At 44.2% G+C, this 72,089-nt stretch overlaps 2 protein-coding genes and 1 pseudogene across 2 annotated transcripts; 1 reads left to right on the forward strand and 2 right to left on the reverse strand.

Annotated features, from left to right (window-relative positions):
* Nucleotides 1-15,641: 15,641 nt before the first annotated feature.
* Nucleotides 15,642-33,685, reverse strand: FIGLA (folliculogenesis specific bHLH transcription factor). Its single transcript, XM_063077784.1, has 5 exons — nt 33,467-33,685; nt 30,693-30,845; nt 28,779-29,003; nt 19,127-19,161; nt 15,642-16,023 (listed from the first exon to the last, which is right to left on the reverse strand). Exons 1-5 carry the CDS (start codon nt 33,683-33,685, stop codon nt 15,642-15,644), a joined length of 1,014 nt encoding a protein of 337 aa, XP_062933854.1.
* LOC134362551 (CDC42 small effector protein 1-like) lies at nt 33,684-35,955 on the forward strand (annotated as a pseudogene).
* An 18,607-nt stretch (nt 35,956-54,562) lies between these two features.
* On the reverse strand, nt 54,563-59,767 carry LOC134362552 (C-type lectin domain family 4 member K-like). Its single transcript, XM_063077785.1, has 6 exons — nt 59,692-59,767; nt 59,478-59,594; nt 57,658-58,032; nt 56,909-57,060; nt 55,202-55,320; nt 54,563-54,713 (listed from the first exon to the last, which is right to left on the reverse strand). The coding sequence occupies exons 1-6, from the start codon at nt 59,765-59,767 to the stop codon at nt 54,563-54,565; spliced, it is 990 nt and encodes a 329-aa protein (XP_062933855.1).
* Between the last annotated feature and the right edge of the window lie 12,322 nt (nt 59,768-72,089).

Raw genomic sequence — 72,089 nt, forward strand, 5'->3', positions numbered from 1 at the left:
AACAGAACTGCTAGGAGATCCCTCATGAGACAAATACTTAGGTAAACAACACCAGATACTGTTAATTGCCTTTAATTGAGCTTTGAAAAAGCCTGAAGTCAATAATGCCTCCTTGGTTACCTTTCCCTGCTTGGAAACCAATCAAAATGAACAATCCCACAATTCTTTGCAGCACTTCCTAATCCAGCTACATAAAGCCCATTTCTGTGACTCATAAATCAAGAAGCTAAAACCTGGCTCTCCCCTGAGCACGCTGTTGCCCCACAGCATGCTGTCCCACATCCCACCCACTCGGCTGGTGCACATACTCTTGTGCCCTGCAGCCACCTCCATCTCTTTCCACTCCTTCAGAAACCTCATCGCCTTGGGAGCCCACGTATCCCAACTCGACTTCCTGTCACCTCTCCTTTTGACTACCTTTAACCACTCCCCCAGTTACTCCCTCATTTTTTGATGACTTCAGCTCCTGGCTGACCATCTTCCCTTCCATCAGTATCGCTACTCATTCCTGATGACTTCAACATCCATACAGTGATCTGCCCAACACCCAGCCTCATACCTCCATGGCCTCCAATGCCAGTCATCTCTCCTTCCATCCCAGCCTTAGCCACCCCTCCCATGGTCATATTGCCATCACCAGTAAGATCACCACCTCCAACATCTGGATGTCAAAATCCTACTCCTTGTCCATCCCTTTTTAGCCCACCTGCTCTGGTATACCCCCATCTAGCAATTCTTCAATGTCTCCAAGACCTCCTACTCACTTTTTCACTATCTATCCCCAAACTCCACTCTTCCATCCCTCCTTATCTAACTTAAATTAAATGGTCCAGCTGGGCAACCACTCCCCTGCAAAATGCCTCTAACTCCTCTTTCTCTCTCTCTGCTGTTCTCACCTTGCAGAGCCCCATCCTTGGTTAAACCTTGCTCTTGGCCTGCATCAGAGCAGCTGACCTTTGCACACAACTGTATGGACTGGGCTCACTTCAAAATACCTTCCACACCTTTCAGACAATTTCTTGCCATTGCCAGGAAACCTGCCCTTCCCTAGTACAGACTCTTCTGAAGGATCGTTTCCTATATTCTCATCTCCCCCACACCCTCTTCACCCCCACTCTCAGTTGATGATGTCACCTCAAATAGCACAATGAAAATGCCTGCAATCAGCCAGCATTACCTCATCCTCTGACCCAATCCCGCTAGCCCACCTGAGTCAGCTCAATGCCCACTCCCCAGAGAGGCCTTCCCCGGCCCGTCCGGCTAAAGTAGCCTCCTCCAGTCATTCTACTTCATGTTACCTGAATTTATCTTCTGCATAACAGGCATCAGTGCTTGGCGCTGTTTGTTTATTTGCGTGTTTAACTTCTGTCTCTCTCCTAACTAGAGTGTGAGCTCCTGGTTCACCATGGCATCCCCAGCACCTGCAACAGTAGCTGCACATAGATGGTATTTAGTACACACTTGCTGACTGACTGATATGCAGAGTTGAACTATACAAACTTACCTACCACTGTGATAAATTACTCATTGTTGCTAGTATACCTCAAACAAATTTAAATATACATGTTCTTGAACATATTTTATTTAACCCTCCTTTCCTCTCCCCACAAAAATGAACAGTGGGGCTGCTTTCTGAGACAATTTTATCTATTTTAAAGAAATATTTACTGAACTAGAGATACAAAGACCAGAACTTGGAGTAAGCAAATTTTTAAAAATGGAATCAATATTAGCGCTTGTCTTCCTCCCTGCCTCCCCAAGGGAGAAGCCCCTCATGATGCAAACCACAAAATCCTCCAAGAAGAATTACAGAAGCAGCCTGTGCAGGAAGGAAGGATCAGATACCCCAGCTCCTGACTTTACCCACTGAGCATTGCCTTCCTCTTAGGCAACTCTCCCTATGCCCCCTAAACCAGCCCCCCATTAGGCTTCCACTCCGCATTTGAAACTAAGGAAATACCCCTCCCCTGTGTGCTGTAGAATGGCAGAGCCTTGCTGACATTTAAAAGAGAAGCAAACAACCAAAAAAAAAAAAAAAGATACTATGGCATTTAGGCACATGAAAAATACTCAGCATCTTTGATCATTAGGGAAATGCAAATTAAAACCACAGTGAGATATTACTGTATACCTATTGTGATGGCTAAAATTTGGAAAAAAACACTGACAATACCAAGTGTAGAACAACTAGTACTCTCACACCTGACTGGTAGGAATGCAAAATAGTATGGTCATCTTGGAAACAGTTTCTTACAAAGTTAAGCATACACTTACCATACCACACTGTAATCCCACTTCTAAATATTTATCCAAGAGAATTGAAATCTTATGCGCACACAAAAACCAATATGCCAATGTATACTGTGGCTTTATTCACATCATCAAAAACCAGAAACAACTCAGATGTCCTTTAACAGGTAAACAGCTAAACAAATGGTAGTATACCCATCGAAAGGCATGTGACCCAGAAAGCAAAAGGAATGAACTATTAGTATTTGTAACAGCATGGATGAATCTCAGAAACATGATGCAGGGTGAAAGAAACCTGACACAAAAGGATATACTCGATGATCCCATTTACATGACATTCTGGAAAAGGCAAAACAAAAAATTGATATGTGGTTGCCAGGGGCTCTAGATAGAGGGAGGGGATGCACTAGAAAGGAGCACTAGAGAACTTTTTTCTATCTTGATTGTAGTGGTGGTTACATAACTGTATGTATTTGTCAAATTCATAGAACTATACAAGTGTACTCCAAAAATTTCATGGAAATATTCATAGTATCTATTTCTGTATGAACTTTTTGAAGTGCCCTCAGACATCTAAGACAGGTGAATTCTACTGTATGCATATGATCTTTCAATAAGCTTGACTTTAAAAAAAACACAATAAGTGGCCTTCTGTATAATACTGAGGGTAACACAATAATGCATAATACCAGCAACACAACAGCATCAGAACAAATGGCTTTTAAAGAAGGAGTTTTTGATCCTACAGCAGCTGCAAGCTAGCCTTGAAAGAACCTGCATAGTGATGCAGTGCCTTGCCTGGTACCCCAGGTTCATTTCAAGGTGCCATCTTGCTGCCTGCCATCTGGGAGTTGGGCAGCCATCGATCTCAGCCCTGTCTTGAATAGGGCCCAAACGGCCTCGCTGCAAATACATAGCCACCTGGATCCTCTGGTTGGCACAAGGCAAACCCCACCCTTGCTGCCTTTTCCAGGTGCCTCACCCACACCACCTTACAAGCTCAGTGGCAAAAAGCATCAGCAAAGTGTGTGATGCCTGTATCGTGGGAATTACAAAGTAGAAATGGAAACCTTGTTTCTCAAATCTGACTAACTTTAAAAGAATATTTTAGCAGGTAAAAGATAATGAGAGATCACAAATAGGGGAGATACCAAAACAGTTACAGATAAGCATGGGGACTTACTCTGCAAATGGAATCCCCACTTTCTTGGCCCTGCTCCCCTATTCCCAACAGACTTGCTTTTTCTAGGGTGCATCCACCCATTTCTAAGACCCCTATGAACCCAGTTCACAACAATAAAAACCAGGCTCCTCTGCATAAACTGAAGCTATAGATCTGTTTTATAACGTTGTCCACTTAATTAAGTATTGTTTCCTGGGTGTCCCAGTTGCAGAATCTATGAATTTTTGTCCCATTATTATAAATCAAATTAACAGATTTATCCTTTGACAATATTCTCTAGCTATTTTCATTTTATGTTTGAAGTTGACAAATGTTTAGCATCATGATTCAAGATAAAAACCTTCAATTTTAATAAAACAGCAAACTGTAAAAAACAGTAGACTTTTTTAATTATGGAAAATTTAAAAATACACAAAATTAGAAAGCAGACAGACCATAATGAATGCTGAGTATGCATCACCCCGCTTCAGAGTAGACTGCAGTTTGCCCACGAGAGTCCGGGTTATCCCTCTCGTTTCAATGTAAGTATTAATAGCACCTCCTCTCACTCTAAAAAGTATGCTACTCTAGATGGTAGATTATACTCAGCCTCAACAATCTTCAGCTCCTGGTCCATCTTAATTCACCACTGTCCCCATAAAAACGATTATTTTGAGACAAATCCTAGATATTAAATCGTTTCACCCATAAATATAATAGACTTTTTAAGAGGCGATTTTAATTATTTGATACCCTGAATCTTGATATACCTTCAGTTTGGAACTAAATATAACAAGTGCACGTTTCAACACTGACAATAGTTTTAAAGCCTGTAACTTTAACAGAGTTAAGATATCTAGCAAAATCCCCAAAACTGTTTTCAGTCTTAATTTCAGGCTGAAAAATGAGGCAATAATCTCCAAAGAGAAGGAAACAGAGGCAACTGAAATTTCTTGTGCATCGTGATGCCATATTTACTGTCTGAACAAAGAGCCTTTGTAACCCATAAACACCTCCCTCTTGTCCAGGTGAAAAAAGCCAGCAGCCCATCCCTCTATGAGAGTCCACCCTGTTAGATCACTTACTTTCTCTGCTAGGTCCTTACTTTCCAACTCTAAGTCAAGTATTGGCAGCCTTGACCAATGGTCTTCCATACCACTTGTGCAGTAACTACCACCCAGGTTCCTAGGAGTTTTCACCTCTTCTTAATCCTCATTTTTGTCCTAATCCCTCTTAGACTATTAACCAAACTCTTCTTTCTAATTTGCCACTTCAACTTTTCTGAGTCTCTGAGGAGAAATAACTGAACTTGTTAGAATTGTATGTAAACTGAAAGTCATTAATCTTCAAGGAGGGTAGAAAAATGTTTCAATATTTCTGGACTATTCTAGATGAGAAAAGATACTGGAATTGAGATGGAAGGTACTGCAGTTATTTGAAGGCATTTCATAACAAAGAGAAGAAAATGTTACCAGAGTTTGAATTTAAATCATGGCCACACTAATGGGTTGTTTTACAGTTACTATGCATGACTTGACTGAAAATTAATGCCCCCAGCTTCTAATTCAAGATGGCGGCCCTTCGTTTCCAATAATCTGTTGTATATTTTCAAATTACTAGAAGAGAGGATGTTGAATGATCCAAACACAAAGAAATGATGTTTGATGTGATGAATATACTAAATATTCTGATTTAATCATTATGCATTGTACACATAAAAAAGGTCGCAATGTACCGCAAATATATGTACAATTATTATGTATCAACTTAAAAATAAATACACTTTAAAAAGTGTATTTATTTTCAAAAGTGTATTGTGTTAAAAAAAAAAAAAAAGACCTACCCCACCTATCCCTGTTTCTGTTTCTCCTTGGACCCCATTAAATTGATCATAAAAAAAATAAAAATAAATAATCCCACAATAGCAAACTAAAACAGGTCATAACGAGGGAAGATTTCAAGAAATTTCTGAAGGATGAAAAGCAGATGGGGAACTGGTGACTAATGTTTGGGGGTGAAAGGAGCCACAGCCTAGATTTCAGGCAGAGAAGGCTGACGCCTAGGAGGCAGCTGATCTGTCCAGCAGAGCCCTAAAGATGTCCTGGATTCTGAGATGGAAGGTACTACGGAGAGCAGGGAGAGAAGAAAAGAGGCTGAACATAGGGGCACAAATTTCTGGTCTCTATACAGAACAGCAGACCCTGCCCACCCCTCTCCTGCCCCCACATACAAGCCACTCAGCTGTAGTCACCTGTTTATCTCAATATAGCTCGCATATGCTGCTGTTTCTGAATTTCTCAACTTCGATCACTGAATGGGCCTTTTTAGATAAAGTGCACGCAGTGCAGGGCAGAACGAGAGCAGATATGAGGTGTTGGTGCCCCCAGAGTAAAGCCCTTCACAAGGGGCAGGTAGGGGGCCGTGGATAACAACTCATTTGAACTTCACCCTGGGGACGTTTTCCACTTAGTGACCCAAAGGTTGAGATACTGGAGCCCCTGTGGAGGATATGAAATCCTAGCATGTTACCCACTGTGCAGTGAACAATATCAGCCCAGTCAGACAATGAACACTTTAGGAGTTTTCAGCTTTTCAAATTACCTTACAGACAAATCATAGAAACCTATGGCTAGGGAACAGAATGGATATTTTATCAACTTCGATAATGCAAAAGTAAATGTACAGCTAGAGGGAAGAAGGAAGCAAGATAGGAGAGGTTGTGGTAATAGCCTTATCTTACAGAATAGAGAGCCAAGAGGCACGATCAACAGTCGATGGAACGAGAAATCTGATTTTAATAAATATATTGTCTGGAGTTGCAGGGATGAACAGGAGAAAGGCAGTGAGGAGATGGAGGCAAGATGTAAATAAGCTACATCCATGACTTTCACGACAGAAAGCTAATAGGCGATGATCGACGTCGATCAATTCAGAAACAGAAGTATATGCGTGTTATTTGGAGAGTTACAGAGGTAACCACAGCGGAACGAAAAACAGCTAAAACTGGTTTGCCTGTGGATAAGGGATTTCGGGTGGGGCAGGGATTGTTGCTTTTTATTAGAAGCCTTTTGGTCCTATTTAATCTGTTAACTATGCATGTGCATTGCCTTAAAAACTAAAAATTTAGGAACAGAAGGAGAAGAAAGAAAAATAATGGTATATTTTGTGAAATAAGAGAGCAGAAGTCTCACATACAATATGGTAGGAATAAGCATGGAAAGGATACTGCATAACTATGGCAACAGATGTAGCTAATTTAGGACACAAATGAGGGTGTTGGAAAGATCTAAGAGAAATGTGGTGCTGAGAGGGAAGGAGAATAAATTCTAAATAAAGAGACGCTGAGATAATGAGTATGGATGCTCTGCCATCTGACACCAGTAAAGGAGGAAAGAACTGAATCTGCCCTCACTTTTCCTATATCTTTTCACTGTAGATTTTTCGAAGTAAAAACCAAGAGATTCTTGGGGGGGGGGGGGGGGCTCCATGCTGAGTAAAGAAAGCAAATATGATGAACTTCACACTCAATAAAATAACATAGGTGGAAAATCATGTCCATTGTTAAATGAAATTCTGTCTTCATAAAGACTCCATGCCTTTCAAAGTTTAATAACTTCATTTGTTCTTTGGAGAAAAACAATTTATAAATGACATTCGAATGCACTTGTATTGATTTTTCCCTTCAGTAAAATGATTCACAATTGAGCAGAAGCATTTAACTACCCTTTCAAAATTCCACAGAAAATTACCAAAGGAATGTAAAAATAGGAACAAATCTGCATCACTCTGGTTACCAGGAAGACTGCCATCCCCGTGGGGGGCGACTGATATCTTTGCAACATTGGTTCTTCCCCTCCAGGAACATGACCTTCCATTTCTTGAGTAAATATTGGTAGTTCATATTTTCTGTGAAAACTGTCCATTTCATCAAGATTTTCACAGATGTTAGGATACAATAATACAGTGTTCTTATGATTTCGAATCTTTTCTCCCCTTTGTTCCTTAGGTCATTTCCAGCTTTGGGGATTTTTTTCCTTTCTATCTTAATTAGGCTTGCTGGAAGTTTGTCTATTTCACTGGTTTTCTAAAAGAACCAACTTGCTAGACAACAGTTGGGGGGAGGGCACATAGGGAGGAGGGAAGAGCTCTTGAACAGTGTAGAAACTAAGGGGGTGGGGGCGGCGAAGAGTACGTTCAGAAGACCAGGTGGCTCAGGCTACCTAGGGCAGAGTGGGAAGGAAGAGGAGGGAGAGCAGTCCACGCAGGTAGGGAGTCTGGGCTTTATCCCGAGAATAGAGGAATGATGAGATGACATTTTTGTTTGGAGGAAAATTGGACTAGAAGCAGGAAGAGAAGGGGGACTCAGGAGTTCCATCCAGGAGCAGCAACTCAGAGAAACTCAAGTGAAACTCAAGCGAAGTAGCCCTGGCAGAATGGAGGGCCAACCTCATCAACGTAATAACCAAAGTCTAAATGGGCCTCATGGAAGCTGCTAGAATTGGAATTAATTCAGGGACGCATGTGGCTTCTTCTCTAAATTGGATGTCAGAGGGAGTGGGGGGATGACCCATGATTTCTCTCATGTCTGCTTTTTGGGGGGTTGCCTTCTCATCCTGACCCCTCCCGTGTTTGCGCATGGCCTATTATATGACCATCAGCCTGACATTCGAAGTCCTCACAGGTCCAATCCACTGTCTGTATGTGCATGGGGATGGGGTGAAGGGTGTCTCATAGTCCTGAGAGGTGCCATTGATAAAAGCCAGAGGAATTTGCTAATTGGCCTCATAAGATTTTTCCAGCCACTTCAAGGCTGGGCACAGGGAAGACCTATCCAGATATCAAATGAAGCACTGAAATTTGGTTTTGGGCAACCGTATCCTACACATTCTGGTCACCAGGCCCTGCCATAGGAGCTTGTGGGGTAGGGGAGTCCTGTATTAGATCAAATTCATTAGGGGCATTTACTGCTGGGCCAAGCATTTATTTATGTACTTACTTATCTTTATTTTTAGCTGCATCTGTCAGGGTGATCAAAATTGACCTTGTTGGAAGCTGGATATGTTAAGGCCCCATTTTACTGGGAGCTACCTCAGCACATGTCAAGATTGAGGATCCACCATGCAAGATGGAAGTACTGATAGAGTTCCTAGAGCCCTTCATTTAAACCCCCACCCTCACCCCACTGACCACACTACTACACATCCAACCCTGTTGCACTGAGCCTAAGGATTATTCTGGGACTCAACTGGGAGGATATCCAGCTTCTTTCCAGGAGGGCCCCTTGTTGAGCCATGGGCTGACAGATGTTGGTTGGCACCATCTGTACCCTATCTTCTACAGAGTCCTTAAAAACTCTAGGCCCATTGTTTGTTCTTTCCCTGGCCTCTAAAACTAAAATAGATCTGTTTTCCTCATTGCATTTGTCTTTGGTCATTTTGGAGAGAGAGAAGGTAAATATTTAGGCCCATGCTGCCATCTTGAAACTATCTCCATCTATGTGCTTATGACTCTGTACTTCCAGCCCAGATCTCCCTCCCTGGTCTCAGCCCAGACACACGCATTTCCCCTCTCTACCAGCCACCCCCACCTCAAACTCATCTTGTCTAAAACTGACCACTATCTTCCACACCCGCTTCTTCCTTGGCTGTGCTGGACTACCCAGCAATCAGACAAAGCAAGTTTGGAGCACCAGCAAAGCAGGTAGATTTAATATACATATTTTTGAAGCATCAAAGTAGTCATCATGGAGATGTTATAGTCATAACATTGAGCAAAACACAAATGGTCCAATTCCAATTTTATAAAGTTTAGGAGAATCAAGTCTGATCTATTTTTGTTTAAGGATGCAAGTTTAGATTATAAAACTATAAAAGTGAGTAAATGATTATCATAAAAGGAAGGTGCGTGGTTACCTCCAGGGGAAGCGGGCAGGTGTGGTGAGAGGGCACACAGGGCGCTGGGCGCTAGCAATGTCCTGCTTCTCCACCTGCGTGGTGGTCACCTGGGTATTCACTTTATAACGCTTTGCTAAGCTGCACATCGTTTCATGCCCTTTTCTATTTCTGTGTTATGATGTGTATATTTTAAAGATCTTGTTTTGTTTTGTTTTTTAATAAAGTAGGGAAAAAAATCTAAAATTCTCATGGACTTTCTTACAGTTATTTTTTTTGATGTTGCCAACAAACTTATCTTCTCTAATAAAAAACGCCGGAAGACAAAAGAACAATATCCAGAGTTTTTCGGTGAAAAGATTTTGATGAAGAATTATATACCCCAAAAGGTGGTATTTACTGTGTGAGGGCAAAAAAAAGAAGTTCTGAGACAAGTAGGAACTAACAGAATATATTACCTTTTCTGAAAAAATTCTCACTAATCAAGAAGTAAGTAAAAGTAGAGATTGAGCATAGGAGGATTGAGTGCTATAGGCTATATAACTCTCAGTCTAAATAACTGCTGTTAGTGTAGTTATCAAACATAATGTAAGTCTCAAAAATAATTCTGGAGCCCAAAAGCATGCATTGTTTTTTTCTTTAAAAAAAAATAATCTGGATCTAAAAGCCAAAGTATTTTTGAGGTAAAAAGTTAGGTGGGGGCGAGAGGAGACAAAAAAATTACAGTATATAAAATCTCTCATTATTTATGAAAGAATAAATAGACACAACTATATCCTTTAATGCCAATGAAGACTAGTAGAAAAAAATGGATGGATAACTTCCATTTTATCTCAAGAACGAGCAAATCTTATACTACATTTAAGTTAAGAAAAGGGATGAGGAAATATCTTGGAATTATTTTTTTTAATCTAAAATAAAATTTTAGATCAAATATATCACATATAATAAATGTAAATTTAGTCCGAAAAGTCCAATTATGTTGTTTAAAATGGACAAAAATTAAAATGATATGGAAGTAAAAAGCTTTTAAAAAAAAGAAGGATCGTGGCAAATGAAAACAGAAAGAAGGCAGGATCTCAGTTTTATTATCCACAGTAAAATTTAAGACCAAAAAAAAATAAAAAACATACAATGAGACAAGGAGGATCTGGAAATAAAGAAGATTCATTCCACGATGGAGATTCGTAAGTCTCAAGAATTTGTGCTGAGTAGGGTGACCAGCCATCCCTTTTTGCCTGGCACTGTCCTGGTTTTAGTAATGAAAGTCCCCCATCCCAGGAAACTCATTGGTCTTGGGCAATCGGGACCCTAAGTAACACAGCACCAAATATAACTGTGTGTGTGTGTGTGTGTGTGTGTGTGTGTGTGTGTGTGTGTGTGTGTGTGTGTGTGTGTGTGTGTGTGTGTGTGTGTGTGTGTGTAATGTTATGTTATATATTAAATATATAAATAACTGTATATATGATACGTACAAAAGGAAAGCTATCAAAAATATGATTATAGTGGGAGACTAACATCATATCTCTTGGAATCTCTTTGTAGGTACAAAGAAAATTTAAAAATAGATTTAAACAATATAATCAATAAACTTGTAATTGATACAGTTGAACTTTGTACCCCACAGAAAATAGACTTTCTTCTCACTTAATTCAATAACATTGGCAAACCTTTCATATGTAGTTTTTCTTGCAAGATAGGCCAGGATGAATCTTTGCTAGAAGCTTGCCATTCTATGGGTGCTCTTTGAGTTTGGGGGATTTGGTGGTGGTGGTGTCATTGAAGACAAAAGCAGTTTTTGGTATTACTACTTTAAAATACTTTCAGGCTAAAACTTTGGTAGCCAAGAGATATTGAGCTGAATATTTTGGCTATAATTTCTTTTCTAAAGATTCAAAATTCTATTCCAAGAATCTTGGATTTGTCCCTGTACACAGTTCAAAATGCTTAAACTATGTAGAAATCCCTTGTGAAGGAAAAAAATTTCTCAGGAACCTCAAGGTTGATCTAAATCACTTTTATTAAAATGTAATTTACATATGTATACTCAAAAAGACCAATTTTAAACACATATGCTTTATAGCTTTTATATTACTGAAATGCCAAAACAAATGTACAAATTAATACAACTATCAAACTTTATTTATTTTTATTTATTTATTTTTTTTTTAAATTTTATTTTATTTTTTTTATTTTGTTTGTCGTTTTCTCGTGACCGGCACTCAGCCAGTGAGTGCACTGGTCATTCTTATATAGGATCCGCACCCGCGGCGGGAGCGTCGCCGCGCTCCCAGCGCAGCACTCTACCGAGTGCGCCACGGGCTCGGCCCACAACTATCAAACTTTATAATGCCAAGTTAAGAAAATTGATATACTGAAATAGGTAATATTGTCTTGCTGAAACTAAAACACCATTTTGGGTTTAACGATAGAGAGATGTAGCCTCAGGTCTAATTTCTACATGTTATCATTTTCTGAATTTTGACTTCAGCAATATTAATGTAGACAATGCATAAAACATATTATGCAAAATAATATTAGTAGCCTCAAAAATATGTTTGCTACTTGAAGATAATTAGATATCATAATTTAAAATTCTGCTATCAAACTATCCTGGAGTGCCTACATAAATGAGGTGATATTTCATACTAATAAAAGTAGTAATAATCACTAACATTTATTGAACCTTACTATAGGCTCAAGTCTTTCACATGTAATAAGTCATAAATCCTCATAATATCACTGTGAAATCAATGTCTGTTTTTATTCCCATATCATCATAAAAGGAAACTAAGGAACAGAGAGGTTGAGTAACTTGTCCAAAGTCTCACAGCTAGCAGTAGGAAATAGGATTTGAAGCCAGGCAGTCTGGCTCCATTTAACCATTGCACCAAATTACCTGTCTCCTTACCTTGGATGTAATGTACCTATTGGAGAGTTACTAGATTTGCACTAAATGGAGATCTAATCCAATTACTCCACAGCCAACAACAGCAAGTTTTTCATTGCGTTTTTTTTTTTTTTTCCCCTCAAGATTTATTGTGCCTTTCACTTTATTTTCTTTGTCATTTTTTCCTGACGGGCACTCAGCCAGTGAGTGCACCGGCCATTCTTTTATAGGATCCGAACCCGCGGCGGGAGCGTCATCGCGCTCCCAGCGCGCGCCACGGGCTCGGCCCTTCATTGCGTTTTTATTTCAACACCTGCTGCTAATAAATTGTTGCAGCTTGGTCCATAGGAGGGTAGAACTGGCATGAGATTTTCATTCCTTGCCATTCAATTCCAGTGGTAGCCAGGAGCTGTTCTTTTGAGTTTGGCAAGCCAGTGCCTTGTGTGGACTCACCTCTCTCTCCACTAGTCAAACTCAGTTCACACTCCACTACCCTCATCTGTGCTGTGACCAGGCCTGCCCCTGGCTGAGAATGGAAAGATACACAGGCAAACGCACGCCCCAGCATCAGTTTGGGGCTTGCCATCATGATGGTCCAGAAAACGTTTTTATTATTAATTATTCAAGATTATCACTGGAATAAAGCCACCAACTTTAGAGAATACACAGATCCCTCAAAATACAGATATCCTCAGAACTCCAGGGGTCTGAGAAACCTGTGGTGTGATATCATGATCTCACACTGAGAGACACTGTAAAAAAACAACTGTATGAAATTTGCCCTTGTGTCTGACAAGGAGGTGATTGAAGACAACATTCCACACATTATATCATATTTGGAAAATTTGCTTTCTGGTCTTAGAATTAATTATACCTAATAGAATTAAGAAGTTTTTATTTTGTGTTTTTATGTTCTGGACATGTGATGTTTTGTGTTTTTCCTCTTATCGTTATTTGTAATTATACATTCATTTTAGAGGTTTCTGGATGAATGTTCTTCTTTTGCATTTGTCTTTAAGTGCCCACCAGGGCAGAGACAACGTCTATCTGTGTCATCCCTTTGTTCCCAGTACCTCTAACAGAACCTGGCACATAGTAGGCCCTCACCGAACATTTGCTGAGTGAACAAGTGAATGAATGAGTTAATGAATAAATAAAACACATGAGCCATGGGCTGGTCAATTTCCTTTTTGCATGAGCTGCTAGAAAGTTTAGAGCTGGATTTGACTCCTGCTTATAGCCAGTGCAGAGTCTCATGCTTATATTTTTGTATCAGCCTCATTCTTAATACCATTTTATGTGTCTTTCCTTAGTTTCCTTTTTCTTTCCCATCTACTTCTAAGTTAGGCTGTCTTGCTATATTTTATGAATCCCTCTAAACTGTCTATGAATCTCCATTGTGGAACAAGGTAGGTAATATATAGACATATTTACCAGTCTTTTAAAATACATATTTAAAATCTTAACACTAAACCTCTGCCAACAAATACATTTGGTCATCCGTAAACTTTAAGAATAGCTGAAGTTTGCTAATTCCAGCATTATACTACTATTTAAAGCAAATTAAACCCAAACCTAGAAACCACACGTAGTGTATCATTTCAGGGATTGTTGTGTATGGTGCATGTGACAAGCACATTTCTAATAGGGCTAGGCAATTTAGTGGACAGGAAAGAACATAGGGCTTGCTACAAAATTGTTATGGACTTTGAATCAAAGAATAATTTATCTTTACTGGTTTTCCAAAATGTATTGCCATCATACTAATAATGAAAAGTTTGCTTTTATTTGTGTCCTATGGGAGGGCAGGCAGGAGGAGTAGAAGGGAGTGAGGGGGCTGGGCAATATCCTGGTCCACAGGCATTCACTTTACTGAATAAAGGTAGAACATTATAAAGTAAAAATATTCATGGTCTAACCCCCTTTTTAATATCTCTAACATACATTATTCATATGCTAGTGGGAGATGTCATTTGCAAGTCTGAAATTGCATAACTACTTTCTTTGGCCATATTGATTTAAAGCACCTTCACTTCAGATGCTGCCCAGTTATTTTTCCTTAAAATTAAGCATAACTTTCAAATCCCTTTAATGAGGACATCCCTCACTGCACAAGTTAAACATTTCACGAATCCCAACTAGACCCACAAACTAGACGTGAAAGCAGTTGAGTGCGCCCTCTCCAATCCCTCTGCCTTGCCAGGATGCTAGACCAACCCCACCTTAGGGGTTAGTCAGAAAGCATGAAATGTTCATTTAGGAAACTGAGATTTGATCTTTATTATTTATAAGGTTCATTTGAGTCAATTGAATTTTAGACAACAAACTACAAGAGGAGGGAAGAGTGGGCGTAAAGAAACAGATGGGTAATAATCATGTGTCATAGATAAATGACACTTTAAAACAGAATTTGATAGGGTGTGGGCTGGGGCTTGCTTTCTTTAATCTTTAATTTTCTTTCTTTCTTTCTATTTTTTTTGGCAGAGGATGGGAATTAGGGGTGAGAATATGAAGGAGAGAGAAAGGCAGGACAATAGGCCAGACCCAAGCGCCTGATCAGCTTCCTGAAGCTGTCTGGCCTCCCTCCCTTCCCCCAAACATCAGGTAGACCCTGGTCGCGATTTCAAAACAAGCTGACATTGACTCCCGCTTCCCAAACCGGACCGAGGGTGGCCTCCTCTCTGGGTGCAGGAGGGGAGGGGACGAGAGGCGGGGAAAGAGAGGGGAGAGAAGATGGAAGCTACGGGATAAACAGACTGCCAGCACCTCCTCGGAAAGAGTGGCCTTTTTCTCTCCAAAGCGGTGGAATCGCATAAAAATCCACACCCACCGGGCCGGCTCACGTGCCAGCTGCCCCGATCCAAATGCGGGTGGCTGCAGACGCCGCACCTGCTCGGCCCGCCCCTGCGGCGGAGCGCGGCACCCCAGCCCGGCCGAGGCGGCCCCGCAAGCTGCCCCGGAGGGTGGCGGCCGAGAGGGAAGGGAAGGGACCGGAGGGGCAGCCCCGCCAGGCGAGGCGAGGCATGGCGACGCTTGCCATCCCTCCACCCGACCAAGAAGAAAGCCCCACCTGTCAGGCGTTATGCTCCAAGTGAGAGTCCCGCTGTCCCCATGCAGGGGCCCCCGCTTGCGGCCCGGATTTCCAGAGCCTCCAATGTTACATTGTCACCGGAAACCTTAGGCGTCAAACCCACAGCCGCGGGCCGGGGCTGCGTCGCCGAGGCACAGACAGACACACGCCGACGGCACCCAGCGGCTCCCGCACACGGTGGAAGGATGCTTAGAGGTGTCATGCCATTAAAACCAACAAAGCCAAGGCAAGCCCCACAACGCCCGTTCCCAAGACGGCCTTACCTCCTGCACGGCATCTTATCCATCCCTGGTCTTCCAGTGGGGGTGGTTTCTGTTTTTCTGTAGGATTTTTTTTTTTTTTTTTTTTTGGATGCGCTTAATAAATCCACCCAGCTAATCTGCAGGGCAGCGCTTCCCCCGCATCCTGCAGCCCGCACTCGTCCGCGCGCCGGGAGTTCCACCAGCAGTGCGGCTTCTCCGCGTCGCTGGTAATCACAGACGCAGAGGCCGCTGCTCCTTGACAAAAGGCTCCGGCTCGTCCCTTACAGCCCGGTGGTCGGAATGAAATCCATTTCCCGCACGAGGCGGGGAGGAAATGAGAGCTCTCCTGGCCGTGCGCGCTGACAAAAGGCCGCTTGGCGGTGCCCACAGCGCCCCCTCCAGCGGGCCGCTGCCACCCGCCCGCCCGCCCGCGGGCCGCGGTGCTGCAGTGCGCCCGCCCGCAGTGTCGCCGCCCGCGCCGCCGCAGACCCCGCTCACTGCCCGGGACGGCCCAGAGCCAACAGGAGGGTTCTGTTATTAGAAGAAAATCCGAAGCGGGGGCCGAGTTAGGGGCTGTATCCTCCTTGGGATTAAAAAAGAAAAAAAAGTCTCACACTTGGAATATTTTTTTGTCTGAGAAGGACGTCTTGCATTTGGAAGATAAGTCAATTAGTGGTTGTAATAGCAATTGTCTGAGTGTTTGAATTGCAAGCCAAAATTATCTCTATCCTAATTCTGACTCCTTTTCAACTAGGACAAGATTTTTGTTGTTGCCCTGCTCTTGGGGGCTATGGGTCCAGGCGTCTCCCACCCTCACTACATCATCTTCTCTCCCCTTCCTCTTCCCACCCCAGAGGGAACAGATGTGTAGGGAGTGCAGAACTGGATAGGGAAGGAGGACTCTTGGTTGCAGCCCCAGACCTGCCTGTAACCAGCTGTGTGATCTTGATAAAGCTACTTAACCTCTCTGGGCCTCATTGTCTTCCTCTGTAAAACGACAGTGTATCTAAGTCAACTCCCATGTCTAACACTTTCTGACAGTGCTTCTGAAGTCCTGGCCCTCAGAGAGTAGTGACATCAGGGGGTAGCTTGGAACGTTACACCTGCATAATCCCCACCAGTCCCCCAAAACTCCCCTAAGTCAACATTCACTTTAAGTGCTTTTAAAAATGTGCTTGTAAAAATGTTTCCAGAAAAGCATCTGGCCACTGATGCTAAAACAGATCATGGCCCTTCCGCTCCTTCTAGGTTCTGGGGCAACACAGCTCTCAGAAGTGTCTGAGAAAATCACCGGACCACACCACAGTGTTGCTGTGGAATCATAATCTCTGGAGGTGGGCCCAGGAATCAATATTTTTTTTTTACAAGCACTAGTGATTCCCTTGCACACTAACATTTAAGAAACACCACTTTTGGAGCTACTACTGATTTAGAAAAAAGCAAATGCCCATCACAACAACGCTAGAACAACTGGCAGGCATTCTGGTCCCCGTACCCTCCTTTCCCACTCAGAGCTTCTCACTCATTCCTGTTCCTTTTTCAGAATCACCGAGTCCGCAAGCCCTCTTCCCATTCTCCTGTCAAAACCAGCTAGAATAATTAGAACAGGCTCGGCTGCACAAGGGGAAACCCTCTTCCCTCTCTGCATTCCCTGGACCCAAGGTCTGTCTGTCCAAGGAAACCAGGAAGTGATGTGTTTATTGAAACACTCCTGGACCAGACCATATAGCTATTCATCTGCAAACATGCACTGTTCTTCAAGGAAAGGGAAGAATGGCCTCAAATGCAACTTAGAGATCTTCAGGGCTGCCACTCACACCACAGGCCCAAGGACAGGCTGGTTCCTCCTCCATTACAGAGGGTGGGGCCACTGCCAAGCCATGAGGATGACACTACCATTCCAGCGGGCCTGAAAGGTGGGACATCAAGCCAAAAAGGATGATTCTTGAGCCTTAAGATATAATGGAATTTGCCTTACTAGGTTTTGGACTTGCTGGGGACCCATCAATCCTTTCCAATTTCTCTCTTTTGGAGTAGAAATACCTCCCCTATGCCTGTCCCACCATTGTGCTTTGAAAGCATGTCTGGTTTCACAGGCTCCCAGATGAGAAGAATTTTGCCTCAGGGTAGAAATCTCACCTCAAGTCTCACCCATACCTGATTCAGATGATATTTAAATGAGACTTTGGACTTAGTCTTTAGAGTTGTTTTGGAATGAATCAAGACTTTGAGAGCTGTTGGAATGAAATGAATATACTTTGTATGTGATAAGGACATAAACTGGGGGGCGGGGGGGATGGCCAGGGGCAGAATGCTATGGACAGAATTCTGTTCCCCCAAATTCATACATTGAGATTCTAACCCCCAATGTGGCTGTATTTGGAGAAGGGTCTTTAGGAAGTAATTAAGGTTAAGTGAGGTCATAAGAATGGATCCCTAATCCAATAGGACTGATGTCCTCATGAGAGAAAAGAGACCAGAGCTAGCTATCTTTCTGTGAGGACACAGTGAGAAGGCAGCCATCTGCAAGCCAGGAAGATAGCCCTCGTCAGAAACTGAACTCTTTCAGACCTTGATCTTAGACTTCCCAATCTGTCTGTGAGAAATAAATTTTTGTTAAGCCACCCACTCTATGGTATTTGTTTTGGCAGTCCAAGCTAATAGATTTTCTGTGCCTTAGTTTCCCCATCTATAAAAAAGGGATAATCATGACTATCTTTTAGATAGTCATGTTTTAAGAACAAGTTAACATATGTAAAGTGTGGAGAACAGAACCCAGCATATATTAAGTACTATGTCTTTGCGAGCAACTGTTATAAAGTCTGGCTTTGTGCTCAAGATGCTTTGGTGTCTAACTTGTGCAAAGGTGCCATTGGCCTTAGCTGGTATTTAGAAAACCTTGAACATTCTCACTCTCATTGGTCAAGGCTTACAACTCCATACTCTCCCAGTTTAAGTTGGCATTCCTATTAAAGGTTAATTTCCCTGGGAGGTAATAGTCACTTACTCCTCAAAGTGATGAAAAACAGATGTAATGAAAGCCTGAGAGGAGGAGGAGGGAAACCTAATTAAGGGGTTGGTAGCAAGGCTGAAGGCGCTAAAGCTCATTTCTTCGAAGCATGAAGTTAAGGAGAAAGCACAGTTGAGTAAATGTGTGACCGCAAGGCCATTTAAAGGGTAACTGTTATAAGGGTAATTGTTAAACTCTGAATTACTGCAAAATCTATTTTTAAAAAAAAACCTCCAAAATTTTTAAGATTGCATTTATTTGTTCCTGAGCCTTTTCATTTTTCATATTTGTGGGAGCCTGAAACAGAGAAGAAAGTCCATTGTAATGGCTAAAGGATAAGAACAGACAGTTCACAAAAGAAATACAACTAATAAAAAAGTATAAAAAATTTAATTTATTACTAATTCATTAGAAATTACTAATTTATTAGTAATCAAAGATGTTTAAATCAAAAATACCACTTTTACCCATGAAATTTCCATCATTTTAATAGATCGCGTCATTGGCAATTATGTGATGAAATTGGCACTCTTACATTGCTGGTAGTATTGTAAATTGGCACTATGCATCAAGTCACAGAATGTACTTACCTGTGACTCAAGAGTTCTACTTCTGGGAAGCCATCCTGAAAAAAAAAATACAAAATATAGAAAGGGCTAAATACATCAGGTTTTTGCCATGTTTATGAGAAAAAGCTAAAAATAACTTAAGTGTTCAACAATTAGAAAGTTGTCCCCCTTAGCGGGTCATCTAAACATGCCAATGATAGGAAAATCAAAAGCAAGACACACAATGTTATGTACCTATGATAATTTAATTTAGTTGCACAGGAAAAACATTTGGAATCCTTTTAGCATATTTCCATCAGTGGTTTTAGTAGGGCACAAGATTATTTTGTGTTTTCTCAATTTTCTGAAATCTCAACTTGAGAAAACAAACCCATGACTAAAAAATAAAGTCACTCAAATCATGGTCAGGCAGTTCAGATATTGAAATCCATGAACTATATTATATCACTGTGCATGATGAAACACTGCAATCAAATGCCTTAATTTATCTTTTAAAATTTATCTATTTTCTAGTCCCTTCTCATTTACATTTCTAGTTTGCATTTTGTTAGAATGAAAGTGGTTAAAAAGGATTTAACACTATTACCCACATACCCTAACACTTCATTGACTTGCTGGATATTGGGCAAGTTATTTCTGTTCCTTAGTTTCCTCCCATGTAAAACAGATTTTGTGTGTGTGTATTTCACAGGGTGGTTATGAAAATTAAATAGGGTAATATGCGTAAAGTGCCAGGAACAGCAAATGGCACAAAATAAGTATGAATAACTACTTTTTCTGATCTTGAGTCTTTCCACTATACATACGATCAAGCTATTTTCTTAGTTCATATTTAGCTTTACAAGCTTTATTTTTAAAAATTTAACTGTTTACATATCTAGAATGTTTTAAACCTAAGAGACAGATTCATATATTGCTGTGTTGAATCCTATTAGCCTATAGTCTAGTGTACTGTAGATCATTCTTTTAGTTTTTAAAAGTTAGCTGGAAAATTCCAGGAATATAATATTTAATTATCAGAACAGGAAGACTTGATGAAGTTTATCAATGTTATCTTCAAAACCACAGTTCATTAAAAACTGATTGTTGGCCTCATCTAAGCCAAAGAGTTTAAGGTCCAAGAAGAAGGTGGTCTGAGGAACAGAAACCCAGCTTGCTGCTTGACTTCTTTAAGAAGCAGGTGCACTCCCATTGTTGGTTGTGGAGCTGGATAACTTGACGTATTATCCAGTGTACTTTTCCTCCACTTACTGAGCCAAGGCTTGGCAGGGGGACACGGAGGTGGACAGAAGTCCTTGCTCACTCAGCTTTAGAGTTCAGTCCCCAGTCTTATAGTAGTCTGAAAGCAAAGCTTTCATTGAAAGAAACTGACTTGGTTGAAAGGGAGAGTACTGAATGTATGGCTTCTGGTGGCCAGACCTTAGATGGCTGCTCATGGGGTAGGCACAGAGCAGGGAGGAGGTAAGATAGGAGTGAGAAAGTGTTCCTACAACCAAAAATGGAGATAAAGTTGAAACGGCAGTAAGTAGTTATTCAGAGGGGTTGGCACTAATGTGTTGAAGCTGCCTGATTCCTGAGAAGACCCTTGTATCATGCCATCCTTAGCTTTGCCCCATGGATGAGGAAGAATTACAGAATAGAACTCAAGAAAGGTAAAGTAGAATCTAAGGAAAGTGAGGATTTGCACCCACTTCTCAGGATGTAGCCTCTCAGATGAGTTTTGTGACCACACAGCTGAGGGACATCAGGTATATGAACCTGAGGGCAGCCTCATAGCCCCAACCGGGAGCAGGGAAGCCAGAGAGACCAGAAGGGGCCTGGATTCGGAATGGGAAAGGCCCGGCAAGGCTGACTGGAGAAGAGAAGGCACAGCAGGACCATGGACATTCACAGTGGACGTGAACTCAACACCCCTTGAGACTGGAAAAGCCAGAGGACCAGCTGGGTCCCTTTCCAGAGTGCACACGTCTCACTGTACCTAGAGGTGGAGGAGGGGCTGGGGAGGCCACTTAAGGGGTAAGGAGCCCCCAAAGGGATTCTGAACACTGAACCAATTGAGCGTTTACTCAAAGAAGATGGACCTTATGGGGCAAAATAAAGAGTTTGCCCACCATCTGCATCATAAGGATCTTACTGAGGTCTCAAGAACAAGTGGAATGAAGTACAGAAAGTTACATTTCTTCCTGTCTAAGCTGTGCTCATAACTGCCAGTCCTGCTTCAGTTGTGTGAAAGTCCAGCCAGGATCCAGAGACCCAGCACTGTTACAGCCTCACCTTCTCATGTCCAGAAGGAGAGCTACATAGATAATCTTTCAACAAACAAAGCTCCTTATATTGAGCAGGGCCTTGGCCACCAAGCCCAATGTAGTCTCAGTCTCCTCCCCTGGGGACCTGTCCAGATCACATGATGCAGGTGGACTCTGCCCCTTGATTCCTCACCTCAGACAACCCCAGTGAGGCAGGTGCCTCAGATCTGTCTTCCATGACAGAATTGCTGGAAGGACATGTTCAAGGAGGGAAAAGCTTTCCAAAAAGGAAGAGAGTTATCCAAAGAGGACCAAAAGAATCGCTAAAATAATAGAGTTGTAGGGCCGGCCCGTGGCTCACTTGGGAGAGTGTGGTGCTGATAACACCAAGGTCATGGGTTTGGATCCCTATATAGGGATGGCCAGTTGGCTCACTTGGGAGAGCGTGGTGCTGACAACACCAAGTCAAGGGTTAAGATCCCCTTACCGGTCATCTCTGAAAAAAAAATAAAATAAAATAATAGAGTTGTATTTATAATCCCTCTACACTTCCACTAGAAGATCTACCATTAACACTGTGTTCCTGAAGTCCATTTTATCCCTTACCTGTTTTCTGGATAACCCAGGAATTAGAATAAGTGAAGAATGTTGAGGGTGGGAAAGCACTCTGAGCTCCCTCGGGGCCTAGCTCTTGTAGTCCTAGCAATAGGTGCTTTTCTGTTAACCTGAAGAGCCATTTGTCTCAAGAAAAGTCAGCAGCACATCAGAAAAGTCCAGCCTCTACCTTTGGGAGACCCTTTCACCCAATTCTGCCATTCTCTTCTGCATCTACCTAGCACCAATGAGACAGGCCTTTAATAAGGCTTTTTATAAAATCTCATAGAAATGTTCCCTCTTGAAGTCCACTAGATAGGTGAGGACTTACTGCAATTAATTTAACCGCAAGGCCCATTATATGTCAGAGAAACAGAAAAGGAAGGGATTATTGGCTCTCTCAAATTATGTTCAGCTTATGATAGGGTTAGGCAGCACATATACCAGGTAAAGTTCTTGTCATAAAAACACCAAACTTCACACATACATGTGCGCACACACACACACATGCACACCCCATGTAAACTTGCATCCATGATCAATTCAATCTTTTGTTCCCATAGAAAAATTAGGGTTCTAACAAGAGGAATCTCCCTTTCTTGTTTTCACAAAAAAAGAAATTTGTCTTCCCTCTAACATTTTCTTATCTTGATCGGATTCAGCCTTCTTAAGAGTCTTCCTTGGGTGTCTGGTTGGATTTCTTCCTCAGTAGCTGCAAACCTGGAAATCCTCCACTGGAGGTAGCATCACTCCAAAGTTAGATCCATCCTGTCCTACATGCCTTAGATGGCTCACCTTTCCAAAGTCCCAGAGAACTACAAGCATATGTACCATCACAGCACCATCCTCTAAACCCCCAAAGTTTAGAAAACACAGTAAAATCTAAGAGCTAAATGCAGTCACTGGATCAGCCTTCCCTCTGAGTCCCGATGCCCTTAGTCCAGGGCTGCAAAGCCAATTGCCTAAACAGGTGAAACTGGCTAGTGCAGTACAATAAGGAGTGGTGGGGACTCTGACAAACCAGAAAGCACCCACCCCCATCAGCAGGGAAATTCAAACTTTTTAAAACACTCTGCCACTTAACTCATCAGAATATGCCCCATGGCCACCAGCAAACCCTGGGACAGACAGCTGTGCTTTCCAAGCAAAAGCCTAGACCCATCATGCTACTGTGGTAGAATTTTTACTGTCATATATAGCCACTACATGTGGGAAATGTGAGGTAGAAGACAAAAAGAGGCTTCAGGGTGCTAGTAAGTGGTCATCCCAACTAGCCAGACCACCTTGTTTCAGAGCTTAAAATGCTATGAGAAGACATGTCTCCAGTGATTAATTTCACAGATTAGCACAACCTGGAAAGGGGGAGTGAAAATTCCATGACCCACAAAGGCTTCCTGCTCTCAGAGACTTTCAGGGAACATTCCCATGACATGCCAAAACTTAGAAATGTATGTTTATAGCATATCCAGGCACCCATAACAGACACCCACGTTCATCTGTACCTTTCCAAAGCCCTCAAACCCCAACACTCTTGGCTTCTTGCTCCAAAATTGAGGGTGGTCTCTGTACAGAGACATAGTCTCTACAGTATCACAGGCAAGTCAGAAAAAAATTCAGAGCCATGCATAATGTGAAATGCCAGAGCTACAGCCATTGGTGACAAATAGAATAAACAAGGACAGCATAACGAACAACTTTGGCACCCAGCAATGCCCAACCACATATGGCAAACACCTATACCTTGAAATTCTAATTTTAAATAAGACTCTGTTGGACCTTGAAATTAATCCTTATCCCTACTAAGACTAGATGTTGTGACTTCACATGGCTTTTGGCCCTCTCTGTTTGTACATATATGAGGGTACTTTAAAAAGTTCACAGAAAAATAGAATGAAAAGATAATACGAATCCTTCCATGAACTTTTTGAAGTACCCTCATACTTGCCAATTCAGTCCCCAGATGAACCTGCTCTGGCCCCAGAAGTTAATCTCCATCCCTGTCATCAGCAGATTCTTATGTGCGTCATTCAGGACTTTGCCTCCCAGGAATGTCGTTGATATTGCGCAGACTGTTCTGACCTCATCTCCAAATCCTCAAAAATGCCCATCCCTGCCACCTCTCTCCAAGGGCAGGAAGAAAGATGCCACTCCTGCAAACGGAAGCTGGAGAGGGCCTGCCTCTCAAACCCTTCCCTCTGCCCATGAACATTTCAGTCCAATGAGGCACATCAGCTGTTACTAGGTCTCCAGTCAGGGTATCTGGTCAGAATCCTGAAACCCTGTGCAGTCATCCCTCTAGGTAAGCTGGGCTAAACCCTTGTGAGGCTGCTTTGGTCAAATAAGGGCCAGCCTGAGCATTGCTTCCTTGACCCCTTTGTCTTGGACCCATCCTGGTTCCTGTAAAATGCAAGCTTCTTATAAGTCAGTATAAGTGATATTGAATAATCGCTCACTTCAAATGCAAATAAAGATCTCAGAGTTAAGTCTCTTCACAGAGAAAACTAGCCAGAAAGATGGTTGCATAGCAGGCACTTCAAAAAAAAAATGATTTCCCCTTCTCCTTCCCCTTTCTGAACAATTCAGTCCTAATGCTGTTAGTGGGGTCATGGTAAGGTAGGAAGGAGTTGTAGTGACCCAAAGTGATGTATCAGGGCTCCAGCAGGGTGAGATGGCACCTACACATGAGCAGGCATCCCTGCCTGGGTGAGGGTGTGGAATGTCAGAGCCAAGGAGAGGGTTCTTGTGGAATGCGGAAGGCGTTAAAGCCCAAGAGGGGTAGGAGAACAGCCATGCAGGGAGGAGATGGCAGCAGAGATGGGGGATGAGTTACACACAGGGAGTGTCCTTGGATTAATGGCCCATGCAAGGGCTCGGGGTGGGTAAGTACAGAGCTTGGAACATCTTCTGCCAAAAAGGAAGTGACCAAAGAAGGATGATAACATGCCAAACAGAAAGGGAGCCCATCTGAAGGGGCTTTCACTGGCTACAATGAGGGCAATCTGAGCAACAAAAATAATGAAGTATGATATTGTAAATAGAAAACAATGCACCCATGCTTATATAAAAACATAAGTGAATATGGAAACAAAATGTTTTAAAATAAGTGAATGGTTAAATGGTGGTTCATCCATACCATGAACTCAGCAATCAATAGGAAGCCCAGACTCCCAATAGAGCAATTTGGATGATCTCAAAGACATTGTGCTAGTTAAAAAGAAAAAAAAAAAAAAAGGGAAATCTCTAGAGGTTACATATGATGTGATTTCATTTTTATAACATTCTCGAAGTACATTACACAGATGGAGAAGAGATCAGTGGTTGCCAAGAGTGAGCAAGAGTGAAGGATTGGGGCAGGCATGGGTGGGACTGTGAAGGGGTAGCACAAAGGAGATCCTCATGGTGATGGGACAGTTCTGCATCTTGGTACAGTGGTTCCATGAATCTACACATGTAATAAAATGACATGGAACTATGCACACACTTGGTACCAATATCAATTTCCTAGTTTTGATATTATACTACAGGTAACATAAGATGAAACCACTGGGGGAAACTAGGTGAAGGATGCACAGGACTTCTCTATAATATCTCTGCAACTTCCTCTGAATCTATAATTATTTCAAAATTAAAAATTTAATAAATACAGAATGCTTGGTGAGTACCGGGCTATATAGGTAGTTTTAAAGCACCTCCTCACAAAACACATATTAATTACAAAAGAAAAAGATTAACTCTAAAGTGGAGAAGCCTAGCAGTCATCACTTTAAGGGATCAAAGTGAATATCATCAGAAATAGAACAAATCAAAATCTGGCCCATCTAATAGGATACAATGAGTAGAAAACATTATCAATTCTCTGATTCCTACCTAAGATACATATCTGAATTTAATCACAAGGAGACAAATGCAGATCAAGAAACATTCTACAAAACAACTGGTCTGTAATCTTCAAAAGTGTCACTGTCATAAAAGTCATAGTAAGGCTAAGGAACTTTTCCAGACTAAAGGAAACTAAAGAGACATGACAACTAAATGCACCTATGACCCTCCACTGGGTCCTTAGCTAGAAAGAACATTATTGAGACTATTGGTGACACTTGAACGGGGCTTGAGAACTGCATGGCAGTAATGAAGTAACATGAGTTTCCTTATTTGGGTGGTTGCATTGTGGTGATGTAGGAGAGTGTCACCTTCTGTAGGAAATATACACTGAAGTAATTAGGGGTGAGGGGATATTAGGTTGGCAACTTACTCTCAGATGGGTCAGGAAAAAAAGTTCTTTGTAGTGTACTTGCAAAATTTCTGTAAGTTGATTATTGTTTCAAAATAATTTTGTATTTTAAAAACGAATGATTTGAATGTCAAAGGATGAGAAATCCTTGACAAAACTGCAAAAGTGGCGTTTTTTACAATCAGGCCTTGGAAATCATACTTGTCAGAACTTACCTATATAAAAAATCCCATATATGTGATTCATTCTTTGTTCATTCTAAGAATTAGCTCACTCTTCTGACTGACAAACTTGATTAGCTAAAAAGACTAAAAATTGTCTTTAATTTTTAGATCAAAGCTTACATTGTCTTGTTCCCCTTTTTTAAAAAAAAACATTCCAGTCAGAAATTTTGTTTCTTACTAGGAAATTGACGTACTATAAATGGCCTATCCCAAGGCTCAATCTTCATTGGAAAACAAAGCCCTCCTATACATACTTGCAGTGGTGTTGCTGAGCACAGGTCTTCTCCACCACTGCATAGGCTCCTGTTCCAACCCAGGCCCAAGAGGGCTGGCAGGAAGGTATAGCCAGGTAGGTCACCATGCAGATGACACGATGATACCTCCCTGACAAGGATCAATGAGGATTAAATGCAAGTCAGAGTCCTGCCTAATATCTAGTGACTATCAATGCTATTACTATCAATGCACACACTATTATTAACTTAGGTTTCAGGTCAGGTTCAAGGGCCTCTCAGGTCATTTCTTCACTCTTTCTTTTGTTCTCAGTAATTCCATGTTAGCTCATATAGTAGCAACAGGAATTCTGTCTTCTAATGGTTGACCAGCAAGGAAAGTTTTTATCTCAAGTGGCCAGAATATAAAAACCTAGGCTGAGCATATGTGCAAATGGAATCTATAGAAAACAGTAGTCAAATTAGAAATGACAGCTAAGGCCAGCTGGCCAGCCAGCTCGCAGGAAGCCTGTAAGATCTCAAATCAGAGTGGAGCAATGATGAGAATCAAGTGAGAAAGACCAAAACACCTGTTACAAAGAGAGCTGGGATGTCTACGGCTTATTATTGCTCACCAATCAATATTTATTGCTCACAGTGAGTCAAGCAAATTTGATAATACCTGTCCAAGCGAACATTAACATGCCAGGTACTGTTAGATCCTTCACTGACATGATATCATTTGAACCTCACAGTTATCTCATGTACAAGGTAGGTATGATTAGCATACCCATTCTACATACAGATGGAGAAACTGAGGATTAGAAAGGTTCAGTAGCTCACACATAGCCACACAGCCTGCAAGTGGTAAAATCAGGATTTGAACCTCAGCAGTCTGTCCCCAGAGCCTACATTCAACTGCCTCCCACTAACCATCATATGTGACTTCACAGCACCCACTGTCCCTTATCACACTAAGCAACTTGCTTGTTACCATATGCTTGGTTCAGATTCCTGCAAGCCTTTCTTATTTCAACAGCAGTAGTGTTACAGGGTAGGGTAGAACAAGGAGCCTCACTTGTGTAACACTGATCCACAGGAAAGGCAAAAAACCCATCTTCTGGACATGGAGAAGCATGTTGCTACTTCCAGCTGACTCTTTAGTTTGACAAAGTAGTAAGAGCTGGGGCCGACCCCGTGGCGCACTCGGGAGAGTGGGGCGCTGGGAGCGCAGTAGCGCTCCCGCCGCTGGTTTGGATCCTATATAGGGATGGCCGGTGCACTCACTGGCTGAGTGCAGTGTGGCTGGTCACAAAAAAATTTAAAAAATAAATAAATGCTAGAGCCGGCTGGTTAGGTCAGAGCGTACTACTGATAACAGCAACATCCAGGGTTCGATCACTGTATCAGCCAGCTACCAAAATAATAATAACAATAAATTCTTAAAAAAAAAAAAAAAAGTAGTAAGAGCTGTTACAATAAAAACTCCTTTCTTATTACTTAGAAAATGTCACCTTATCAGTAGGAGGAAAAAAAATAGCATCACCATTTATCATTACATGTGGCAAGCCCTTTACTTCTTTTTCTGGAGACCAAGGAGTCCAGAAAACCTTTTAATGTGTTAAATGGGGGTTTTTGCTTTCTTTTTTTTTTTTTTTTTTTGAAAGAAATCTATTTATTTATGGCCAAAGTTTGCCAAGACAACTCAATTTTTAAATGGGCAAAGAATTTGAATAGACATTTCTCCAAAGAAGATAAACAAATAACAATCAGCACATGAAAAGATGCTCATCATTAGTCATTAGGGAACTGCAAGTCAAAACTGCAATGAGATGCCACTTAACACTCACTAGGACAGTTATAATAACAAAGACCTAAATAGGGTTATTTAAAAAAAAAAAAAAAAAAAGCTTAGGTCTGTATTCTGTATTGGATGGTTCTAATTTCAGAATTCTGGTTCAGAATTTCCCCACCCCTTGAGCTCCTTTCAGTTAATTTATGAACAAAATAATCTTCCAAACTAGCAAGCCCCACCACCCCACCCAGGTACTTTCACAAAATTATCTTGTTTTAATCATGTTTTAGTATGGAAAATGCCACACACCTAGAGGTATACATTTTGAGTTTTCTGACATCCATATGGCTATTTAAGGAGGAATACTATACCAGGCTCCTGGTTGGGGAGATAACTCCGGTCGTAGACTTCCTGCTCTGGTGACAAGTGTATGCTAGCTGATCACTGCCGCCATCTGCCCAGGGCCCTTCCTCTTCATTCTTCAAGCTGACAGCACAGCTGGTATGTTGGGTCATCTTTCTCGATAGCTCTGGAGCCAAGGATATGTGTGGTTCAGAAGTATTGCTGCTGTAGTCCTGCTCATCTGGGTCTTGTTTCTAGAAACCGTTATTAGTCGTCAAACAGTATGACAGGCAGATTTTGAAGAATTGAATCAATAGATTTCAAAATTTTAACCAATGAGGTTTCATTCACATGATAAGGACAATGCTTAAGTTGTGATGGAGAGAAAAATATTGCTCAATTTACTGTATTTTGTTCTTCTTAACCTTAAAATGTTGTGCAATGGGGAACTGTGCTAAAAACATTATGGCATGAAACAGATCCTATATTTTATAACGATTAAAGCACAGAAAAAAGCACTTCTGTTACACAATAAACATGCAAGGAAAAACTAAGGTGGCCACGTGCACATGTCCAACACCATGCCACAACCCAACCCTCCAATGTGGCCAATAAGACAATTCATTCCTGCCACTGCAGAACATATCTCCCCAGCAGTCACCTGCCTAGGACTGGTGGAAAAGAGGGGAAAAACACAATCCGAAAGTACTAATACACACCTGGCTATTTCTGCCCCAAGTTCCTAAAATAATTACTTCTCATCTCTCTCCTTCTCTTCTGTCTCTAAACATGATCACATCGGTACTTATAAAAGACCTTCATTTGATCTAACAGCTTTTCTTCCTTCCATTCTTATAATCCCTTCTTCTACTCTCAGACTTCCAGGTTGAATGGACTTGAAGTCGACCACTTCCCTCCGTCTGGACTCCAGATATTAACCAATAATGCACCCTCAACCTCTCATGAGTTGACTTCCAGCCCACTCCTCTTCGACCTCTCACAGGCTGACCCTGGTTGCCTTCCCCTGGCCTGGCCTTCCTCGGCCTCTCTGTGGCTTCTCATACTTCCCACCTTCAGTTTGCCAAGGTTCTCTCCTCCACTTTATGAGCTCATCTTTTCCCTCCATCTTCCTGTCATCTTCTCCTCTTTCATGACTCCTCCTTCCTCCTGCCAATGGTGTCCCTTAGGCCTCATTTCTAAGGCCTTTTCTCTCTTCAGCTCTCATCTCCTCTGATGACTGATCCATTTTCAGGCCTTCAGCATTCACCTCTCCATGAAACAAGTGCATAAAACCAGCCCACACTTCCTGCTGCCTAATGGACACTTCTGAGCTATGCCACCCTGGTAGTGACGGTGACACTATGGTGCTTCAGTTTACAAAGTGGGTTCATTTATGTCAATCCACTCAATGGTTCAGTGGTATCATCAGAGACTGGCATCACCAGACCATTGATGAGCTCTCCAGCTGGATGGTCACCCAGGGAGGGCCTATCCTAAGGTAGGCAGGCCCCTTAAGGAAAGAAATGCTCTTCCTTTCTGTGTCCTGTCTGATGTATGTTCTGCTGAAGGGAAAACCACCACCACAAAGTGCTTTCATGGAAGCCTCTTCTTATGTCCCAGCTGTCATGATACTATGACAGATTCAGCAGTTAGGAGCTAGGGGCCCTGGACAATGACAAGAGGTAAGTACATAGATAGTCAGGGACTTGACGCCAACGCTTATGCAGAACTGCGTTCAAATCTCATTTCTGATATTTTTTAGCTGTGTGACCTTTATCTACATTTTTATTTCCTCCTCTGTAAAATGGAGATAATAAATAGCTCAGAGGATTGACATAAAAGTTAACTGGAAAGTATAAATAAATTGCTTTGCACAGTGTCTGGTATATAGAAAGGGCTCAATAAATGGTAGCTATCATTGTTCTAAATTCTTAAACCTTTACCTCCGAGTCTTTGGCTCCTTCCAAAACATCATTGAGAACTTGTATGTATTCAGTCGCACCTTTAAGGATATCAACTTTGCTAGGCTTCCTGCTTTGGGGAAGAAATGGCACAAGAGCCTTCAGTTTGGCAAAACCACGGTTGAGATTTTTTATCTAGAAAACAAAAAGGCACAGTGACACACAGAAGTCAGTTTGGCCAGACACCACCCCCCAAGCCACAGAAGGGGGTTTTAAGGGCTCCTTTCCACAGCCCTCTTGCCTGGGCAGCAAATCTAAATAGGTGTGTGCCCCCAAAGAGTCACTGCTCCACCAGCAGTGCAGGTCATGGCAAGGGAAGAGGGAGTGGTATAAACTCGGCACTGGAGGTGGATGGGCTGGAGGTGTGTCTGTGTTCACGCTGAACTCCTTCCTCTTCTTTTGAGAGCATTCTAATGTACAGGCAGTAGAAGGTAGTGGCTGAAATCTGAGTCAACTACATCAAGATTTAAAACCCAGGTCTACCATTTACAAGAGAGCTTGGGATATTTCACATCACTAAGCCTCAGTTTGTTCATCTGCAAAATGGAAAATATCTTGTAGCTTTTTGGGGGGTGATTAAGTGACATCGGGTATACATAAGACACCTCACCCAAATCTGGCACATAGATAGTCCTCAGTAAATGACACTGCTGATGAATAAAATGTACAAACACTGTGTATTCAAATACTGGGCCATCCACTCTTCAGCCTCTTTCTTTGATTCTAATTAATGAGAGAGAATCAAGTGTGAGAGTTAAGAGAGTGGGTGAGATTCAAAGGCTCCTCATTTTTTATTTTTCTGTATTCTCCAGAGCCTAATCCCTTGGCTCTGAAAGCCTATACCTCTGATGACCACTCCCATGGAAGACACAGGCTGTGGGAGATCCGGCTCCCACTATACCATAAAGCCAATACTTATATGGAGAGCCCTCTCCCACCCTGGAGCCAAGTGGACTGGACAAGAAGGCCAATTCACAGGAGAATACAGTGACCAGTGAACATATGAAAAGACTTTAATAATCAAAGAACTACAAACGAAAACAGCAATTAAGTATCATTTTCATGCACCCAGCTGGTAACATTTCTGTTTTGTTTATCACACCCAGCAGCAGGGATAGCATAAAAAAGAACTGTCCTATACCTTGTCAGAAGGGATAACGGTTAGTAAACCTTTCTAGAAAGCAACTGGGCACTTATATCAAAAGTCGTAAGACTGTATATGTCCTATGTCCCAGTAATTCCACTTCTAGCATTTTATTCTAAGGCAATTATCAGACACACACGTAGATTTATGCACCAGTAAAAAGCTGCAAACAGCAAACATGCCTAACAGTGGAAGACTGAATAAGTTGTGGTCCATTTATAGGACAGGCTATGCAGTCAAAAGCTTCTTTCAAAGAATACTTAAGAATGTAAGGAAATGCTTTTGATAATATTAAATGAAAAAAATTACAAAGATATGTACTGGATCAAAATTTGGAAAAGTATATATATGCATACACACTAGAAAAAAGACTGGGAGGATATATACAAAAATGTTCACAGTAGTTACATCTGTGTTATAAGTGTCTCCATTTCCTCAGTTATTTCTATATTTTCTAGGTGTATTAATTTTATCATTATAAAGAACAACTAAGGTCATTAGTGCTTTAATGGATAAAAAAAAAAAACAGGACGGATTCTCTGCAGAAGGCAAATCCTTCCTTGGTGGGAAGGGCCACTTAAAATGTCGGATCATAACCTCTTATTTGGGCCATCAAATCAAGTCACAGGATTATTTTCATGAAGAGTCCAGTGCCTAGTAAAGCATACTTCTCCACTCTTGCAATTTTCCCAACTTCCCTTAAATCTTCTACTCTTACTTGGTCCTTTCTCCTCACACCCTTTCCCAAACAAAGCTCCTTGGTGATTCACTGGGGCCACATGTCTAAAGGCCCTGGGTGTTTAGGAGCAGCCCCCAACAGAACTCACTTCTCCCGAGTCCTAGGCCTAAGAGGCTAGGCACCCTCTCCCAGCCCTCACCCTTCCCTCTCTAGGATCTGCTTGGGCTGCAACCAAGCCCAAAGACTGCAACCGGCAGATGTGACAGCGTCGGGCCTGGTTTAGTCAGAGATACTAAAAGCTACCAGCAGATGCCGCTCCAGCCACGTCCCCCGGGACCTTTCCCTGCTGTGAGTTACTGCGTCCCCCGCCTGACTAGAACAGTCGCTTCCTTCTCCCGACGGGGTTCAGTGGAAGTCCAGGCGCTCACTGGGGCGTTGTATTTCGTTACTTACAGCAAAGTAACTTCGCTAGCCCCCGTCTCCCTCACCCTGTACTTGCTTCGAGATGCAGAGGGCAGGGAGGAGTCGGGGGGACCCTCTGCGCCCCACGCACCCAACCAGCGCCTCCAGTTGTGACATTTAAGCGCCACTCCGGGCGTTAAGGCTTTGAGAGCACCTGCCAAGGGAAACATTTGTGAAGTTGTCCGGGGCCCCCCTCTGTCCCCGTCCCGGACCCACTTCCCGCACAAGTCCGGGGACTGAGCAGGCGGGGCGGCCATCCCAGCGGCCGCGAACGAGCAGCGGGCCGGAGGCGCAGGGTAACGAGGCCACCGTCACTCTCCCGACAAGCTGGGGACACGAGCCGGGCCTCAGGAGATCGAAGTCGCCTCGAGGCCCGCGGGCGGGCGGGGAGTGGGTGCGCCGGCTACTGGCCGGGTGTGGGGTGCGGGGGCCGCCCCCTCCCGCGCCGAGGTGGCCCTGGGGACCCCTCACCCGCTCGCGCTCCTTGGCGTTGGCCACGCGCCGCCGCTCCAGCACCAACTGGAGGTCCGCGGTCGACGAGTAGCCGCCCGAGGGCAGCCGCTTGAGCCGGCAGATGGCGGCCAGTTGGGGCAGCGGCCCGAACTGCTCCCGCAGCACGTCCTCCAGCACCTCGGCCTGCGGGGCGCCCAGGAGCGCGGGCGGCTCCGGGGGCGCGGGCGCGACGTCCATGGCTGGGCGCGGGCCGGCGGCAGGCCCGGCCTTTCACTCGGCTCCGCGGGCGCACGAGGCGCGGCGCCGCCCGCTGCCCACCTGCGCCCGCGCTCTGCACGCCCGCGCCGCACAGCCGTCTTAACAAGCCCCACAGGTGACCCTCCTGAACGCTGAGGGACAGCACTGCTTCTCAAATTTGGCTGCACTCATCCGGGGGATCGTCCTTGTTGTTTTTAATGCACATGCCGGGTACCAGTCTCAAAATTCTGATTTAATCAGTCTGTGTTGGGACCTGAGCTTCTGGATATGTGTGCAAATATTTACACAGAAAAATCCGGAGACACACAAAGCTTGTTTAAAAATTCATTTTGAAGTAAATAAAAGTTGCAGAAAAAGTTGCAAGAGTACTAACAAAGAGCTTGTGTCCCCTCCACTGAAATTCTCTACTTGTTAACTTTTTTTCAGGTTTGCTCCATCACTCTTTCTTTCTACGAATATTCCCATTTTCATTATTCTTTTTCCAAACTATTTGAACTATTCTTTAAAGTGTTTAAGTTTCAGACATGATGTCCCATCACCCCTAAGCACTCCAGTGGGTATTTCTCCCTAAACAAGTCCACCCTCTTACACAACCTCAATACAGCCTGTAGGGAAAATACAGGAAAATGGTCAGGGCCACTCAGATGTTCAGAATCTTGCCGAGCATTTGATGTAAATATGCACGTGCACCCAGGTGTTCCTTGGTTATTGTCTAGTGTAATTGTGCATGCGCACACAGGTGTCCTGGGTTATGGACTTAAGTATGTATAAAGGATGAGTGGCTCTGATCCACAGCGCCTCCCACACCCGGGATGTCCCTGTGGTTGGGGGGACTATGGGGAGGTCACTACTGCTGCTGGAGGTTGCTGTTGCTAGTGCCCCATGACCCTCCACGAGGCCACTGCCACTGCCACCGCCAGACCTGTAAGCTACCAGACCTGTAAGTTGCTGCTGCTGAGGACTGAGCTCGCGTCATCTGCCACCAGCTCCTGGGATCTTTCCCAATTACCTAGCATGGACCTGAGTGTGAGGGGTCTGGGGACCCAGTCTGTACAATGGGTTTGAAGGGTCTGAGCCTGATAATATAAATGGAAACTTAGTGTAACTAAAATAATGAAACGTTTTGGCTTTAGTTTAGCTATTACCTCAACCCAACAACTGGCATAGTGGTGTAGCTTGACAATTGGCTACGTCAGCAGGATTCCGACATTAGTCCTATAGCTTTACATCAAGTAACTGGCTCTCCCAGCTAGAAAGGGGCAAAGCAGGGATTGGACCCAAGTAGTCTGGCCACAGAGCCTGGGTCTATAACTACCAGTCTCTCCTGCCTCACGTAACTTCTGCCACGTTGTAAGTGATGGCTACAATGGCAGTGATGATTTATGACCTATACAGGGTCCAGATGCTCAGCTGTTGTACAGACAAATCCTTACTGAGGCAGAGGGGTGGTCTCAGCACCACTGCAGAAGCCACAATCAGTGCTAGTTGAAGGGACACTGAGAGGCTAGGAGGGTCCACTCCTCCGTTAGCAGAGACATGATGAAAGGCTTGTTTGGGCCACCTTGAAAAGGGGCCGGCATCCTCATCCTTGGACCTATACATCTGGGAGTTGGAAATGCTTGTCAGATTAAAGAAGATAAAAGATTGCAACAGAAGCTGGGCTTTGGGGAGATTCAAGACACAATGGGGGAGCCCAGGAAGCATGCACTGGAGGGCACGGAGCAGGAGCCCCCCGACCAACTGCATCTGGACACCTGGATGCCAGAGAAAAGCAGGGTTCCAAGTCTGAGGAAGACATAACCTTGTGCCTTCCACCTCTCTCTCTGGCCCTGTTAGTCTCTCAGGCTCTGAGACACTGACCTTCACTGCTCAGCTAAGGACTCTGGGGATTTCACTTTTTCTAGGTCCACCCAGCTGAGTGAACCCAGGGTGTTGTTACACGTGGGGAGAGTGAGGAATGGGCCATCGAGGCACCAGAGCAAGAGCCCTCTGGCACCTTGTACAGAGGAGTGAAGCTGGAACCATCAGGGAATGTGAGTGAATTTTGGAACAAACTAGGCTGCTGCATGGTAGAAAAACCCCAGCCAAAGAAGAAGACAGATTGACTGGACCATGACTGGGGAACCAGTGAATTTGGCTCTGGGGAGATGGAAGCTGGAGATGGACTTGCCATGACAGGTGCAGTTCAAGAGAAGATGAGGTCCAAGGGAAACTGAGACAGGCTGCGGAGCAATTTTAGAGGACTGTAGCTCCAATAGAAATGGCTTTGCTACCTTGAAGCCTCCACTCTGTGTCCAGCCTAGAAGAGATGCCACCCCCACCAGATCCCTCCTAGAACCAGTAACCCAAGGTCCCCCTTTTTCTCTATCTGCCTAACAGTGCCTCACAAAGCTGGGGGGCTAGACTCCCTCTACTGCCTCTGGCTATAGCCCCTCCTGGAGATGGAGTCAAGGCAGCAGGACTGACCAAGTGACTACTGGTTGGCCAGAGGAGCTCAGCTGAAGCCCTGGAAACCCTCAGATATTACTGAGATAGGAGTTCTGGGAACCTAGAATGAGTTTCCCTCTCCTGAATTGATGGTCTGGGTGCCACCTGTTTTTAAACTCTTAACCTGGAACTCTGAATTGGGTAGGTGGGCGAGATTACCAAAGCTGAAGCCGGCTCTGCTGAGAAGCTCCCCAGCTCCCCACCCTTCTCTTTCTTCCTGGAATGAACTAAAGCAGATGTCAAGCAGGGGCTGGGAGGGTGGCCACTGTCTAGTCTACTCTTTCTCTTTAGATTTCAGACCGTAAGCTCACAGCCTCTCGGTATCTCTGCCAATACCAGGGTCTTTCTCCAGTTAGGCCTCTAATCCTATGTTTCTGTAGCATTACTAGCTTCCCAGCAACTTACTTTTTTTTTTAAAATTTTATTTTGTCGATATACATTGTGGTTGATTATTGTTGCCCCTTACCAAAACCTCCTTCCCTCCTCCCTCTCCTCCCTCCCCCCCAACAATGTCCTTTCTGTTTGCTTGTCGTATCAACTTCAAGTAATTGTAGTCCAGCAACTTACTTTTTAAGAAAAAATTTAAAATTTGAGTTATCTTAATAACCCCCAGCCTGCTACTACCTCTGCCTTTAACCCCATCCCTGTTAGGAGCCTTTTTGTTTTTCCCTAAATAAGAATTAAGAGGTGGATCTTAACTTGATGACATTCCATTTAAGTCTTGGGGGACCTGGCCTTCCCCCTGCCAACCTCCCTGCTGGCCCAGGTAAGAGGAGGAAGAGGCGTCTGGAGAGAAAAGTGCAGCAAAACTAACAGTTATATCTCAAGGTGGATTTTCTGATCACTGAGGATGGAAGAGTTGGTGAGATAAATAGGTTGAAAACAATTATTTGTGAATTTAGCAACCTTAAGATCCTCACAGCATGGGAGCAGGGAGAAGCTCTAGAATGAGGTTTCTCAACCTAGACACCTGACATTTTGAGATGGATCATTCTTTGTAATAGAGGGCTGTTTTGTGCATTTTAGGGTATTTAGCAGCTCCCCTGGCCCACCCTAGTTATTACAACCAAAAATGTCTCAGACATTGCCAAATGTCTGCTGGGGGAAAATTGCCCCCAGTTAAAAACCACAGCTCTAGAGTCTACTTGTCTCTTAAGTGATTTCCATCTCCTACCCTACCCCCTTACCATTATTTATCTTAAGCCTGAGCCATGGATGAAATAGGACCCCCTGTATAGTAGGCTCAATAGGGCTGCACAAAATCTCCAAGCAGTTCTCTATTCATTGTGCTGCTTGTGCTTGCACGGGTTCATGTTTCTATGATGGACAGGTACTATGATTCTCCATTTTTGCTCTGGAGGAGGGCTTCCTGCAGCGTGGAGACATAAACATGGTATAGTGGGATTGGGAAAGGGGGAGAGAAAATAGAGACAATCCAGCTTATCCTCCCAAATTTTAAGCTCTATTTCTGTGCCCTAGTGCTAGAACCAGATGCAATTAAAACTCAGGGAGTTTTGTCTCAACACCTGGTCTCACTGCCCACCTAGCTGAAGAGTCAGCTTTAGATAGCAAAGCAATGTAGGAGCAGGGTCTTTAGGCACTTTGTTTTCTCAGGTGTTTTTCGACCCTTTCCTTGCAGAGTAATTAGGAAGGCAGAACAAAACAAATGAGCTCCTGCCTGCTCTAAGAAGGCTGGGGTCTCTCATTAGCTCTGTAACAGGAAGCATCCTGTTTTATGGTAGTAGGAGTAGAAATGGTATCCACTCTGGTGAGTCCACCATCTATCCAGTTAGCCCCTACCTAAATTTCAGTGACCGGTGTTCTAATTTTTTCAAATTTTGGTGTATTTCCTGCAGTTTTTCAGAGTCTAAGATTAGTCATACATTCCCAGTTTATTCCCAGTTCCAATCAAGCTAGTTGCTCTGAGAGTAGCCTCGTTGCCCTAAAGTAACTCAATAGCCTAAGGGTTATACTAGAGATCTAGAGGGTTAACAGGCATCAAGCTAGGACGAGGGCTCACAGACCCCTCAAGCCCATTATACAGACTGGGTCACAAACCCTTCACACGCAGGTCCACAAGCTAGGTAATAGAAAAGATCCTGGGAGCCGTGGGTAAAAAATTAATAGGCTTTATCCAGAGCTAGAAGCAGCCACCCTAGTGGCCTCCTGGAGCGTCCCGAGGAGAAGCGCTGTGCATCAGAGCCATTAGTCCTTTATACTTAGGTCATAACGCAGGACACCTGGGTGTCTATATGCAATTACATTAAATAGTAACCAAGGAGCACCTGTGGATTTTTACAGCAAATGCTCAGCAAGATTCTGAATATCTGAGGGGCCCTGACCATTTTCCTATATTTTCCCTACAACTGGATAGGGTAAAGAGGTAGGGGACTCCTGTAATCTGGTCACCCTGATCTTCAGCCTCATTCTAAAACCTATTCTTGGGACACAATCTTCTCTTTCCTTTGGTGCTCTCAAGCTGTTAGCTGTCTTCTCTGATGTGTATGCTACCATCACTTTAATAATGTGAAGGGAATAGATTTGAGGTATAGTTTATATTAAAAAATTGTTGGACTTTTAAGTACATTTTTCAAATTAAAAAAATTTAGGCAAAAAAATACAATGGAGTGCAGCTGTAGGGGGAGCTGCGGGACACAGCTGTGGACACCCTGCTGCTTGGCGCCTTGTCCTGCAGGAGGAAGCTGGAATGTCTTGTGGCCCAGCTGGCAGGCCCCTCTTTTATCCCTTAGCACACAGACCCTCATACCTCCCAAGAGTAGCCCAGGCCTCTTCGCTCTTCCATGATCCTCACTGGGGCCCCTGGGCTTGATTGCCTTTGAGCTACACCAGGAATTGCTGGCAGCAGAGGTAGAGCCATTTCTAACTGGCTCTTGTAAGTGAGAGCAATAGAAAGGGAAGAGGGTCCTTCCAATAGGCGTGGTATAGGTATACAGGGAGGGTTGGGCCCAGGCCCGGATTTGGGTACATGGGCAGTAAGTGTGTACAAATTCAGAGCATTGAGGCCTGGGGCATTAGTTGGTAGAGGACACTCAGAGTTGCTGACTAAGCACATGTGCATTTTCCTCTAAACAATTGACTTCTGTCATCCTCAAAATGCTGCTACATCTTCCTCCAGAATGTGTTTACTTCCTGGACTGAGGAACTGCTCCTTGCCCCCAGAAAACCAGGCTGGGAGGCATTTCATGACAACAGTAAAGTCTGTGGCTTCTTCTCCCTGTGCTAGAGTCAGACTCTCCCCTAATCACAACGTGTGGGTCTCCAGCATCTACTGGGCTTTATACTCAGAAAGACTGAAAATCTCTGGGAGAGAAGGCTGTGGGCACCAGGGTGTCAACAGCACACCCTAGGTGGTGGGAATTGCCTGTCCCAGCCAGCTAGGCCACCAAATGTCACAGAGTGGCAGTTGTATGGAGTCCCCACAGTAGAGGCAGGGTGGGCAGGCACTCCAGGGCAACAAGCTGACCACTTCCCCCGCCACAGGCCAACCTTCACTGTGTCTCCCCAGATGGCTCCAGCCAGTCTGTGGAGAACTTTATTCCTCTGCCTCTCTCTTGGGGAAACTGAGGCTTTCAGAACCTCCTCTGGAGGAGAGGAGGGGCCAGCTTGGGCATGAGAATTGACCCTGGGGTGCTACAGGAGGGAGTCCCTTAGGTTTAGCAGACTCTGTCCCACTACCTCTCCCTTATCTTAGGTCACAGGTCATGGTTGGCTGGATCAGTCATGACAGCTCCTTGCTACTCCAGAATGTCACCACCCCAGGTTTCTAGCTCTATAGGACTCCATCCTGTGGCTATGAGAAGGGGTTGGATGTCCTCTCCTCTGTACTAGAAAGCTGGCCTCGTGAGGGCTGGGATTTTTATCTGCTTGGTTCACTTTTGAATCCCTAAAACCTGGAAAAATGCTTAGTACATAGTAGAAGCACAATAAATATTCCTTAAAGGAATGAATATTGATAAAAAGTAAAATTCCTCAAGTAGATTTAGTGGTTATGAATCTTTAGACATTAAACAAAGTAATACTGAAATATATCAATCAAAAGCTATTAGAAATACAAGGAAAATGTAACAAAATAATAAACAGAGTAGGAGAATTTTTTTTAAATCTCAGAGAAATTAATAGATTGAGTAGACAAAACATAAATGAGGATATAAATATTTTAATGAAATAAGCCTAATCTAATAAACATGCTCATGGAACATTTTTTTAAAGTGAGCATATACTAGGCCACAAAAAGAAATCTCAGTAAATTCCAAAAAATTAGGATATGTTATTTAAGACTGGATTCTGATGATACAAACCTATAAAAACCCTAAAACAAAAAAATAGAAATATATACAAAGAAAATAATTAACACATCTCACTTACGGATATAGATGCAAAAAAAAAACCCTATGTAGAAACTGACAGGAAATCAAATCCAGCAATATATTAAAAGAATACCGTGACCAAATAAGTACTCAAGAAATGCAAAGATAATTCATCACTAGGAAATTATTAATGTGATTTATTATGTTAGCAGATAAAAGGATAAATATTTTTATTAATATTTTGATAGATGCCAAAAACCCATTTGAAAAAATTCAATATCCATTTCTAATTTTAAAAATAACATTTGAACACCATGGACAAGGTGGATCCCTATACGAGCCAGCCACCAAACAAACAAACAAAAAATCTGGTGATTTAGAATTGAAGAAAATTTTCTTCACTTTATAAAGGGTAATTAACAGAAATCAACAAGTAACATAGTGCAAAACTGTACATAGTCATGTAAATGTCAGGTACAAGACAGCATGTGAGCTATGCTATGACTACAATGCTACTAGTCAACATTGTTCTTAAGGTCTTACCAATGCCATAACAAAAGAAAAAGAAATAATGTATAAATTCCAGAAAAGAACAATAATTACTTACAAATAATTTTGTTTATGCAGAAAATTCAATGCAACTGACTAGAAAAAAATAAAAGAATTAATAAGAGTGTTTATGATACAATTCAATAAAGTGGCCGAATATAAGATAAATACATAAACTCATAGCTTTCCTTAATATTATGTCTTATTATACGACATAATAAATTTCCAGTTAAAAGAAGTAGATTCAATGCACACATTCTTCTCTGTTTTCTCCCCAAACCTACTGTAATCACACTAAAGGGATAAAAATAAGAAAAACCCACAATGGACAACAGACAAGAAATGTCAACAAAATTTGAAAGCTATCAGTGGGTAGATGTGTGGTAACTGACAGCAGAACTGAGAAAATGGAACTCTAACTGACAGTAGGTGGGGGAGTTAAAAATATATATATATGTATATATATATAATCCATGCTGGAGAACCCTGGTAAGCTCACAACTCATAAATTTAGAGGTAAGTACTTGTTACCTCTAAGGGCAGGGGTGCAGGGCAGACTGAAAATAGGAGAATAGGTTGAAAGTTCTATGAAGACCACTTAGCGCTTCCCCATCCCCTTTTCTACCTCCTGTAACCAGACAACAGCTGTCTACACTGCAAAAGGGCAGTTCATATCCAGAGACGTCTGCACAGCCAGACTGAAAGCAGAGGGATTTAGGGGTCATCTCTATACCAAACAGTGAGATGCCCAGCCCCTTCTCCCCTTTCCCCCTTTTCCAGCAGCTTGTAAAATGCTGGAAGCTGAACTTCTATTTCTCAGGCAAAAGATTAGAGAGTTTCTTTCTTCAGGGACCCTCCAGAGCCATTGGATTAACTGAGATTTAAAAATGCAGGGATGCTCCAATGTAAAACCCAGCTAGCTACCACCTTATGCCTTTTAGTGAAATTCACCAATCACCAAGCCCATGAACACAGACCTAAAAAATGTAGAAAAAGTTAAAGGGGCACTTGCCCTACTGAATATCAAAACATATTATAAAATAACTTTAAAAGCATGGTTCCAGAGTGGTGATGGTCAGTTTTGTACCCCATGAATATTCATAACCAATAATAATAATAATAAAAGAACTGTTACTAATAATAAAAATTTATAATACTAAGAATTTTTTTCCTTAAGTGATATACAAATGCCCTTACAGATAAATAAAATACTATATCTTCCCACTAAAAAAAAAAAAAAAAAAAAAATGTGGTTCCAATAAAGGAAAAGAGAGTTCCTTGGGATGCCATCAAGAGTTCAGAAATAAGTTCATGAATTTAGTGTTTCAAAAAGTTTTCAAATGAGTGAAAAAATACTGAAAAAGTACTCGAAGAAATATAGCAAAATGTTATTTCAATCCTGGGACAAAGGAAGCATTTCTGAGATTGATACAGATTCCTTCCTCCTAGATATGGGGCAGGACCCCTTCTGGAATGGGGGTCTTGCCACTTACAATCAGACAAGGTAGGTCAGAGCATTTGCTAACTCTAAGACAGAAAGGTGAGGGAAGGTTAGTATTTATCGCATGACATGAAGAAAAAAAGGAGCAGATGAAAGGAGGGCAGGAGAAAGTCAGAAAGAGATATTCTGTTTTCTGAGGCCTAAAGTGCCATGCTTATTGTTTTAGTCACTCAGGAAATAAGAGCTATGGGAGTTATGAGCCAGGGACCATGGACAAAAAATATATACATATATATATTTATCTATCTATCTATCTATATTGTTTATATATATATAATATCACACAAACCAACTTGCTTTGCTCATTCTGTGCTCAATTAACAACTTTCTGATTATTCTGTGTTTTGTTTTGTTTTTTCTTGTCTTTTTGTTTGGTTCCTGTTTTATTTTTCTAATTTTTTTTAGGGGGTGGGTATAGGGACTTGAACCCTTGACCTTGGTGCTACTAGCACCATGCTCTCCCAAGTGAGCTAACCAGCCAGCCCCCTCTGATTATTCTATTTCAAGATAAAAATATGAGACTGAGAAGGGGAAGATATACCCACCACTAGAAGTTAATGAATTTGCATTCTGAACTATTCATAAATTTCTTGCAAATTTTTTTTAGTGTCAGTCCTTCCTTGCTGTGGATTGATTGAATTGTGTCCTCTAAAGTCCATATATTAGAAGCTTAGTTCTCACTGTAGCTACTGAGGGTGGGGAATGCTATTATGGTAATTGAAAGGTGGGGCATTGAAGAGGTGATTAGATTGTAGGACCATGCTGTAGTGAATGGATTAATAATGGTGGTCAGGGGCATGGTTCTGAAGGCTTTAAAAGGAGAGCACATGAGAGTCTCTCTCCCTCTCTCTCCGCCCTGCCATTTTCTGCCATGTGAGACCCCTGCATTGCTGTAAAGCCACCACCAAAGAAGACTCTCACCAGATGTGTTCTCTGAACTTTGGACTTCCCAGCCTCTGAAACTGTAAGCAATAAATTTCATTTTCTTCCAAATCAAAAAAAAAAAAGATTGATACAAATCGAAGAAGCCATAAAGGAAAAGGCTGATAAATATGAATAAAAATGAGCTAAAATCCTGTTCAACCAAAGATATCATAAAAGACAGAACAGATTTCCACTTCTGGTCATGATGGAATATTGGACCAACCCTTTTGCTATAAGCAGCTAGAAAACTAGACAAAATACACAGAATATTTACTTTCAGACATTGGACAACAGGAAGAGCAAAACTATACTCCCAGTTCCTGAGAGGGAAGCAGAACAGGTGAACCCTACAGTGAGGGGAGGAGGGTCCCAAACAGGCATGGAAGGCTCACTAAGCTGAGGAGAGAAAGATGGATGTTTGGGACACTGGGAGCACTAGAATTTGGGGCAGAGTATGAAGCTGGGGGAGCTATGCAGAGAAAGAGCTCTTGAAATCTGCACAGGACTCTGTCTGTGCATGGGGGGGGGGGGGGGAGGAATAAACCAGCAGAAAGCTGAATCCCTGGAAGGATGAATGGAGGACAGGGGACAGGGACAGGGGAGGAGGCCAAAACCAGAAACATGGCCCTGAGACTTAACAGCCTGAAGACGAGATGAGGCCAGCCCCCAGGGCAGAAAGAGAAGCAGGTCTTCGCAAGGGTTTAAAGGGCTGGAACAATTCAGCTCCAGCACCATCTGCCCCCAAAGGAAACCCAGGGCACACCTGGGGTGGCTAGGACCTCCTGGGACTTTGTACCTGTGAAGGTTAATTCTAGATGTCAACTTGGTTAGATGAAGAAATGCCAAGAAACCTGGTAAAGCAATCTTTTCAGGTGTGTCCATGAGGGTGTTTCCAGCAGAGATTAGTATGAGAGTCTGAGTGGCCTGGGTGGGAAAGACCCATGCTCAGTGTAGGTGGGAACCATCCAATCCACTGGGGGTCCGGCGGGAACAAAAGACAGAGGAAAGAGGTGAAGCTCTCTCTCGATCCACTGGAGTTGGGATACACTCTTCTCTCCTGTCTGTGGACTTCAGAGCTTGAGACTTTTCAACTTTTGGGTTCTAGAACTCACACCAAGGACACCATCAGCTTCCCTGGTTCTGAGGCCTTTGGACTTGGACTGAGCCACGCTACCGGCATCCAGTTTATAGACGGCCTATCATGGGACTTTTCTTCATAGCCACGTGAGCTAATTCCCCTAATAAATCCCTCTCATGTAATTATAACAGATCCTATTGATTCTGTCTCTCTGGGGAACCCTGACTAATAGAGTACCCCTTATGAAGTCTCTGTAGTTTGTGTTAAACCTCTGCTGTTTTCAACAAACTGACAAAAGTTAGTAACTGTAAACCCCTTAAATAAAGGTATGCTTGTTTCAGGACGGAAGAGACATTGAGCGAAGGAAACCCAATCCAGGGAGAAGCAAGTGTGGTGGCCATCGCAGGGATAAGCAAGCACACAGCTTTCATTCGTTAAGCAAGCATGAGTATCTATTGAGGACCTGCTGTCTGACAGGCCTATGCGGTTAGTGAGGGGACACAGGGGCAAGGCAAGGCTCTTCCCTTGAGGAGCCATTGATACTGCTGGGTCACATGAGGTACACACGTTTGAAAGGGCTAGATAAAAGGACAAGGCAGGAAACACAAAAGGCCAATGGAAGGCCCAGAGAACAAGCAGAGTTCAGAAGCTCATAAGGAGTTGGGGAGGAGGAGGGTCCAGCACAGGCAGCTGGCAGTGGTTACTGCCTTCAGGCCACACCCTGGCCTGTGGGCTTCTTGCAGACCCAGCAGAAGGTGGCATCACAGTACATGTCATTCCTCAAATGCTGGATGTACAGTCTTCAGTCTGCCCATTCTCATACTGCCAGCTGTATGGCTGATTCTTGTCCCAGAACCTGGAAACAACAGGGTTTTATCCTGTTAGATGAAGGAAGTGTCCCTTCCCCCTGCTGTGGCGTAAAGAGGTGAAGTGATATGGGTCCCTAATCCCCTAGAGGCCCCAGGATGGGGACAAGGCTGGGGACAGGGGTAGCATGGGTGGCTCTGCTGAGGTTTCCTTAGTTACTGAGGATCCAGGGTAGGGAGGAGTATCTATGAAGCTGCAAGCCCTCACCCCAGAATTCACATTCAGATTCCTTCTGATAAGGTAGGATCCCTCGGAAAGAGGCCTGACTATGGAATAGGATAGGAAAAACAAACAGAAAAACAGGCAGACTGTTCACAGGCTGCCGCCAGCCCTGGGACCTGTCCTTTCTGATGCCCCTGTGTGGAGGGGTCCAGACAAGAACCACAACTATACCCATGTGTCCACACATACACACATGCATCACACACACACAACACACACATCACATACACCTCACACACCACACACACACATATGCACACAACACTAACACTTATTGAGCAGGGATATACACACAGGACAGGGACACACAAGATTCTCTGGCTAGGCCTGTCAAAGACAGTGTCTGACAAGCACCAGACAGCGGCTGGACTCACACTCTGCTCTGGATATCATTGTATGGTGTCACATCTGCCCAGTGCCAGGAGCCCTCTGTGCCGCTGTCAGTGAGGCTGATCCAATGGTAAAAGATGCTTGTGTACTGTATCAGAAATTTCTGTAGAGAAAAGGCAGCATTGTTGTTTAACCCTGCACATGAGAAGCCAGTTCTCCAAGCTATCCCCTCCCTGGTCCAAGGAGCACGGACCCCACTTCTCTGCAGGAGCTGCTTCCCCAACCCTCTGCACCTTCTGTGGTCTGTCCAGGTTCTAGGGCAGCAGACAGACCCTGTCAGGGGAAGTCCAGCTTCTCCCATATTGACTGACCCTAGATAGTCCCAGCCCTTGACGAGGGGTATGGCTTTACTGGGACAAAGACAGACCTAGCCATGGCTTACTAAGAAGATGTGTTTTACAGAGTAGCTTGTCCTTTGACAAATCTATAACAGTGTTTCAGAGGAGCCACAAGGGGTGGGGACTTTTGTAGGTTGAATCAAACCAAACCTATTGTGGCCCTTTGTTAATAGCCCTGGCCGGTTCCAATAAGGACCCCTGCAATTGAGCCAACCTGGGACAATATTGACTAGGTCCTCAGACTCAGATGTGTGTCTGGTTTTCCTGAGAAGCCTGGGTCTAATGGGCCCTTGACAGCCATTGGGTTAAGTGACATTAAAATCAAGACTGATGACTGGAAAGGAAGGCTGAGAGGAAAATGGGGGCATGAGGAAGGAAGCATGCTCCCAACACTAAGGGCAGTCACCTGGTGACAACTCCCTTTGCCCTTCCTCCCTGATGATATCTCTTGAACTCTGGGTGTCTCCCTGATTCACTGAGGACATGGCTGGAGGGTGTGGCTGCTGTCATTGCCTCTTCCTACAGTGCGAGGCACTCATCAGAACTCAATAGATATTTGCTCCCTGCCTGACAGAGGAGACATGGGGGTCTCTGCTGCTCCCTCTGATAGGGAGAAGTCCAAAGCACCAATTCCCTTGTTATCCACCACCCATCAGCACCACCCATGCCCACAGCTCTGACCTGCTCCTCCTCAGAGATCACTAATGTCAGGTGGGCTCCCTGAGACATACAGAACTGCTCAGCCTCATGCCACGACTTCTTGATATGAGAAAAGTAATACGAGCTTCCCCTGTTGACCTTCCAGCCTTGCCGGATCAGTTGGAGAAGTTGATCTGGAGCAAAGGATGGGGAGGAGAGAGAACCAGGTGCTGCCAGTGGATGCCCCAGAGCTGCCCTTTCTGACCTCTCCAGGGGCTGACCACTGAGGTTCCCAAGCCCGTGCAGTTCTCGATGCCCAGCACTCCAGGAGCAAGGCCTGAGAGGCTGCACCACCATCCCACTCCCCAGTGCTGAGGAAGCACTTGCCCTCAGCACACCAGTCTCAGCCACTCCTGGGGGACCCAGATCTGCCACCAGACACCTGCTTTCTGACTATACTGCCCTCTCCCAATTCATTGCTGTCACCTGACAGTCTTCCCCACTGCAGTTCCTGCCATCTTCCTGGGAGATTTTACAGACATCCCACAGCCTCACCATTTCTTTGACTTCATTTCCATCCACTTCAGCTGCCCACACCACGGCCATCCCAGGACCTCGTCATCACCTGGCCTGCCTGACCTCACAATTTCCAAACTCTGATAGCTCATCCTGTGAGCAGAAGCCCCAATTCTCTTTGTTCTTTCATCCCTCTCTGTCAGGGCACCCTGTTCTTTGACATCCTCTATGTTTGAAATGGTGGCACACGGGCTAACTTGCTCACTTATTCTTTCGTTCAGCATTCATTGTTCGATGTTCCTGAACTTCCATGAGCCAGGGACTGTTATACAAAGATCAATAAGAAGTGATTCATGCCCTCAAGAAACTTAGAGTCTAGTAAATGAGATGGGGCAAAAAAGGTGTGAAGATGCATTGATAAAAAAATTATATGTATGTTAGAATAGAAGCACGAAAGAGGGTATGGTCTGTTTGGCCTGGGCAGGAGGTGGGGCCCAGGAAGGACACCCTAGATGAGATGTCACTCAATCTGAGTCTGACAAGACTGAGGAAGAGTTTGCCAGGTGGTCAGAACTGAGGGGACCATTCCAGGCAGGGGAAAAAGTAGGCACAAAAGCATGAAGGCGTGAAATGGCACGACATGGCCTGATCTCTTCAAGCTACTTGGTACTGTCAGTGCATAGGGCTGGGAGATGAACTTGGACAGGTTCACCAGCACTAAATCATACATCCCATGTGAAGAGTTTAGATTTTTTCCCTATGAACAACAGGAAGTACTGAAAGGTTTTGAGAAGGATGATAATATGCTCACATTTATACCGTAAAAATGTCAACCTGGTGGAAACTAGACAGGAAGAAGGCACTCCTAATCAGGCCAGAAACACCAATGATAACACATTGGTAAATATTTCAGTAAGAGATGGTGAGTGCATAAACCAGGGGTTTTCAAAGTGTGGTCCCAGACCATTAGCATCACCTGGAGACATAGAAATGCAAATTCTCAGGCCCACCCCAGCCCTGCTGAATCTGAAATTGTTTTAACAGTCTGCATTTAAACAAGCCCTCCAGGTGATTCTGATGCTCTCCAAAGTCTGAGAACCAGTAGTCTAAACCAAAGATTGGCAAACTACAGCCACCAGCAGCCTCTTTTCATGAATAAAGTTTTAATTAGAACATAGCCACGCCCATATTGGCTTCAGCTGCTTTATTGCTACGACAGCAGAGATGAGTCCAGTAGTCCCCTCTTATCTGTGGTTTCACTTTCCACAGCCAACTGTGGTCAGAAAACAGGTGAATACAGTACAATAAGGTATTTCGAGAGAGAGAGCCCACCTTCACATAACTTTTATTATATATTGTTATAGTTCTTTTTTATTATTGTTGTTAATCTCTTACTGTGCCTGATTTATACATTAAACTTTATCATAGGTATCTATGTATAGGAAAAGACATAGTTTATGTAGGGTTCAGTACTATCTGCAGGTCTCACAGACCCCTCGAGCCCACTGTCCAGACTGGGTCACAAACCCTCCACATGCAGGTCTACAAGCTAGGTAATAGGAAAAGGTTCTAGGAGCCATGAGTAAAAAATTAGTAGGATTTATTTAGAGCTAGGAGCAGCCATCCTAGTGGCTTCCCAGAGTATCCTGAGAAGCACCATGTATCAAAGCTGTTAGTTCTTTATATTTAGGTCCATAACCCAGGACACCTGGGTGCCCACGCACAATTATATTAGATAGTAACCAAGGAGCACCTGTGGATGCTGGGCAAGATTCTGAACATCTGAGGGGCCTTGACCATTTTCCTATATTTTCCCAACATGCAGTTTCAGGCATCCACTCAGGGGTCGGTCCCCAGGGATAAGGGGAGACTACTGTAGCTGCAAGAGAGACTGTACAGCCCAAAAGTCTAAAATATCTACTTTTGGGCCCTTTAAGAAAAAGTTAAACAAATGGTTCCCAGCCTGGCTGCCTGAGAACCACCTGGGGAGATATTTTTAAAATCCCAGTGCCTAGGCTGCATCCAAGACCCCTCACCAAAAAAAATATATCTCAGTTCTGGATGTGGGTCATAGGTGTCAGTATTTTTAAAGCTCCTTGGGTGCTTCCAGTGTGCCCCCAAAGTGGAGAAACACTGGTCTCTACTAAAACAGTAGCAAGACACAGAGGGAGTAAAGAGGGCAGGAAGGCACTAGGAGAAGCATCAAGAAGGGCAGATGTCCAGGCTTCTGACACCAGACTTGGGTGAGGCAAAGCAATAGAGTGGGTCCTTGGTGCTGCCCAGCAAGCCCTCATTTGCCAGCAGCTGCTCCAAACAATCCCCTCTCTCCCCCAGCTCCCCACGTCCTTCCTCACCCTTAACAATAACCTCCTACTCTATCCAGAGAAACACCACTAAGTATTAACTCCCTCAGTTTCGTGTTCCCACATCTGCAAACCTGGGTGAACATTTTTTCCACACCTCCACCCTCCTGGCCTCAGTACTGTCCCCACCCTTCTCTTCTTCAAGACCAATTACTCAGCATTTCCTTCTCCTCTCTCTCTCTCTCTCTCTCTCTCTCTCTCTCTCTCTCTCTCTCTCTCTCTCTCTCTCTCTCTCTCTCTCATCTTTAACCTCCTCCTTCTTTGCTGGTTTCTTTCTCTCATAATTAGGATCTATTAGGATATATATATATATATATATATATATATATATATATATATAATTTGGGGGTTTTTTTTGGCATCTGGCCAGTACAGGGATCATACTCTGGACCTAGGTGTTAACACCACGCCCTAACCAACTGAGAAGACCAGCCAGCCCATGGATCTATTAGGATAGATCAAGCCTATCCTAATTGAGAAAAACCCTCTCAAAGAAATTCACCAAAATATTAGCAGTGGGTTCAGATGGAAAATATAGAAATTTTCATGGAAATGCAAGTGGTTGCTTTCTCATCTATTTTTCAATATTTGCCACATGGTTTATATTTAATATGTAGGTTTTATAAAGGAAATATGGGTGATACATGTTTTTTAATCCCTCACCTCAGCTCCATCTCTATCCTTCCCTTAGCCAAGGTCCTCGAATGACTCCTGCACCTGATCGATTTAGACCCAGCTGACCATGGTCTGGCCTCCATTCCACACATGGCTCCACCAAAACTTCATTCCAATGACTTACTAATTGCCCACAGTCTGGTTGCTTATTGGTTCTTACTTTACTTGGCCTCTCTTTGGCATTTGCTAGAACTAACCATTCCTTTCTTATAAGCCTCTCTTTCCTTGGCTTCCCCAGCTGCACCTCTTCTGGTTCTCCTCCCTTTAGAAGTTTCTCCAGTCTCCTGCAAAAACACCTCTTTCCCTTCTTGCCACTGGAAGGTTGACTTCCCATTTCCAGCCTCAGCCCTCTTCTCACAGTGCATGCCATCTCTTGCGAATTCCCTCACTCCATTGCCACAACCAGAACCAACATCCCCAGGGATGCCAAATCTACATCTGCAGCTAGGGCCTCTCTCCTGAAGTCCAGACAGCCTACACACGACCTCCTTAAATATCCCCAAGGCATCTCAGACTCAGCATGTTCAAATCTTGCTGCTCCTCTTCCTCTTTTATTCCCTATCTTGGTCAGGAGACCATCTAGCCAGCTTCCTCCTTGAAGCCCTTCAGTACTTCCTCACCTCCTGTAAGGTGAAAACCAGCTTCAGAGGCCTTCCATATCCAGCTGTGCCTTTCAAGGCCTGCCTACCTTTCAAGCATAGTGTTTTTCAAACTGCAATCACCAACCCATTAGTAGGTTGTGACAAGCTTTTTTTTTAAGAATAGATTGTAAGTCCGGTCAAGATGGTGGAATAGACAGTGCCCAGCATCACTCTCTCCCACAAATCAACCAATTTACAACTATAAAAATGCAACAACAGCCAAGCTGGGGCCGCTAGAGCTCAGGGGAAGAGGAGGAGAGACCTACGGAGTTCGTAAAGGCGGGAGAAGTATTTGTTTTTTCCTTTTATATCCAAACACAAAAGTATAGATTTTTCAAGAGTATTTTATTGCAACATTGAGAGAGGGCATGTCAAGCATTTATTCACTTTTAAATTTACTCAAAATTAATAAATAAAATAAATACACAAGTTGAACAAAGTTCTCACCTGTACCTGGCTCCCAACTTTTCATCTGATGATGAAAAAATTCCCAGAATTTTATAATATTGTGGGGTCCATGATCTGAGGAGCTGCCTGAGCATGATAATGCCCCTGAAACCTATTCGAGATAGGACTACAGCACTATCAATGGTGGGACTCTGCCAGCAGAAGTGTCACCTCTCCCAGGGTGACAGAGACGCAAAGACTTAGTCAAAGCCCATTTCTCCAGAGCAGTGAGAGGCCCAGAAGGGGTTAATCCCAGGAACAAATTCTTCAAGTGAGAAGAATTCCTAGGAGTAACCCCTTCTGGGTGTCTCACTGCTCTGGAGAAATGGGCTTTGAGTAATCCTTTGGGTCTCTGTCACCCTGGGAGAGCTGACAAGAAGTGCAGGTGCCCATGCAATGACTTAGTGGAGGAGCGAGCCCTGCATATGGAAGGGAAGGAGCCAAGTTCACAAGACAAAGCAAAGCAACAGCTGTCCCAGCCACATGAGAGGAGAAAGCCATGGCAATGCTATGATTGCTTATTACAGGATGGGGCACAGGCTTAGATAAAAACACATCCTCACTGACTCAGGCTCTTTCAGTTTCAAGAAAAAGCAATGAGTACAGGGGGCAAGTCTTATCATAGGACCCACATACACAGGAACCCAGGAGGGTCAGGAGGACTGGGAGGATCTTAGGCAGACCAGGAACCTCAACAGCCAGAGCTCTTGGGCCTGCCCCCTGTGCCCTCCACCTCCATGTCTCAGCTACGCTGTCCTCTGCACCACTCTCTTTTCTCTGCCAGATACAGTCCTCATGTACTTCATTTCCTTTCTCTGCCTCACAGCTTCTGCTTATTGCTAGTTTCTACAGGTGGCCACGATGGCCCTCTGACCTTTCTCTAAGGCAGGGCCCTCCAGCCTGACTTCTCTCTGTTCACTGCCTCATCCCCTTGGTATTTCCTGAATCAAATTATTTCCCAGAGAAATGGTCTCATTTTCCCAGTGCATCTCTTGCACTGGGACCAACCTGAGATCCCTAACCAGCCTTGTTCTCCTGTTTACTCCATTGGTGAGCGAGGGATCACCACCATAAATAGTGCAAGATGGCCAAACACATGACATCCAACTCTGGACAGATGAGATGGATGGCAGTTTACTAGTCACACATACAGTCCAAAAGAGGACATCACCAGCCATGCCAGGCCACACGGAGACACCCTCGGGAGCAGAGTGAACATGCAGGGCTATGGGAGGCAGGCGTCATAGTAACAAAAGGATGTGATGCCCCCAGTTCCTGTAGGAAGATGTGATTGGCTTGTTTGAAAGTTTCCCAGGCTGGCATGGAAATGAAACCCATTATGTTGAAAACTAGGTGGGGTGCAGCTGGTCCAGTTGATAGAGGAACTGGCCAGGGGCAGCAGCTAGGTGGGGGGCCTATTTGGTGAGGGTAGGGCAACTCAGGGTTAAGCCTTCGGGGACTGTGAAGCAGTATATGATATCTTAGGCCTTACAATACAAGCCTGTGCCCTTAGCTCGGACCCCTTTGCACCCAAAACAACACATTGTCAGTCACAGTCATTTAAGGAAAGCATCCTTTCCCCAGGACCCTAAGAAGGGCCCTAACGAAGACTTCTGCTGTGCCCACCCCTGCACTCCTTCCAGCCTTCTCTCTGCCCCAATCCTGTCTGGTATGGCCCTTGCCTGGATTCCTGCCTCAGCCACCAGACTTGGGATTTTACCTGATGCCTGTGAACAAGGTCTCTGTGAAGAGTGGGAAACTTGATGAATCTCTTTCTTAGGACTAAAGCTGGAGAATAGAAGACTGTCCAGTGAACTCCCAAGAAGAGAGATCACCAAGGTCATGACATTGCAGAACTTGCTCTACTTCATTTCCACAAAAACTAGAGATAAGTACTGCTCATAGTTTGTAGCATTTCTGGGGCTGAACTTCCTTATTCCTTGCTATTTTTGACCCTTCGATTATACCCTGAGGATACCCCTGAATTTGATGTCTAGCAAAGCAGACTGCCTTGCCCACATTCACCTGTACAACCAGGAATGAGAAAGTGCACACAGAGGGGGGCCTTGACCCAGGCAGTATTTTATTTTATTTTGAAGAAGCTTTGAAGTGAAGTTTTTAAGGTGCTGGAGGCCACTTCCCATGCAGCAGGCATAAGAAGAGACAAAATGCAGAAGAAAGAGGAGGTGCAGAGCTCACTGACTGGCGAGGGACAGCAGCTGGGCAGCTGGGGGGCAGAAGACACAACTGGACAAGGAGTTTACTGAGAGAGCAGGAGGGGAAGAGGGGTGCTGGCCCAGCTCTAAAAGAGACACAGGTCCATGTCAGCCCTGACCTGTGCCAGGTCAGCTCGCCCCAGGAAAGAAATGGTTCAGGCTTCAGAGGACACAGGTGAGGAGGGCAGTGGGAATCCATGTGGCAGTGTCACCAAGAGCAGAGCTTTCCCACTGAAGACACGGGCCTCTGCCAGACCCCAGTTCTCCTAAGCAGACAAGTGGGAATCTGGGGAATCAACTAGGAAAAGCCCCGAGTGGTAGTGTCAGGAGAATTCCTTGGTTGATCAACTTTCATATGAAGAGATTGAGGCCTCTCTGAAGGAATAAGAAAGCCCAGAGTATTGCCCAGATGACAGGTCCTGATCCACCTTACCCAGGCAGTGTGAATGTCGACATCTTCTCCACCCTCCCCTCCCAACTAACCCAAGTTCTTTCCATTCCAGCTGCCTCTGCAGGGTTGGAGAATTCCCAGCCAAGGCAGACAGATGCCAGGATGCCTTTGGTATAATTTTGAAGCAAGAAAAATTAAGGTGTAAAGTCATTTTGAAGTATGGGAGAGAGAAAGGAGTTCAACAGGCATCAGAGCTGTAAGGGTGAGCTTGGGAGCCAGTCCTGTCATGGTTCTGATGGGATGTAGGGCCGCTTACAGATGAAAAGGTACTTATTGTCACAGGGGGAATCATTCCAGGACTGAAGCGTGGACACCTTTATATTGACGCAGTGTTCATTGTTCCCAACATTGTTGGGCTCACCTGGAATCCAGAACCTACCAAGAGAAAAAACAAAGAAAGATGTATTTGCAAAGCTGGAAAATCAAGAACTTATTCCAGTGAAGAAATGAGTTACTTCAGCCTCAGCTATAGTCCTGGGTGATAGCATAGCAAGTTTTTGCACCCAAGCCTAAGAGGAAGGGGATGCGGAGACCTCAGCCTCTAAGCCTCCAATCATGCCCCAAGTTAGGGCCAAATCAGCCTTAACTCATGAGCCCCTACATAAACCCATACTACAAAGCCCTAGACTTAGTACAGGATCCTTGCCCAAGCTGGGTAGAAGGCCCTGCTGCCGAGCCCTTGAGGGCATAGAGAGCCACGGATTTGTCCCAAATCCCACAGCCAATTAGTGGCAGAGGTGAGCTAGATCTCAGTTCCAATATTCCTGCCACCCTCTTGCTCACAGGAAAACATCACCCCACCCTTCATGAGCTGGCCCTGGCCCAGGAAATTTGGGCTGCAAGGGAGGACACTGGGGGCTTACCTCACACTTTGGACCTTGTCGAATGGAGTGTCATCCACCCAGTACCAGTCCCCTTCACTCCCTGCTTTGGTCAGGCCAATCCAGTGGAAAACTTCACCTGCTGACTTATACAGAAACTCCTGTAGGGAGGATAGAATGAGCAGAGGCAAGGCCATGACTGGGAGTTGGGCATCCATCTCTGGCATTCTTCAGCCATCCCCAGAGACAGTCCCTGAGCCCACAGACACAATGTGCACACTGACCTCTCTCAAGCCTCTTCTTGCCTTTGCCCACAGCCCAGAGTCTTTGTCCTAAAACTAAGGAACTCAAGACCTAGGGCTCTCTGCCCTTCAGGAAGCAGATGCTGGAGTACAAGAAAGTCTCATCTAATCTCCAAAGCAAGGACCCCAAGAGAATGGCCCAGATAATAACAGCTAAATGGAGTGAGCCTTAATATGTGAGTGGCACTATGCTAAGCCCTTTATATGAATTTACTCCTCTGTTCTCTGAGGCAGATACTATTATCATGCATGTTTCATCAATTAATAGGCAGAGGCCTAGTAAAGTTAAGTCTTCTACCCAAGACTCTAGGACTAGTTAGATGGCAGACTTAGGACTCTAGAATCTACTCCAGAGCCCGTGCTCTCACCTGCTCTGCTACCCCACCTTCCAGATGAAGGGGGCCTCCAGGCTCCTGAGCTGGGGCGGTGGGAGGCTGAGGGCCCCAGCCATGCCCCACAATGTCTGCATCCAGTCCAGACACTATGGAGCCGCTGCTAGAAGCCCCCTGGGCTCTTCTGCCTGAATGAGGGGGGTGCCACAGGCCTCAACCATGTCCCCTCCCTGCTTCCCCGTCCTCCCGTCCTATCCCCCTTCCCTTTATCTCCCCCTCCACCCCTACTGCTCCACAACATCTTAGAATGTAAAAAATAATAATAATATTAGTAAGTAAATAAATTTAAAAAAAGAAATCTGGAGCCTTGAAGAGATGATTAAATTGTGAGTTCTGTACACTCCCAAATGTATTGATCTATTCTTGGAATAATGGGAGTGGTTCTGCTGGCTTTAAAAGGAGAGTGAATGAGGAGGTTACTCTCTCTGCATCCTCCATCTCGCAGTGGGATACCCTGTGTTGCTGAAGCCACCGCCAAGGAAGGCCCTCACCAGATGTGTTCCCGGGACTTTGGACTTCCCAGCCTATGGAACTGTAAGCAATAAATTTTGTTTACTTATAAAAAAAAAATTTAAAGAAAACAGATGAAGGGGGCTTGTTCAATATCTTGCCTCACCAGGAAGGAGACTGTGGTGTCATTAGTGATGTCCATAAATCTTTCTGTTTTCTGGACACATGGAAAGATTGCACCTCCCTGCCCTCTTGGAAGCTAGGAATACTACGTAGTTTGCTTTGGCCAATGAAATGTGAGCAGAAGCGACATGAGTGATTTCCAGGCAGAAGCTTTAAGATGAAATGCACAATTTGCCATGTTCCCTTCTCCTGCCTCAGCAACTGTGGAAATGTGTTATGATGAAGTCTGCTTCGGCCTAGGTCTTTAAGTAACCACAAGAAGCAGAATCCTTGTTGGACATGTAGTATAAGTGAGAAATAATCCTTCATTGTCAGGTCACCAATATTTGGGGATTTTTGTTACTGCAGCATAATCTTGCCCATTCTCCCTGGTACAGCTGCTAGTACAGCCCCTGCACAGAGCCCATAGGAACAGCACTCACCTGCTCACTCTCGGAGGTTACTGAGGTTAGGTGTGACTCCCTGGACACACAGAACTGCTGGGCGCTGTACCAGGTCTTTTGGATGTGAGAAAAGTAATAGAAGTTTCCCCTGAAGTACTTCCAGCCTTGAGAAACCATCTGTAGAATGTCACCTGGAAAACAAAGCTAAAGGTGAATGCTGGGGTACCTGTTTTCTTGGGGTGCTGGCTAGGTAGGGGAACTTGAGTGGGATCCCAGAGACAACAGCAAATGGAGCTAGGCTTGGGGTCCTAGGGTCCTTCTGTAGGGGTTTGGGGACACTTTCCCAGATGCTGATAGTCTGATGGAGACTGATAGAGCCTCTGGGATTACAGAGGAGAGAATGTGAGAGGACAGGCCAAGAATTTGTCTTTCCCACGAGGGAGAAACAATTCTCCATTGGCCATGACAAGAGGCTGAGCCCCTGGGCTCCGGGGAAGGAACTTATTGGGAAATGGCTAGGTTTGGGCCAGGGAAGACACTCGCTGATGTTTTCATATTCTGCACCTTGGTGTGGGAGCCCAACCTGGACCCTGGTCTCTTCTCTCCTAACCCCCCTAAGTCCTCCCCACCCCCAATACTAAGCCCTCTCTTCTTAACTTACTAACCCATGCCTGGCCCTCTCCTCTCCCCTTCCCATCCTCGCCCACCATGCCAATGCCTCATGTCTGAGACAGGCAAGGTCCCATGGGCCACTGTCAGCTGGCAATGTTATTTTCTGAGTCACTTACTTTGTTGTTTGAGCAACTTGCTGATATTCTCCAAACTGCTCTGGAGTCCCCGGACCTTTGCATTGAAAGCACTGGCTTTATCTATTTCTCTCTTTAACTCTGGGATTTGGGCATTTAAATCATCCACTTTTTCCCAACTTTCTGTTAAGACCTGGATCTGTGTGTTGGCTTTCTCCACACTGGTTTTCAACGTCAGGGTCTGAGAATGCATACGGCCCAGACTGGCATTCACCATCCTGATCTGAACGCCAGCTGCCTCCACGTCACCGCTATTCTTCTTAATTTCAGAACCCTGGGAGCTGATGTTGTCCACACAAACTTTCAGCAACTGGGCATTGGTCTTTACATCTGATATTGTGCCCATAAGCCAGGGATCTGGATTTGAGAGAGTCAAGAGGCCAGGGGCAAGAGTGGGGTGTTAGCAGGGTGATAAAAGGAAGGGAAGGGAAGGGGCAGGTTCAAGCTTCCCAAGGAGCCAAGATAGTCCAAGGAGCTGCCACCGACCTTCCAATCCTTCATTAATGTACAGTAAACATGCAAGAGGACCTCCATGTGCCGGATGCTCTGGTGGATGCAGACAATGTGAAGATTGATAAAATAAGACCTCACAGGCAAGCAGAAGCAGGGGTTGGAACCAGTGTTGAACTTCTGCTGAGTGTTCAGGGCACATGTGGTAAAGGGATGCTCCCAGGTACCTCCTTGTCACTCTCCCCGATGCTTGCTTCCCTCTGGGCCCCATCACTTCATTGCCAGCCCTTCTCTTCCCTTTCAGAGACCCCTGCAGGAGCACCACGTCTGCACACAGACCCCTCTGTGGCGAAGGGAAGGGCCAGCCCCGCAGACTTCTAATCTGGAAGTGGCTTTTTCTCCAAAGAACACGGAAAGGGAGATTATGAAATCACTACCCCCCCACCCCTCCCACTTTCACACTTTGCTCAGGTCCCTGGTTTGGGTACTGTAGAGGGGCCAAAAACAAACCAAGAGGGCTCAAAGGAGAGTCCCATGGAAAAGACACTGTTAGAGACCAGAAGTCTCGGATAGGGCAAGTGACAGGGGAGGGCAGATGGGAGACGCTGCTTAGAGGCTGCAAGTCTGAGACCAAATATGTCATGAGTCCATGAAGGGAAAAAACAGATATTCCCTCTTCCTGCTTTCTAGTGACCTGGTGGGAGGAAAAAGACTCTGCTAGCAGCAGAAGCCATGAACTTGGCAGAACCAGAGGGAAGAAAGATAAGCTACTCATCCAGTGAATGAGTAGGAAGCCTCTGTTGACTCGATCTTCATGGGGACACAAGAATGAAGAGAGCATGCAGGGGTCCTGGTGAGAGGCTGAACATACAGATTCGTTGGCTTGTTGGCCATGTTCTCCATCTGGTCGGTTAGGGCTGAGGACACTCTTGGGACTCAGTCCCTCATGGGATCAGGAGCCATTGCACTTACTATCAGGGGCTATCCACATGGCTCTGAATCCAAGGGACACAGAGCCTGGGGGGCGGGGGTGGAGAAAGTGAAATGACCTAGGATAAAGAAATAGATGACAGTTTCCTGGGGACAGAGGAGTGTATCCCTGAGCACACATGCAAGCACTGTTCCCAATCAGAACCCCCACCCCCCAGAAACTGGGAAGGAAAGAACAGCAGCTTGTCTTACTGGGGACGGGGCACCCCTGTTACTGCATGTGGAAAGACGATGAGGAGACAAATGAAAACCCACAGGCAGGAGAGACCACCAGAGAGCAGGGAACAGAAGGTGTGGATCTCACGAGAGCCAGCTGATCACGGAGAAGGCCTAAGCCCTGGCAATGAAATGTGAGCACTCACAGAGAATGGCCTGAAGCACGATGGAGACGACCAGGAACAGTGACAGGCAGATTAACGCAGCTCGGATGGTGGGAGTTTGCCTCATGGCCAGAGACGGAGCTGACTTGGGAGGAAGCTCTGTTGGAAGAAGAAGCAAATGATTGTTGAAGGAACAGCAAACAGGGGGTCTGAGCACAGAGCACCGAGCAGGCTCTGAGCAGCAGCTGGTGCTTGCCTTGGGGCCACAGGGAGATGTTCTGTTTGTCCACAGTGAAGTGCACGTCAGGGGCCTCCCTCTCTGCAGCCTTCATCCTGCACGCTCGCCCTTGCCCTTGTGGCTGCCTGTCTCCCCACACACCTTTTATCTCGAGGAAACAGGAAGTGAGTCCCACAGCAAGTCACCTTGTCATCCCAAAGTTCCCCATTTCTGGCTTAGACTCTTTGCCTGGTCTAGACCACAGCTCAGTCCCCTCCTCAAATGTCTGAGCTTTCAGCGAGAGGCCGTGTGTCTTCTTTTCTGGGAGTCTGTTACATTTTGCCCCAAAACTATCCCATTTCTCTTGTAAGATTCCCTCACCCACCACCCATCCACCCATCTGCTCACCCCACAAATACACACTGAGTGCTGCCTAGGTACCAGACGCCATACTAGGCAGGGCCACAAAGATGAATAACTTGGCACTCAAGCAACTCACAGTCTGGAGGAAAGATGGACCTGAGCAAGTAAATCACAGTGTCAGGTGATGAGCATAACAGTAGATGAATATGCACAGTTCAAAGGAAGTACAGAGGGTGGAGTAATGGTAAAAGTTCCAGGTAGAGAGATGTGCATACTTAAAACTGTGGGGGCGTAAGAGCACTCTCTTGGCACACTGTAAATGGTGTGGTGCTGCTGGAGTGTAAAGTGCAGGACAGGAGGGTGAGGGCGTGGGGCTCACAAGGCACACGGGCTAAGATCACAAGAACTTTTTGAAGATTATGTGGAAGAGCTTTACCTCTGGCTTGTGGGTGATGTGGGGCCCGTGAAACGCTTTGGGCAGGAGAGAGAGCAGGACAGGAACATGGTAGAAAAATCACTCTGATCATGGTGAGGAGCACAGATTGGGGTGCAGGAAGCCTGGAAGCAAGAAGACCAGTTAGGAGATCACTGCAATAAGATATTCTGCTTTCTGTTTTTTTTGTTTTTTTTTTTCTGACTGGTAAGGGGATCGCAACCCTCGGCACGGTGTGGTCCGCACCACGCTCAGCCAGTGAGCGCACCGGCCATCCCTATATAGGATCTGAACCTGCAGCCTCAGTGCTACCAGCACCACACTCTCCCGAGTGAGCCACGGGGCCGGCCCCTGCTTTCTGTTATTAATGCATCTTAGCTGATACAATCTCACTTTATAAAATGCAGCTTGAAGATTCAAAATGTAAATGTAAGACTTGGGCTCTTCTCCCTGCTTCCTGCAGCTTGTGAGCTTTTCAGATGAAGTGGGGAGGCTCAGCAATATCAGACTAGGAACACTTCTTTTTCTCTCTTCTCTCCCCCACTCTCTGTCCCTACCTCCTTTCTCCCTCCCTGCAGCTCCAAATAGAGAGTTCCTTAATAGAGAATGTGGGATATTCTCAAGGCAGAGAGGAGCTAACTTAAGGCTCCGTGAAGTACTAAGTTTTCTCCTGGGCAGCGTTTCATGCTTTGAAGAAGTCTGCCAAATCTGAGAAACCTGGTATGCAGCAGACTCTAGACAAATACTTCTTGGAAGGTGGGAAAGAGGGGAGGGGGAAAGGGAGGAATAGAGGGAAGAGAGGAGAAAAGGAAAGAAGTCAGTCCAGAAAATTGGATGGATGGGTGAATGAAGAAAGGATGGATGAATGAATGCACGTAGGATGCACGGATGAATGGACAAGTGGAGGATGGATGAGTGGATGGATGAGTGGATGGATGGATGGACAATGAATGGAAGACTTGGTGTCTTTACTCTGACATCTACACAGTCTGTGGACTGTGATCTCCTTCCAGAAGCTGCTGCTTCTTACCACATCCTCCAGCAGTTCTTATTTATTTACACAGCAAAGGCATAAGAGGAAGTATGATTCATACCTTACCCAAATGAACAAATGCTCTGGCCACAGGACTAGAAAGCTAGCCTGGAGCTAAGTCTAAGCTAGTGGGGCTTGATGACAAGTGGTGTCCAGGACCAGAGGTGGGGGCTAAATTAGTAGGGCTGAGGAAATAGCTACCTATACTTGCAGGGGCTTCTGCTGCCTTTGATATTTGGAAGGACCCTGCCTCTCTGTTTACAGGCCTTTGCTGCTCTCTCTCCAGCTGACGGGCCTCAGGCTGGAGCCACTTCTCTGACTGGATGAGGGAACCCAGAGAGGACCCCACACTTCACTCCCCAAGTTCTGGGAAGGAAACCAGGAACAAGGATGTTGTCCCATTTGTACTGTCCCATCTCTTCCCTACCTACATTCTGTCTGTAGCTTCCAAGCCTGCTGTCTGCTCTAACCTTTGACATTGGCTAATCCCTAAACTAAGGGCCCGAATCTAACTCACTGCCTACCTCTGAACTTTTGTGAATATACTCACTTGTTTCAGCTGCTCATTTGGTTGCAGAGTCTTGGTTCCAGGGCTTGGAATGTTCTGCTTCTGGACTCCCATGCTTGGTACCCAGGCTAACCCCAGAGTCACTTCAGCCCTTCTGCTCCTGTCTTCTGGACCTATATCCACAACCTGTTATAGTCCAGGGCCTGGGGGTGGAGAAGAATCCAAGTTACTCAAGATCCCAGTAGAAAGGGCCCTCTGGGGTCCTGGTCTCCTCCTGGGGCATTTGAGGGACAGAAGCTGCCACACAACATGTCTCGGGAGTATCTTGTCCCTTTCCCTTCTGTCAAGAAGTTGACTTTTCCCAAATCTCTGCTGGTTTGTAGCACAAGTTATTGATATAGCCCCCAGATGCCCTCTCAGAGGTCCCAGGAAAGGATCAGGAAGCCTCACTGAGCTGGGGCCCATTGCATAGGAAGAGGCTGGGGCTGGGGAGCATTCACTTCGAGTGATGGAAATGGAGGCCTCAGGTAGATATTCTGCCGATTGCTGGGCAAAAGGCTAGTCCAGCACGAGGAAGCTGTGCAAGAAGCATGAAATCCTAGGGTGGGACCCCTCTGGGGTTTCAGAGGAGATTGTATGAAAGTCCCAAACCATATGAAGTTTCATTTCCCACTCTGCAGGAAGGAGTGAGTCACAAGCTGTTTTCCAATGGCCATGCTCGTTTACAGGTATTTGCGGAGCCCCTCTCCCTCCAGGTGCAAACCTCTGGGTGTTCCACCTGGCCCCTGGCCTGGGAGAAGAAAAGACAGAGCAGGAGGCAGGTGCCTCAGCCACACTCTCCTGCCAGGAGTATAGGCAGTTCTGCACACTCAGGAGATGCCTGGCTCTTCCAAACAGAAGAGGAACTTTGGCCAAACCTAGAGTGACCAAAAATCACTGCTGTGACATCAGAAAGGGAAGTCTGTGATCATTTTTCTGTTTCTCCTCTCCCCATGCTTCTGAGTGCTGAGATTTTCTCTGAACAAGGAGGGGGGAAGGAAACAGGTTGGCTACTTCTTCCCTTCTCTGGTTGGGACCAGCCTTGGGGTTGGAGATGGACCATGGATATAATCAATGCAAGGGGAAAAGAGACCCAGGTTGTTTGAAATGTCCCAGCAGCACTGGGAGTCCTCCAAGGAGTAGTAATCCAAGTCACCCAGTCAAGGCATGGAGGACACTGGAGTGGACAACAAATTGGGGAGTGGGGACAGGGGAGGAGAAGAGAGGGAGGGGGAGGACAGGTGGGGAGCAGAGGGGAGAATGACTGTGAAATGAGAGGGGATGATTGTTACAGCTGGTCAGACCTGGCCCACGGGCCTCAGAGGGGACTCCTGTACAAAGTGGTGGGGGATCTTATCAGCAGACCCTAGAAAATCAAGGGACTCCATGCTTGCTCTTGATGTGTGCCCTGGGAACAGGGGATAGGGGACAGAGAAAAGGAAGGGTGGAAGGGACCATTCATTCCTCTAGGGTGCCTGCTATGTCTGGGTGCTGGGGAGACAGCAAGGAAAAAGCGAGCCATAGACCCTGCCCTCAGTAACAGCGCTCCTCTTGTTTAAAAGCTATGGTATTCTTAATTCTGGGGAGAAAGGAAGACTCTCCCCACACAAGAAAGGACTAAGGACACTGCAGGGGTCCTCCCCAGGACTCCCTTGACCCTACGAATAGCTTCCTCTTTTTTATAACATTATATGGGGTCATGTTTCTCTGGAACAGTGACAAGGAGCCAGACTCTAGTGAACAGGCCATTACGGACGGTGCCATCATAAAGAGTGTGATACGTATGGTGGGGGGCTGGCCAACCTGGCCACACTACAGAACTGCTGGGTACCAGGCAGAGGGGCCTGCTGCAAACTATTCAGGTCAAAGAATTCATGTCTGTGGCATGAGTGGGAAGGGCAAATTCACGTCAGGAACATAACAAAGGGCTCCTGGGAAAAATGTGCGTAGTTTCTTTTTAAATCTTTTATTTCTTTATGATATAACTAATGATGTTGATTATGAAAAAAAAATCAGGTAAGAAAAAAGGAAAAAAATACCCACCATACAGGAAAAAAACCAACAGTTGTACCCACTGTACCTATATATACATAAATCTACACCTATACCCATAGCTATGTCCAACTATAACTATGCATATATTTATATAAGTGTGTAACAGGACAGCTCCTATTTATATTCCCCAGCATCCTTCTGCACCCACCAAAAATCCCTCTCCATTGAGAAACTACTCCCCCCTTTTAACCATGTGATTTGAATGCGGTTGCTAATCCCAAATCCTCCTCACCCACCTGCCCCCAGGCATGAGTGGGCACATCACAAGGACAGGCTCCAGGGTCTGGGTAGGCAGGTAGTTCTTCTCTCTTCTGAAATTGTGAGCTATATAGATGTGACTCTAGTGCTGCTAGTGACCAGTCAGTCCCCTGACATGTGGAAGATCCCAAGAGAATAAAACCAATATGGAGACAGGAGCAGAGACAACTGATGAAGAGACAAAAAGGGAGAGTCTTGATACCTTTGAGTGCTGGATCCAGTTGAACCTGAGTCCCATTTCCCACAGACATTACCTTTCTTGGTTTGGTTTATCTAAACATAAACAAAGACAAAAAACTCCTATTTTCATTTGAATTTAATTGGATGAGTTTCTGTTTCTTGCAACCAGAGTCCTGACCAATATATTACATAAGCATATAAAATTTACAAAACTAGAATTACACTCTATACAAGAATAGTGTGTAGGGATGTTTGTTTGCTTTGTTTGGGAGGGGTGCTTAATAACGTATTATGGATGACTTCAAAATCAAACTTACATCTGCATGATAATTTTGATTTTGTGTTCCACTGTAACTTTTTATGTTTTCATTACTTATATTTAATACATTTGGAATTCATGTTATTACCTGATTTTAGAAAGAAATCTAACCTATCCATTTCTAAATGGATAGCCTGCTGTCCTGATACCTTTGTCTGAAACAATGCATCATTTCATCACCAGCTATGAAGTGCCATCTTCATCATACAGTGTGTTCATGCTACATAATAGTTTGAGTTTGTTTCACATATTTATAGGTTTGTTTCTGGACTTTCTATTGTCTTCCATTACTCTTTCTATTGCTATACCAAAACCATACAGAATGAATTAGTACAGCTTTATCAGTCCATCACCTTAACCAATCAGCCACCTTGTCCACAGTAGTACAGCTTTATGATGTGTTGAAACCTCTATTAGGACAATCCTTCAAAACTGTCCTACCTCATATAGAAAATCTATGGGATTTCTGTTTCCGACCAATGTAGAGGAACAGGGATCAGATTTACCCTCCCGCCTGAAACAACAAAACAGACAGACAAAACATGTGAAACAACTATTTTCAAGACACTGGATATCAGGCCACAAAGGACAGGGCTCCCTGAGGGACAGGGCTCCCTGAGAGACAGGGAACGAACAAGGTGACTCTGTGATTGCCCTGCTTCCTGCTCAGAGTTGCCAGGCTGTGAGGCAGGCAGGGGGGACCAGGTGGAGCTGGCCAACTCCCTGAGTTGAGGAGACAGAGCTGAGAGTTTGGAAACACAAAAGCAGTGAGAGCTGTGTTGGTCAGCTCAGGCTGCCATAATACACACCAGACTGGGCGGCTTAAACAACAGAAGTTTATTTCTCACAGTTCTGGAGGCTGGAAATCCAAGATCAAGGTGTCGGCAGGTTTAGTGTCTTCTAAGGCCTCTCTGCATGGCTTACAGATGGCCGCCCTCTCGGTATGTCCTCACATGGCCTTTCCTCTGTGTGTGTCTATCCCTGGTGTCTCTTCCTCTTTATTTATTTATTTATTTATTTATTATTTTTTATTTTTTAAATTTTATTTTGTCGATATACATTGTGGCTGATTATTGCTCCGCATCACCAAAACCTCCCTCCCTCCTCCCTCCCCCCCTCCCCCCCAACAATGTCCTTTCTGTTTGCTTGTCGTATCAACTTCAAGTAATTGTGGTTGTTATATCTTCTCCCCCCCCCCGGGTTTTGTGTGTGTGTGTGTGTGTGTGTGTGTGTGTGTGAATTTATATATTAATTTTTAGCTCCCACCAATAAGTGAGAACATGTGGTATTTCTCTTTCTGTGCCTGATGGCTAAAATCCAAAAGACTCTGAACGATAAATGCTGGCGAGGTTGCGGAGAAAAAGGAACTCTCATACATTGTTGGTGGGACTGCAAAATGGTGCAGCCTCTATGGAAAATGGTATGGAGGTTCCTCAAACAATTGCAGATAGATCTACCATACGACCCAGCTATCCCACTGATGAGAATATACCCAGAGGAATGGAAATCATCAAGTCGAAGGTATACCTGTTCCCCAATGTTCATCTCTTCCTCTTTTTACAAGGACACCACCATTCACATTTGATTAGGGCCACATCCTCTGACCTCATTTAACTTTCATTACTTCTTTAAAGGCTGTATCTCCAGATACAGTCACACTGAGGGTAACACGCTTCAACATATGAATTTCAGGAGAACACAATTCAATCCGTAACTCCAGACAAGCAGAAAGTATAACCTATATGAGAGAAATATACCTGTTGAAACTGACCCAGAACTGATACAGATGTTAGAATTAGCAGACAAGGACACTAAAACAGACATTGTAACTGTACTCTATATGTTCAAATAGTTAGGAGACATGAAAGATATAAAAAGATATCAAGTGATCTTACAAAATTTGATAAAAAATATAATATCTGATATGAAATACACTGAAAGATATTATGGCAGATTAAAAATTGCAGAAGATCAATAAACTTGAAGACATACCAATAGAAACTATCCAAAATGAAGCACAGAGACAAAAAAGAACAGAACATCAGTAAACTTTGGGATGACTTCCTGAGTTTAATATATAGCAGTCCCCTCCCTTATTTGCAGACAATCTGTTCCAAGACCCCCAGTAGATCCTGAAACAGCAGATAGTACTGAACCATATATATACTGTTTTTCCTATACATATGATAATGTTTAATTTATAAATTAAGCACAACAAGAGATTAACAACAGTAACTAATGAAATAGAACAATTATAACAATGTACCATAATAAAAGTTATATGAATGTGGTCTCTCTCTCTCACTCTCAAAATACTGTATTGCACTATACTGTGGGTAACCGAGATAGCAGAAAGAAAACCTCAGGTAAGGGGGGACTACTGTACATATAACTGGAGTCTCCACAGCAGGGGAGGGAAGCAGAAAATATATTCAAAGAAATAATGGTCAAAATTTTTCCAAATTTAAGAGCTACCCATTCATGCAATGGCGTAGATGAATGCACTTTACTAAGTGAAATAAGCCAGATCCAAAAGGCTACACATCATGTGATTCCTTCAAATGACATCTGAAAAAGGAAAATCTTTAAGGAAAGAAACTGATTAGTGGTTGCCAAGAGTTGGCAGAAAGAGAAGTGGTTAACTAAAAAGCAAATGCATAGGGAACTTTATGGGTGATGGAATTTTTCTGTACGATACTGGGTTAGTGCGCATATCACTCTACACATTTGTCAAAACCCACAGAACTGTACATCACAAAGAGTGAAATTTAATATATAAAAAAATAAAAATCAACCAGTATGTTGGGAATCCCAGATGAAATACAGACTGTGACAAGTGAATTCGGCTGTATTATAAATGTGTGATGTAACTGCATTAAAGGGGGTGACAGAAAAAGGAAGTGACTGAAGTAACTTTGTAAATTGGTGATTTGACTAGAAACTGTAAGACTAAAGACGAAGGGAACCTAAATAAACACTATACCCTAACTGGTCAATGTATTTCTCACAGGGGTATGGGTTAACAATTCTGAAGCTGCTTCACATATACGTATTTTGGGGTTGAATAAATAAGTAATGGATAGTGAGTAGTAGGAGTCACGTTTCTCACTGTTGAAGAGAGAAATTACAGTTAAGAAGGAAAGACTAAAATGAAACCTGTAGTACTGGATTAGAGTTGGAGACATCAGTATGAACTCATATTTACCTTAATACATATACAGATGTATAAATACAGAATATACACTTATGTACACATATACAGGTATATGTCTACGCACATATGTAGATATGTGTGTATGTAGATTAGTGTACGTACATCTATTACCCAGTCTTGTTGGCTGTGACAGCCTAGAAGCAATGACACTCCAGTAGCAACAAGCACATTCAACATCTAGATCTTTGTTTCTAAATACCATTCTCCAATAAAATAAATCAGGGATCCTCAGAGAAATGGCTGGTCCTAGGGCTGGGACAGGAAAAACACAAATGAACCTGAAGTATCTCATGGTATCAGAAAGCAAGGAAGGGCTCAAAAACAAAAGGATGGGGGCAAGTCAAAAGAACATAGTAGCCAAACTAAAAGAGCTCCCAATGCCCAATTTGGGCAATAAATTAAATGGATTATAAACCAAATGTATAAATGTATATGAGTCCATACTAATATAAATAAATAAATAAATGGGGCAGAAGAGACAAATCTTCCTACAGGAGAATCCCAAATAATATACTATGGGAGTTGATGAAATCACTTTTTGTCAGACCCAGACAAAATAGGGCTGGGAAAAGCATAAAGGAGGGGGTGTCATGCTTGCTTGTATAAGAACTGTTTCCAAGGACTTTCTAAAAATCTGATAAATCCCTTGACATCCTTCACATATCTCCTGCTTTGCACAGCTTGCACATATGCACATATTTGTATGACAAGGTTTATCACTAGACGTTCTTCAGGACTACAGCAATTTCAGATAAGGTGCTCCTGGAAGAACACTTGCCCAGTAACAGTATCTCCACCAATAAACTAACAGCAGATCTGGCTTTGAGCTTCCAAAACCAATAAACTCTGTTTCCAAGCAGCTCATGTGAACCTCTCCCTTTTGCTAATAAAAGCTTTCTCTTACCTCTCCCTTGCCAGATGCACAGTGGCTTGCCATGGCTGTTTATTCCAGATAATAACCCTCTTTTCTCATTCTCGACTAAATTTAACATATCTGGATATTTTTCTCTAGTATCTTTTTTAGGTTGACATAATAACATAGATATTCCTCTCTCAAGAAGGTGAAGCTTAATTCTCCCCCTCCCCCAATTATTTCTGGATAGTGGTCTTGTATTTAGCAATCTTACAAAATTTACTCATTAATTCTAATAATTTATCTGTAGATGCCTTGGGGTTCTCTACATATGCAATCACATCATCAATGAATAATGTCATTTTTATTTATTTCTTCCCAGTTCTACTTCATTTTCTTGCCTTATTGCACTGGCAAGGACTTCCAGTTGTTGAATACAAGTGGTGATGTAGGGCATCTGTGTCTCATTCTTGATCTCAAAGGAAAAGCTGAAAGCTTGAAAACATTTCAAATGAAGACTTCTTTTAAAATAAAGTGGTTATTGTGTTATGCATTTCCTGTCTACCTCTCACTCACTTCCCCATAGAGGAGATGAGGTTTTGCTTCCTGTATTAATTTCCTATTGCTACTATAACAAATTACCACAAACTTCATGGCTTAAAACAATATGAATTTGTTATCTTACATTTCTGAATGTCCATAGTAAAAAATGAGTCTCATTTTTACTGACAGGGCTGCATTCCTTTCTGGAGGCATTAGAGGAAAATCCACTTCCTTGCCATCTCCAACTTCTAGGGGCCACCTACACTGCTTGGCTCATAGCCAGCAACAGCAGGTTGAGTTCTTAGCACATCCCATCACTCTGACACTGAGTCTGATCCTGCCTGTCATTTCTACTTTTAAGGACTTTTATGCTGAGCCCACTCAGATAATCCAGGATAATGCCCGATCTTAAAGGCAGCTGATTAGCAACCTTAATTCCACTTTGCCATGTAACTTGCTACAGTCCCAGGCTCCATGACTGTAGGAACCTGTGGCCATAGGACATGGACATCTTTGGGGCCATTATTCTGCCTACCACACTTCCTCACCATATTAAGTTAGGGTGGCTTTAACAGAAACATTCAGAAAACTTGGCATGTATCCCTGGAGTTTGTGAGATACAGACTTTGGTCCTTGACACACGAATGAAAAATATAAGGCAAGAAGCTTCAGCTGGCTATCTGCCCTCGGACAGCAAAGTAGGGAAGAAAGGCAAAATTGGGAATAGTCTACTGTTCTAGAGTTTGGTGAGGAAAAAGATGTGTGTCAGTGGACCCCACCTGGACGCTCCCAGCAGGAAGCTATTCTAAATTGATTGAGAGGGGCTATACCAATAAGGAACACCTGGAGGAGTGAGTGGTTGGACCACAGGAAAGTACAGGCTGAGGTGAGGCAGTAAGCAGACAGCGACAGAGACATCACCTGTGCCCACGAGAGATCCCCAGCAGTGTGGGTATCCTAAAAACCCCCAAATACTCACCTAAGAAAATGAATTGGCATTTAGAATTTTCTCCACCTAGAGGTCACAAATAACAAGTTCCAACTGTTCCAAACAAGAAAGACCTTTCTGCTACCTAGAGCAAGGTAAAGTTTGGTTGGGGGAGGGGAGAGAGGAGTCGGTAGCAGGGAGGAGGAGAGCAGGGTGAGGAACAAAACAGGTGGCCACCATCTCAGACCTCCAGACTGAGCCTGGCCTGGGGAAGGAGTGGAATGATACTTTGATGAGAGTTTGCACTTTTCTGATAATTTGACTGGATTTTTTGATATATTCATGTGACCAGAAAAGCTATGATACCTGCCTGAGATTCCATCCAGGAGTAAAGAAGTCAGGAAAGCAGGTTGGAAGGGGAAAAGATGAGAAATAATAAAGTTGCTTTCTAACCAATCCAGCTTGTTCAGTAAACTGGTTATAGGCTCGTTAGCTTTTAGGACTCCCCAGAGCTCTAGAGACCACAGACCCAACAAGAGATGAGAATCACAGCCTCTCTTATCACCTCACACTCCCAGCATTCCCAGGACAAGAGCTGGCATGTCAGACTGCCAATCAGAGGTAAAAATGAGTGTAGCCTCAGCCTTCATGGGGAAGAGATGTCACGGAACAGTCAGAAGAGAGTCCCCAGGATTGAAACTGTCCCGTTAACCACACTGGTCAGGATTTAGCACTAGTTCCTTAGCAAGGAGAAACTGAAGAGATGACAGCATAACGCATGGCTCAGATCTTATACTTTACTCATCCATATTTCACACTGCTCTTGGCCAGGGACCCTCCTCCATGGGAGGGGAATGAGAGGTGATAACTCACCTCTATGTATACTTTATATCTTGTTCAGTGAACACTCACTCTTTGACCGCAGGGATCCTGCTTGGAGTCAAGCAGGAGTCAAGTTCCTGGTGCTCAGAGTAGGTAAAACAAGCAAGGGTCCAGTTCTGTCTTAATGGGGCTTTTTTGTGCTGCACGTGCCGCTCATTAAACCTGAGCCTAACCCCACAAAAAAGAACAGGACCTTCAAAAACACAAAGTCCCACAATAATATGTCCACTATCACAGCAGAACGTGCTATCCTCTCTACAAACTAAAATCATTAAGCCAATAAATTACAGTTGACCCTTCACATCCACAGGTTTTGCATTTGTGAAACCAACTGTGGATCAAAAATTTGGTCGTGGGGTGGGAAATGGTTGCATCTATACTGAACATGTACAGACTTGCTTTTTCTTGTCATTATTTCCTAAACAATACAGTATAACGACTATTTACATAGCATGCACATTGTAATTACATTGTATTATAAGTAATCTAGAGATGATTTAAAGTATACAGGAGGATTGCCTAGGTTATGTGCAAATACTACACCATTTTATTTCAGGAACTTGGGCATCCAGGGATTTTGGTATCCACGGGAGGTCCTGGAATCAATCCCTCGGATACTGAGGGATGCCTGTACAATCCCAACATATGCCCACATTCTAATGAATCATAACTCTGTTTGCTTTATACGAGTCCACCAATGCTATATTATGGTTCCTCAACTTTCCTTTTTAACTTTAACAACATGTTTCTTTCTGTAAACATTTTCATTTTGCTCTTTTTCAGAAAGTAAATAAGACAACTGCACTCAGCTGCAATTCCATGCTTTTGT

Source organism: Cynocephalus volans, chromosome 14, assembly GCF_027409185.1.
Source record: "Cynocephalus volans isolate mCynVol1 chromosome 14, mCynVol1.pri, whole genome shotgun sequence".
In the NCBI taxonomy this organism is placed as follows: Eukaryota; Metazoa; Chordata; class Mammalia; order Dermoptera; family Cynocephalidae; genus Cynocephalus; species Cynocephalus volans.

What these genes read in the sequence shown, in the direction of transcription:
- LOC134362552 (XM_063077785.1), bottom strand. Translation starts at nt 59,767, where the DNA reads ATGAAGGCTGCAGAGAGGGAGGCCCCTGACGTGCACTTCACTGTGGAC. An exon ending in CATCTCCCTGTGGCCCCAAG is followed by an intron (nt 59,595 to 59,691) that starts GCAAGCACCAGC and finishes TTCTTCCAACAG; the next exon opens with AGCTTCCTCCCAAGTCAGCT. An exon ending in GACAAGGTCCAAAGTGTGAG is followed by an intron (nt 54,714 to 55,201) that starts GTAAGCCCCCAG and finishes TTCTCTTGGTAG; the next exon opens with GTTCTGGATTCCAGGTGAGC.
- FIGLA (XM_063077784.1), bottom strand. Translation starts at nt 33,685, where the DNA reads ATGGACGTCGCGCCCGCGCCCCCGGAGCCGCCCGCGCTCCTGGGCGCC. An exon ending in TCTCCCCAACCAGGAGCCTG is followed by an intron (nt 19,162 to 28,778) that starts GTATAGTATTCC and finishes TTTTTTTTTCAG; the next exon opens with GATGGCTTCCCAGAAGTAGA. An exon ending in GTAGAACTCTTGAGTCACAG is followed by an intron (nt 16,024 to 19,126) that starts GTAAGTACATTC and finishes CGTCCCGGGCAG; the next exon opens with TGAGCGGGGTCTGCGGCGGC.